At 36.7% G+C, this 72,089-nt stretch overlaps 2 protein-coding genes and 1 long non-coding RNA gene across 3 annotated transcripts; 1 reads left to right on the plus strand and 2 right to left on the minus strand.

Moving 5' to 3' along the window:
* The first annotated feature begins 12,422 nt into the window (after window positions 1-12,422).
* FLP (Duplicated homeodomain-like superfamily protein) lies at window positions 12,423-16,539 on the plus strand. Its single transcript, XM_079013595.1, has 12 exons — window positions 12,423-13,476; window positions 13,573-13,619; window positions 13,727-13,783; window positions 13,881-13,953; window positions 14,183-14,238; window positions 14,343-14,510; window positions 14,594-14,766; window positions 14,900-15,048; window positions 15,162-15,307; window positions 15,402-15,511; window positions 15,600-15,733; window positions 15,960-16,539. Exons 1-12 carry the CDS (start codon window positions 13,360-13,362, stop codon window positions 16,068-16,070), a joined length of 1,341 nt encoding a protein of 446 aa, XP_078869721.1. The 5' UTR covers window positions 12,423-13,359; the 3' UTR covers window positions 16,071-16,539.
* On the minus strand, window positions 15,559-17,471 carry LOC145066365 (uncharacterized). Its single transcript, XR_013688740.1, has 2 exons — window positions 17,268-17,471; window positions 15,559-15,799 (listed from the first exon to the last, which is right to left on the minus strand). It is a non-coding gene; the product is annotated as an uncharacterized LOC145066365 (long non-coding RNA).
* A 10,894-nt stretch (window positions 17,472-28,365) lies between these two features.
* On the minus strand, window positions 28,366-31,497 carry UTR3 (UDP-galactose transporter 3). The gene is made up of 7 exons (XM_079015760.1): window positions 31,300-31,497; window positions 30,620-30,717; window positions 30,386-30,516; window positions 30,220-30,250; window positions 30,022-30,125; window positions 29,798-29,919; window positions 28,366-29,025 (listed from the first exon to the last, which is right to left on the minus strand). Exons 1-7 carry the CDS (start codon window positions 31,401-31,403, stop codon window positions 28,617-28,619), a joined length of 999 nt encoding a protein of 332 aa, XP_078871886.1. The 5' UTR covers window positions 31,404-31,497; the 3' UTR covers window positions 28,366-28,616.
* Between the last annotated feature and the right edge of the window lie 40,592 nt (window positions 31,498-72,089).

Genomic DNA, 72,089 nt, shown 5'->3' on the forward strand with positions numbered 1-72,089 from the left:
GAGGTCAAGATCCAAGTTCCTTATTCAAAGAAGAGGTCCATATTCAAGATGCACACTTCATCCACACGATTAGAGTTTGATTTTGCCACTTCTATCCCAGGGGAGTCTGTTCATTTTTCTCCCTTTTATTGCTTTTTAATTTATGCCATGCATACAATTAGGGCATTGTATGTAATAAGTGTGGGGTAGGGGTAGAAAAAGTAAATTGCTAGAAAATTTAGATAATTTAAAAAATTAGAAATTAAATTTTAATAGGTTTGAAATAATAATCTAATAATTTAATCTAGTGATGATAATTTGAACTTAAATTTCTGCTATTATATGGGGTGATCCGATGAGAGCTCAAATGTTTAGTTGAGCCAATATACGTTATAGTGCCTTTGTGGCCCCATTTATTCTAGTGAAATCATGGGACAAAAACACAACCTCGCTTAGTTTGAGGATCGCAATATGTTTAGCGGCCTGTACCAGAAATGTATCCAGGAAGACTAATACTTTAACCAATAAAGGTTGAAGTTAAGCGCCTCTACTTAAGCATGTAGGTTTTTGAGTGAAAAAAGTGAGATACATGTAAAAAAAGAGAGAAATTACTGAAAAAGTTGAAGAATATTGGAGCTATTAAGTAAAAATAAAAAAAAATCAAAGTTCTGAAGAAATTCAGAAGTTAAAGATACCAAAAATCACACAAAAAGGTAGTGAATTCAAAGAAATTGAAGATCAAATATCAAAGTAGAAAAGAATTCAAGAGCTCCATTATGATATCTAAAAATTATAATTTCTAGATTATGTACGCTTGGGTAGCTTTACAAAAATTACCTTGAGGTTAGAAAGTTTTTTTGTTGATGGATTCGGAGGGATGCATAAAATGAGCGTTCTTGACGAGTGTTTATGAGGGTTGTGAGTATTTAGAATTAGCGGGGGTCCAATCAATCTTACATAGCTCATATTATGACCATAAGTGTGTTTGTCAAATCAATCTTACATAGCTCCAATTCTATTTAATAATTCATTATATGTTATCTATTGTATCACCATACATAGATTTACATGAATTGATTAATGTTAGTAGATTTAGAACTAAATTGCTAATACTATCTTAATTGGTAACCAACAGTAATTGTCATAGCTAATTTATAAACCTTGAGGGAAGGTGGATTCGAACTAATAGAAGTATTTGTTAATTGATTGAATTTCGTGTTAAGAGTTAAGTTCATCTAAACTTTCAAAATTAGATAAAACCCCCACCTTGCTAGAAAATTAGGTTAATTTAGTAGTAGATAGATTAATTAGTTAAAACCGTTCCCTGTGATCGACACCCGACTTACCCAAACTATTCTATAATTTGGCTAGGCACACTTCCTAGGTTCATTTGAGTTAGTTAAGTAGTTAGGTTATAAATACAAAACTAGGTGTAGCTATTTGCACGCATCAGCAATCCAAGGCCCAAATCAAAAACAACAAAAAGCCCAATATGGCCCAATTTCCAAATTGGGCCTAAAGCCTATCATGGGCCTAGTCCAAGAAAGCCCAATATCCTAAAAGGACCAAAATATAAATTGGTCAACCATGATAAAACTTATTGTCAAAGATCAACAAATCAAGAAGGCCCAAATAGATTAAGTACACCTCGCGTACTAAGTTGGTATGCCCAGCGTAGTCCGGGTTGACTAAGTACGCGTAGACCTGGCAATGGGGCGGGTTTGGAGCGAATCGACCTTAATCCAAACTCTTTTAACAAATTCCAAAACCCGATGCAAACCCGCTTTGTAACCCGCAGGGTTTTGAATAATCAAACCCATACCCTTTTCCACCGAAACAGCAGATATCCAAACCCACCCTGTAACCCGTAGGTTTTTTGAATAATCAAACTGATTTTACTTAAATCATAAAATCACATTTGTTAAATAGAACAAATTTTGATTAGAAAACACATTATGTACTCGAAGAGTTTCGATTGGAATTAAAATCATTATTGTAGTTACTTCCGATTGGTTTTTGACCCTCGATTGCATTGATAGAGAATACAATTACAAACTTTCTTCCGATTGATAAATGAATTTATTGTTTTATAAATGAAATTGGTGATTACATGATGAAATATAAATGAAATTACATCATGATTCTTGGGAGAAGACTGGAAGTCTAGAAGTTGAGTCCTCAAGTCCTATGTAAAAACAGTTTAGTCTTTGGACTTTCGTTTGAAATTTAAAGTAAACTTAGGCAGTATAAAATATAAATGTCTAATTCTAAAATTTATATGGGGCAAGTTATAAATGGAGTGGATCGCCATACCCGACCCTTTTAATAAAAGGGTTAGCGGGTACGGGTCGTTAATGGGTAAATAGATCAAAAACTATGCTCCAAACCTGTATAATTGTTAAGGGTTTGGATCGGATCAGGGTCAAAACCCGCTCCATTTCCAGGCCTAAGTAAGCGTTGTGTACCAAGAGGTATGCCCAACATAAACACCTTGCTTATAGTCCACTTAGAAAAGGTCTTAATCCCTTAAGCCAAAGCGTCCAATACTCAGAACTTGCTCCAAATCATGCCTTAATCCATAAAGTCATTAACTTTGAGCTTTTTCATTGCTCAAAGGGCCCCAAATCCAAGTTCTAACTTTAAAACTTCAACAAAGGAGCTAATACATATGCATTGGTTGCTATCATCCATCAAGATTGCATTTTTATGCATTTGGGACACCTAAAACGTCCAAAATAGATCTACCCAAAAGAGATGTCAAGATTAAAGCTTTTTACCTTCAATAGGTTCCAAAAGATGAGTAACTTCTGGATCTCCAAGCTCCACTCCAAGTGATGATTCTTCAACAAGCTCCAAACTCTTCAAAATGCACAAAAACACTCAAAAATTCCTCACAATGGCTTAAGAACTCCAAGATTGTGACATCCCCAAATTCAGGGTCATTTTAAAAATTTTATTTATGCTTATTTGAAAATCAGAGTATTCATTTTTAAAGAATAATATTGTGGAATTTTTTCCCACAAAACATGATAAATATATTATTAAATCATTTCCGAAGAAATGTAATTTGTTTATATTAAAACTTTGGGATGTCATTGTCAATACAAAAACATAAGCATCAACAGACCTTACATTCATTTACACTAGTGATCTACATCTCCTTTAATATCTCAGTGTAATGTAGCTTCGTATCGACACTTGTGATACAAATAAACTGAGTGGGTCAAGTTGGGAAACCTGGTGAGTACATAAGGTTTTCAACCCACAATAATTTAATTATTATGTTTAATCATCAAACAATTAACCCAATTACCCATCCCCATTATCTTCTTTATTTTTAAGTATCTTCCCTAAGAACCATCTATTCCTCAATATTTATTCCTAAGGATTGTCCTAAGGAGTAGGCACGAAGTCCATCACTGCTAGGGTTTATCTAACAGCACTAAGTCCATAGTTGCCAATGTTATCTATTTAGCACTAAGTCCATAGTTACCAATATCCATCTATAGAGCACTAAATCCATAACTGCCAACGTTCATTTGTAAGGCACTAAGTCCATAGCTGCCAATGTTTATTTGTAAGGCACTAAGTCCATAGCTGCCAGCGTTTGTCTATTTGGCACTAAGTCTATAGCTGCCATGGTTTATCTATGAGGCACTAAGTCCATAGCTGCCAATGTTTATCTATATCATCTTTTATCTCTCATCATTCATCTACCCATCTTTACCCAATATTTGTATATGTATAAAATACATATACATTATAAATCAAATAAAACATGTATATTTTGTTCATCCAACATTGATATCAAGAACACAGATAATATGCACACACATAGCATGTAATTTATATTAAATACTTCATATCTATGTGTAAGATGAAAGTAATTATGCACTCACTTGTTAAAGTGATGATTCTAAACTCGGGCAACGCTTCGCTTCTAACGATTCTAATTTCCTTCGATGAAACATAGTATTATTACCACTAGATTTTAGTCTAATATTTATTGCGACTATTTATGAGAGATTTTGTTTTATAAGTGTTGAACAATACTTTTCAACCACTATGTACACACAGAGGGTAGACATGAAGCACCAGAGGGCAGGACCATTTTGGCATTATAGCACTTCTGAAATCCAACAACCCTATGTGGACCTTCAAATCAGATAGTTAAAAGATATTATAATAACACTTTTTATATTATATTTATAATATATTTATTGTTTATAAGTTCATAATAACGATATTGAACTTAAACATAAGTTATACTTAAAGTAGGGTAAGTATAACTCACTTACCGGGAGGTTTGGATAGGAACCAGGCTTAGCGGGGGCAGAACTTCCGAGCCAAAAATCTCTTCTTCTTAGAGACTTCTGGCGCTCTGGGACTCGCCTCTATCACTCGGGAAGTGCTAAAGGTTGGGAGGGGTTTAGAGAGATGTTTGAGAGAGAAAGAATGGAAAAAGTGTGAGTTTTTGGGGTGATTTGTGCCTCTATTTATAGGTTGAGTTCGGTTTGAATCCGGGATATTCCCTTGTTGAATGTAGGGTGTTCGTGGCCAGGTGTCACCATCTGGTGCCAAGCCGTGGTGAGGAAGCAGTGGCTTAGATCGCGCCACATGTCACCTCCTAGTTATTCCAAAAACTAATTATCTTCTAAAATCCGTAAATTTAGCATACGAGCTCTGTTTTTGACGTTCTTTATATCCACGTGTAGGTATTGACAAGATCTACAACTCTCCTTTTGACTCCGTTGGCTAATTCTTGACCGATTTTAAATTTCACAGTACGATAAGAGTATACTGTTAACGACCGTGTAAAATTTATAGCTTCTACATACAGACTTCGTTTTCGACTGTCTTTTTATCGTTGAACTCCTAATAATGAGATATTCAATTCTCATTTAGGTCGTGTTGCCTAAAACTGATCAATCTAAAATTAGATTTTCAGGTTGTGTACTGCTATGCTAAATTTTTAAAAAATCATAACTTCCTCATACGAAATCAGTTTTTGACGTTGTTTTTATGCACGCTCTCGGTTTAACGTATACTACAACTTTTGTTGAGATTTCTAAGGCTAAAAAGTAATTTATCAAAAATTCACTTTTTACGTTACGCGGTACCGTGACGGTTTAGCCGTAAAACTTCGATGGGTCATAACTTCTTCGTTATAACTTGGATTTCAACATTCTTTATATGTACGAAACCCTTGTGACATATACTATAACTTATTTAAGATTATTTATTCTAAATAATATTCAATAAAAAATCATTTTTACCGCTCATTGTCTCTAAATTGACTAGCCGGAATATGCGGGCGTTACAAGGATGGTGGCTAAAGGTCGAAATTAGGGTTTAAGAGGCATGTTGGCTGATAAGAAGCAAGGTTCAATGAATAAAGGAAGCTTAAATAGGGCCAGGACCCTAAAATTTAGGGTTTCTAACTAAAGGGAGTACGTCCTGTGTACCCCTGAGTACGCCCATTGTACTCAAATGCCACCCGCGATCAATACACCCACTACGCCCCACGTATACAATGACTATGCCCCGTGTACTAGACCAAGCTTCAAATTACTTCAACTGCAATCGTCTATAACTCCTTCGTTCTAAGCCCGGTTCCAATGATCCTTATATCCACGATGTAACAGCTCGGAATCTCAGGTATTGTTAAAATTATGTTTTTGTGGTGATTTAAGAGGGGACTCGGCGAGTTGGAGCCTAGACTCGCCGAGTAGGATCGCAGACTTGGTCGCGGGTTCGCGACTGGACTCGACGAGTCCAGATATGGACTCGGCGAGTCTACGCTGTTTAGCGAAAACCCTAACCGTTCAGGTTTGGGACGTATAAAAGGGACTTATTGGCCATCATTGTTCATTTTAGCCTTCTGAGAAGAACCCTAGATCGATTGTGTGCATCTGGAGCAAGGATTATAGGCCATTGTTGATTATAGAAGAATTGTTGTGCAAGGAAGAGAAGGGATTGGCTAAAGGAACAGCAAGGGAGTCACATTCTGAGGATTGGGGACACAGAGAATACATCATCCAGGTAAGAATTCGAGTATACTCTGCTATTTTGATGTGATTATGGAATTAGGGTTTATGGAACCCTTTTTGTGAATAGATTGAATGTTACCCTAGTCCCCTAAACGATTGTAACCCTGTATTTGGACCTTTGGAGGTCCAGAATGTCCCATGTCTGTGCATTTCGGGAATTGATGAAGGTTTTGGATTGGAATCCTTATGCCTTAGGTCAAAATGTAAATTATGAATCATAAGGTGTATCATGAGCACTGAAATGAGGATTTTACGTGATGGATCAGCCTAGGAAGGCCAGACCTAGGAATGGTCGGAGCAGTTCTGACCTTAGGATGCAGTTTGAGCGGTTGCATGGCATGGACTCGCCGAGTCCGATGAACAGACTCGGCGAGTAGCTTGAAGAATAACTGGGACTCGTCGAGTTGTTCTTCAGACTCGGCGAGTTGAGTCGGGGTGGCCCCGCGATTCTTCCAGGAGTAACTCGTCGGGTCAAGGAGGATACTCGACGAGTAGAAGGGGAATCTCAGAGAATTGGAGGACGTCTAGACTCGCCGAGTCGCCATGGCACTCGCCGAGTCCGGTCGAGTTGACCGTTGACCGTTGACCGTTGACCAGAGTTGACCTAAGTCTGACTTCTTAGGGATAGTCACACTTAGAAGATATAAGTGTTAATGAGAGATATGTGATGTTATAGGGAGGTTGTAGCTCGACGGATTGTGCACGAGTGATTTCAGGATTTGCTAGCTTTCAGCATTCACGAGGTGAGTCTTCTCACTATACTGTACCCGGAAGGGTTTGATTGTGTGACCGGATGGTCAGATATGATATGTGATATGTATGCCATTTGTGGTAAGTTATTTGTTATATGTGCTATGTATGTCATGGGCCGGAAGGCGAATATGTTATGGGCCGGAAGGCGATATGTTATGGGTCGGAAGGCAATATGTTGTGTGATGGACCGGAAGGTCGGCGTGGGTAGGACCGGAAGGTTTACCCAGCAGGGACGGAAGTCCCCTGAGACACATGGACCGGAAGGTCAAGGCCTGGAAAGGCGTATGTGCGTAGGTAGTATATTGGGGAACTCACTAAGCATTTATGCTTACAGTTGTTATGTATGTGTTTCAGGTACTAGCGAGGACCGTGGGAAGGCGCCGGCGTGATCGGTACACACTGAAGGATGTTTTTATGATCTTGGGATTTAGATAATTTGTATTTGACATAACACTTGAATTATTTATGCCTTGTTTTGTATGAAAATACTTTATTTTTAAAATGAAAATTTGTTTGAAAAATTGCGTTGTAACACACGAAAAGGTAATTAGAAGTTGCATGCTTCTATCAACTCCTACTTGCCTTAACACTTCCTGAACTAAAATTCAATTTCCATAAAAGCTCGAACTGACACTTTACCGATATACCCTTTGGCTCCAAAACACAAACCGAACTCCCGGATCATCTAATTTACATTACCCACACACAAATGGGTCTAAATCTCTTTTCCTCAAAGCCCTAAGCCTGTTGATACCCGATCTTCGGTCACCACCCCGCATTAGGAAACAATTTGGAATAGGGCGTTATAGTAGAATGGGAAAAGTCATAGGTCGAGTTCTTACAAGAAATATGGATTTTTATTCAAGAAGTTTTTAGTCCAAGATATTTAGACATAATTTTAGAGATCTTCAATACCTTTCCTTGGATATAAAGAACGTCGAAAACGGAGTTGGCATGAAGAAGTTACGACCGTTTGAAGTAAGCAAGATTTTTGGGTTAACTACGTAAGTTGGGCTTATGGGGAGTATGTTGGGTGTACTAGGGCATACCTAGTACGATCGATGTAATTAAGTATGTTGGGCGTACGCAATCAATGCCCAAACCCTATTTTCATGGTTGAGCCCTATTTAAGCTTCTTAACTTCCGCAAACCCACTTCATTCTCATCCTCCACCTCTCCAACACCCTCTCTTGAAACGCTAACCCTAGTTTGAGCCTTGTGAGAAAAAATAAGGTGTCTTTAAGTGATTTGGAGTGTTCTTGGTGCACCTTGGAGAAACAGGAACTCATTGAAGAAGCATTGGTTGTATTGGGCTTGTAGATCCAGACCTTATTCACCTTGATCTTTCTTCTAGAGGTATAAAGTTTGAATCTTGATGATGAAATTCTTAAATCTAGCTAGTTTTGGGTGTTATGAGCTTTTGGTCACTTTAAGTGCATAAAGTTTAGATCTTGGAAGTTTGTGACCTTGTTATGGATAACATTGGAAACTTTATCCATCTAAACATCATTTTGATTCAGATCTGAAGGTTGGAGACTTGGACTTAATGGATTTACTTGGAAAAGATGCACTTTTGGTCCCTTTCATGACATAAAGACTAGATCTTGTTTGGTAAGTCCATTCTAATGGATAAAGTTGGAAAATTTATCCATTATAGAGTTATTAGGAATCATAAAAATGTGATCTTGGTCCGTCTATCCCTTCCATGCAAGAGTTATGATGTCTTAATGGATTAATAAGTTAGGGTTTTAGCTTTTGGACCTTCCCTAGCCTTGGAAAGTCATAAAGTTGGAAACTTTATGACTTAAGACAATGTTTTGAGGATAGATCTAAGTTGGCTGAAAAGTCCTTAAGGGATTAAGTGCTTAATGGAATGGATGGAACCAACTCGAGTATGCAGGGTGTAATTTTTGTATGTTGGGCATACTAAGCCATCCCATGTAAGCAGGGCGTAAGTTGAGTACGTACGACGTACTCAACCAACCTTGGACTTTGACTTTTGTTGACTCCATTAACCGTTGACTTTTTACCAAGTTTGACTTTAGGTCAAACTTGAGGTTTTGATTGTGATTAAGATTTTATTTGGTTATGATGTTAGTGGATCCGCAGAAGCAAGTAGTGTACTAGGGAGCGTATCATGGTGTCTTAGGGACTGTATATAGTCATGGTGTCTTAGGGACTGTATATAGTCATGTTGGATGTCGAAGGCACCAATTCTAGTTTTGGTTATTTGTTAGTATATGGATGTCTTAGGGACTGTATATAGTCATGTTGGATAGAATGAGGACTCTTGATCTAGGTTCTTTTACCTGTTCCTTGTTTGGTTGTGGTTCTAGAGTAAGATCACCTGTCCAGGTGCCTATCTCACCTCTGAGTATATACTATCATGCATTCCCTGGATTATTGATATTTAGTATGTTGTTATGTTTTAGTGACATGTTAGATCTATATCCTGGTATATAGGGTGTTGTTATGTTGTAGTGACCTGTTAGATCAGTATCCTGGTATATGGGATGTTTTTATGTTGTATTGATATGTTAGATCTGTATCCTGGTATATAGGATGTTTCTATGTTGTAGTGATCTGTTAGATCGGTATCTTGGTATATAGGATGTTGCTATGCGGTAGTGATCGAAAGAACTATATGTTTATCTGTACTTGCTAGTTATCATCTAATGGAGTGCCCTATGGATTGTATGTAGTCGTGTAGGATAGCCTGAGAACTTTTGATCTAGGCTTTCTTGCATGTTCATCGTTTGGTTGTAGCTCTAGAGTAGGATCATTTGTTCGAGTGGATATCTCACCTTTTGGTATTTATGGTTATGCATTTCATGGGAGTTAGCTGGTAGTGTGATTGTATGCTGTGAGAGGACTAGTAGGTGGTCATGAGCTGTATGATTGCCTATATTATGTGCATACTTGATCCTGATTGTTTATATGTCGAAATATGGTAGTAGTGCATTGAGGCGGTCCTACTTTGTGTTGTAGGCCAAGATATTCGGTGCGAGTTGACTGTAACTCGATGGCATGGAGACTCGGGAGGAGTGGTTGGGTTGAGGTGGTAGGCCAACAAACCCTAGGTATTCCAGCCCGATGGCTGAGTGAAGTGGACCCGATGTATGCTTGTATGTTTATTGTGTGGGGTATTTTGGGGGAAAATCACTAAGCTTTGTGTTTACCCAGTTGTTTATTGTTTTAGGTATCATCGGTCGTCATGGGAAGGTGAAGGTGTGACTCTACGCATTCATAAACAACAATGAAGATTTTGCGCTTTAATATTTCTCTGATTTTGAATAAACGTATTTGAAATAAACGGTTTTCTCCATAATTGATTTATAATTGGGAAGCTTTACTTAAATAAAATGAAAAAATTTTACTGTGAAAATTGGACGTTATAGTGAGCTTCCCCAAAAATACCACATATAATATAAACATGAACAAATATAACAACATGAGGTTGTGTCAGGTCCGTATCAAGCCCGAGTCCATAATGACTCCATGTAACAACACATAGTTGTGTCGGGTCTGTATCAACCCCCGGGTCCGTATCAACCCTAAGTCCAATACGTCTCTGAGCTCGGATTGGCTCCATGCATATAACATTCAATCATAACCCAAAATGTCACATAAACACATACATCCTGCATATACAGATCAATTGGCCGACATTGGTGCCTTCGACCCATCAGTGTGGTGATAAGACTCACCTCAATCGGTAATCAGATAAAACTCACACTCAGGCTGCTACTACAAAGCTCCTCTCACTAATATATCCAAAAATAACCTTAATTAGCAACTAAGGTGAACTTTCATCATTAAGGGTCCTTACTCTCATTAGGGTAAATGACCATTTTACACCTTCATGGCTAGGACCCAGCCCAATGTCAAAGTAGGTGATAGAGTCAGCCTATAAAGTCAAATCCATCAAACAAATATATATCCTAACATCGAGCCTCACGTCGTGACCAACCCTTGGTCATGTCGTGAGAGCCGACCAAGTCCGATTCCAGCAAATCGATCTCGAATCAGTCAACTCAATCACAGATTTCCTACTAGACTAACCTCATGACATGAGAATCACTAAGTCACGTTGTGCGTTCCATAAACTCAACAACTTACGGGCTTAGTCGTTGTCACGTCGTGAGACCTTATGTGTCATGTCGTGACTACAGTCTGAAGCCAGAAAAATAAGGTTTTAAGTCCTTAATCCATTAAGCCATCAAACCCAAATCTTACAAAAGCTTAAGGGGACCCCAAAGGTCCATAAAAATGTTTGCTTTATGGACATGCATGCACCATTCATGTCCCGATCTATTTTAGGTCAAAGTTGAAAAATATGCACCAAACTCTCATGCATGGCTCTTATACTTCACTAACATCCAGATCTTGACTATATGATGATCAAGGAACCCTTAGAATCCATAGAATTGCTAACTTTATAGATTTACTTCACTCAAGCATGCTTAAACATGAAGAATAATAGATAAAGCCCTAGATCTATCCAAAATATACAATAAAGTTTCAACCTTAGGTACTTACAAAGGTCCAACAACAAGAAGAGATGATGATGATGATGATGATGATGCTATTTTTCCCACTCCACCACTAGAACACTTTTTTTCCTCTTATTCACTCATTCTTTAAGCTAGAAAATGCACCAACAAATGGCTAAGGACTTCAAGGAGGGTTGTGATTAGGGTTTCTGGAGGCTTGAAGAGTGAGGGATGATGAGGGTGGACAACCCTAGCCCTATTATTCCATTAAATACTAAGAAATTAGGTCATCAGACCGCTCTCATGTCGTGATCAACAATGACTCATGTCGTGAGACTCAAGGAATACGGGTCAACTAGTCAAGTCTGGCTCACGACGTGAGAGGCATTGCTCACGTCGTGACTTCTTCCAAAGGCTAGAAAAGGATTCTTGAAATTATGTACCTCAAAAATTTGAATGTTACAATAAAATCATGTGTATATTGAATAAATATGGATGTTTTAAGACATTGCACTTTTCCTTGCGGTGTTAGGTACTTGTTTGTATCTAGATAATTATGTATTAGGTATTGTCTCTAGAAGACTTTGCGATTATTGTTTTGTGAAATTTGAAGTGTTGTCTTACTTCAAACAACAAAACACAACTCAAAGATAGTTCTTTGACATCAAGAACTCTCTTGGAACAAAAGTCGTGTATGAAAGCATCTATAATAGTCCAATTTTCATCGGTGTTCTTTTTTTTTCGGTCCACTTTGTATACGAGTTCTTTTGCTCTTGCTTTCCTACACTTTATGTCATCCATGCTATTATTTTAAAACGAAAGCAATTAGAAAGATATCATTTTAAGACGAAGACAATTATAAAGAAAACAATGAAAGACAAAATATATGTCAAATCTAAGCTTTAAGCTCATGAACAATTTAGTTGATAAAACTTGATAGAAGCGAGTACAACTAAAAACCATTGTTCGTTTGATGTCAAAGCTTTATCCTACCTAAAGATGAACAATATCAATTAAGAATTTAAGAGTAGTTTTTTTTAATCAAATCCCTCCTTTTGAAAATTTAAAAAGTGAGAGGGTTAAAATGTAAAATGAACAAAATTTGAAAAATCCACATTTACACAATATCACACACACCCACATGATTGATCACACTCACACCACCACCTCAAGAGCGTAACCAATTGAAATGGAGCTACTGTATTCATCTTGGTGATGTAGTTGAGTCACGAATGTCATCATGTTTGGTTTAAAAATCACACACACTAGTGTGTGTATGGCGGGCGTGGAGCTATCAAGTCGTGTACTCCATCATCATCCCAATTAATTATAACTTCTCTCTCGTGGATTTCAGTGTTGTATTGTTTTTTTCAAACTACTCTTTGTACCCGCCCTCCCAAAACGCCACCCCCACAACCACAACGTTCCGTTCTTGCAATTGGATCAATTATTATCAATTCACTAAATTCTTTCGTCACTATCTACTGTTCCTCGATCGTATAAACTGTAGGCTCAAACTCTCAGATCTACGGGCAATCATAGTTCGCGATTATCGAGATATACCTTACGAAAAGGTAGTGAATAGTTAGTTTCGTGGGTTTTAATTCTTTTGTTGCGCTATTGATTTTCTTTTCTTTTTTCTGTTTGTGATCGTGATTCCCAATGGCAGAGATTGTTCCCCTTTGCATTATTTTAATCAGTTAGCTTAATCAAGTGTTTTCAGCTTTCGAGTTGTTCTAATTCTGGATTCTGTTTGCGTCAAAGGTGTTTGATTTTTTGATTCATTCAAAAAGTTTCGAATCCAAGGCAAATTCGACGCATGGCGTTGGCGTTTAGTTCTATGCGTTCCGTTTGAAGTAAGAAGTAACTCGTAAAGTTGTTTTTCCATTGAAAAGAGGGGAATTCGGAGTTCCTTTTGCCTCTCTTTATTACCCTTTTTTCAATTTTAAAATTTATATAACAACACAACACAACCCAGTTGACAGACAATCCACCATACATAAACGCCAAAAGAGTCTCTCTCACTTTAGCATGCGAGAACTTAATTTTCTAGATAAAGAGAGAGGTCGTGTTGTCATTAATCGATGCTGAATATGAAGACGAAAGTTTGCGATTCTGATCATAACACCAACAGCAACAACAATGGTGGTGGTGAAGCTCTGAAGCAGAAAGAGAGGCATATAGTTTCTTGGTCACAAGAGGTTCACTTTCATCTTTCCTGATTCATCTTCTGATCTTCATTCTTTTTTCGTGATCTGTTGTGGACTTAACTTAACGATTGATTACTTCGTATTCAGGAGGATGAAATATTAAGAGAGCAAATCAGTATCCATGGAACCGACAAGTATGATTCCGAGATTCTCCTTCCTTTATCCTCTCATCTCAAGTTGTTTGATTATATAAGTATAAGAATCAATCAGATTAATGAAACTGTTATCATGTCATGTGTAGTTGGACAATTATTGCATCAAAGTTCAAGGATAAAACAACCAGACAATGCAGAAGAAGGTAAATCTCAAAAGTATTTGAAAAATGAAAAGGAAAACTCTAATTTTTATATCATTTTTTGCTAAAACTGAATTTGGATACAACTTTATGAATGCAGATGGTTCACTTATCTGAATTCTGATTTCAAGAAAGGAGGATGGTCACCAGAGGAAGACATGCTCTTATGCGAGGTAAAATAAAATTTACAAAAATACCCTTGGTTGGTTTCTTCAACTATAAAATCATCTTTGTTCCCATTTATCATAAGGCAAAACAACATACATACAATAATAAGTTAATAACACTAAAGAAAAAGATCCATGATAATTTCTATGATGGAATTTCAAGAATCAAGATCACTTTTTTTGAGGTGCTAAATTACTTAGTTTTTCCATTACAGTAATGAGCTAATCTATGCAGGCTCAGAGGATATTTGGCAACAGATGGACTGAAATAGCAAAAGTGGTTTCAGGAAGGTAAAGATTTAATTTATATATATATTTTTTAATTTTGTATTGAAGAACTTAAAAAAACAATTAAAAAAAGTAACTTTCTTTGTTTTTTCATACATGAAAAACAGGACTGATAATGCTGTGAAGAATCGGTTTTCCACTTTGTGTAAGAAGAGAGCAAAACATGAAGCATTAGCAAAAGAAAACAATGTTTCTTACATCAATGCAAACAATAAAAGAATCATGTTTCATGATGTACAAAAGTTTGAAACTTCAATGCCTCCATTGAAGATTCGGTATGTTCCTTTCACATACCTATACCTGCTAGTTGAATTTTTAACTTTTAAGATTAAAAGTTAAAACCGTTGTTGTGGTTTAGGAGGAAAGAAGTTGGAGGTATGATGGAAGATTGTAATATTGAAGAAGGGTATAATGGTAATTGTACAACTACGGGTCATCATCAACTAAGACCTCCATTTGCAGTTCTTGCTCACAACATTGATCTCTCAACAACTCAACTTCATGGCATCAATAAGGAGGTCTCAAAAGATGGTAATTTTACAAACACACACACATACATACACAAATCAAAATGTAATAAAAGATAAAGTGAGTTGTATAACTTAAGAATCTTTTACTTGTTAAAAAAGCTAAAAAAAAAAAAGTTGGATATTCTTGATAAAAGCAGGTAGTTGTAACATGGGTGAAGGAACATTTCTCAAGAAAGATGATCCAAAGATTATTGCTTTAATGCAACAAGCAGAGCTTCTTAGCTCTCTTGCACTTAAAGTTCATACAGAGAAAACAGATCAGAGTTTTGAAAATGCTTGGAAGGTGAAAACTGTTTTTTTTTTCTTAACAACAATTTGTTTATTGGTTAAATGCAAGAAATATAAATCTTGTGTTTGTATTATGATTGGTAACATTAAATGATATACAACAATCAGGTTGTTCAGAATTTTCTTAAGAACAGTAAAGAAAGTGAGAATCTTGGATTCAACATTGCTGACATGGATTTTCGACTTGAGAATTTTAAAGATTTGGTTGATGACATGAGAAGTTGTAACAATGGGAGTAGTCATGATTACTGGAGGTAATATAATTAATAAATATAAACTAAAGTTCATTTTTTTATTTCTTAAAAATAAAATCTCTAAATTTTTTTAAAAAAATTTGAATTTCTGTAGGCAGCCTGATTTATATCAGGCATCACCAGACAGCTCTGAGTATAGCACAGGGTCAAGTAATATTGTTGGTGATGTAAATATGATAACATCTGATGAGGGAATCAATCAAGGTAAATTATGTCCTTTTTTGTAATTTTACCTATAATTAAACATCATATTGATAATAATAACAAATATATATATTTGCTTGAATTACAGATATTTTACAATCTTGTGATGAATTCAACAATGATGTTGCATTGCCAAATTCAGAATTCAATTCTCCACTTCAAGTAACTCCATTGTTTAGATCAATGGCTGCAGGGATTCCAAGCCCACAATTTTCAGAAAGTGTAAGTACATTAACCATTTTACGTTTTTGCCCTTCTCATACCTTAATCTTCCACTTAAATCACATCCTGTGACATCAATCAAAGGGTAAGCTATATTGAAAAAAACATTATACTTTTAACCAACTAATACCTTATTTCATCAAATCAAACAATAAAACTTGAAGACATTTTGATTTATTATATAGGGTCAAAATGGTAAATTTATTTATTTATTTGGGTTTTTCAGGAAAGACATTTTCTACTAAAAACACTTGGAATGGAAATGACACCTCCTAATTCAAGCACAAGAACTTCACAACATCCACCCTGCAAAAGGGCCCTTCTTCATTGTCTTTAAAAAAAAATTAAAAAAAAAAAAAAAAGAAAGAAAAGAAAAAGATTTGATCAAGATTTGCTTTATGCCTTGAAAGCAAGAATGTTGAGGTACATTCTTGAGTTGAGGGGTAAAAATGTCTCAATTTTGTGTGTGTGATTTTGGAGGGTATCGAGTTTTAGGTGTTCGATATTGACCTCATAACTATTTGGCCTCAAAACATGCCAAATTCTGTACAGAAGATAATTTTACTTAGTCTTTGGAGAGTGTAATTACAAATATACCCCCCATTTATACGGTTAAAAGAGGGGGGAAGGTAGTAAAAGTATAAAAGAGAGTGAAGGAGGATCAACCACCCAATTGGACTCCTGTTCTTTGTTTCTTTTTTTCTTTTTTTTTATTCTTAAAATTTTTATTGTAATGTATAACTTACAATGATTGGTTTTAGAGAATGTAATCTATAATATATATTATATGGTTCTTGTGTGCAGAATCTTTGTGTTTTCTATGTTTTCTTTTATTCTGATTCAACTAATTATTTATAGGCAAATGCTAGAAAACCCCTTAAGTTTTAGATGTTTTATAGTAAAGCCCTTATGAAAAAAAAGTCACTAAAGCCGTTTTTAAGATTTGTAAATCTTTCATAAAAACCATTTCTAATTTGTAACTTTTTTATTTGGACCTTACACAAAGCATGTAAAAAGGTATAAAATATAAGGGTTTTTCCGTCATTTTTTCTATATTAAATTGTTGGATAATGATAACAAAGTTATGAATCTTTCATGAAAATTTCAAAATGGCTTTAGTGATTTTTTTCATAATGACTTATTTGTAAAAAATGATCAAAATGTAAGGGCTTTTCTAGCATTTCCCATTATTTATACATGTAATTACAAAAAATGGGCCCTTTACTTTCTGTTTGTTACCATGGTTAGTCCAACATTGAAACCTTTTTTCAGTTATAGTCCTTATTTCTAGGTTTCCTATCGATTTTGGTCCCTGAAACCTTGAAATGATGATCAAAATCTGAAAATCGGTGGGCAAAAATTGATATGAAACCATTAGATGAGAATCAAAATTGAAAAATATTCCAATTTTAGACTAAATACAGTAAAAATAGAAAAAGCATAGGGAACATTTTTGGATTTTACTCTTAGTTATAAAAAGAGTAGTGAATTCAAGGAAATGATAAACGAAAAGAGTGGGATAGAAAAGTCTTACTTGGTGAAGATGAAAGATTGACTTTGTTTTTTGTGTTGTTGAGACATGGGATTCTTCTGCATTAGTGTGTGTGTGTGTGTGTGTGTGTGAAGTATGGGTTGTGTTGTGGGGAAGAAGGTGGGGAGTGAGGGATCCTGTAGGAGTATTTAAGTTGGTCAGCTTGATGATGATGATGGTGGTGGTGGTGGTGGTGGAAGACAAAAGATGATCATCTTTAAAAAGTAAAAGTATGTTAAGAGAGGGGAGGAGGGAACCATGTACAAATTTTATAGTATTTGTTTTGACTTTCTCTGTTGACTTATTTTTAGTGCTACAACTTGTTTCTAACGTGATAATGATTAAATTTTGTGAGTACACGAGTTTATATAATATAAAACAGTTAGATAAACATTTGATAATTTGATATGTACATTTTGAAATACAAATAGTTAAATAATGATGTGCACAGACACTCAGCCACACCAGTCCCCATGAGTGTAAAGCATCCAAATATCTACAAGAAGATCTATAAAACTTTTAACACCATCTACACTAATTAATGTCATTATGCTTTTACTTGTGTTATATCTGTTTTTAGTAGAATACCGTTTTAAAAAATGGAATTCACTAACATATGAATAACTACTTGATATGTTAAATATTTTTCTTTTTGAAACAGCTTGAAACAGTCAGTCATTAATAAAATTAACAACGGGCAAAGAGCTAGAAAACAATTACAAAAAGTTCATGGGATTTTGAAGCCAATTCACCCATCCTATTTAACATTTATTATTTCTATTATAATACTACAATAAAAAGAATTCTTTTATCGGATCAACAATCTCATTTTTTTTAATCTTTCCTGTTCCAAACACCACATCATTTAGAAATCTCTAAATATACCATACAGTGGTACCTGATATCGCATGATCAACCACCCTTCTTTCTTCACGTTCATGACGTCATTTTCAATGAAAGTGAATAACTCCAAAAATCGTATCGAAATTAGAAGGAACAACATTGATCCAAAAGAAAATAGAGTTTCAAGTTCTAGTTGGCACTTCACACCAAAAGAAAGATGTTCAAGTTGTTCCACTTCAAGTTAACATCCGTGGCGCCATTTTCAAACAAAGTAAATAACACAAAACTGATTTAAAAATATATTAATTATCTATAATTAATAAATAATAAGACATTAACCTGATTTAGTTATTTACAATTTAACTTTTTTTTCCAGAAGAACATCTGACACATGCTCTAATCTATTATTAAATTTTACATGTCTTATATAAAACTTGAACCCTTAACCTTAGGCATCTCATCAAGATATAATTTTATTTTAGGTCAAAGTATGCCATGTTTACATAATTATCTTTCTATTAATTTACATGTCTACAATTTAAAGTAGAGTAAATTACATGAATGGTCCTTACGGTTTGGATAATTTGCGTGTTTGGTCCCTAACTTATTTTTTTAATTCGGAAAGTCCCTATTGTTTGTTTTTGTTACGCGTTTGGTCTCTAATGTTTGTCTTTACTACGTGTTTGATCCATGTCTTACCTAGAAAGACTATTATTTAAATATAAAAAAATGGTAGGGTAGGTACGGTAATGTGAGGGGTGTGGTTGGGGTGTGTTTATTTAAATAAATTAAACAATCAAGAACAAAATAATTTTTTTAAGTATGACAGGGACCAAGCGCGTAACAAAAACAAACAGTATGGACTTTCTGAGTTAAAAAAATAAGTTAGGGACCAAACGTTCAAATTACCCTAAACCATAGGAACCATTCATGTAATTTACTCTTTAAAGTATGTTAGAAGTTATATCAATGTATTTTTATTAATATGTTCATAATATAAAAATAATGCAACCAAGTCCCGAAGGGATGATTTTGAGATATGATGGATTGAGAGTTGGGGGTCTCCTCATTTGAGATGGATGCTCCATTTGATCATAAGAGAAATACTAGGTTAGGTGTAATATGTGGGTTGCCCATATTACACTTTAGTTAGTTAGTTAGTTAGTTAGTTAGTTAGAGAGAGAGAGAGAGAGAGAGAAAGAGTGTGTGTCTATGTGTGTGTGTGTGTGTGTGGGAGCTTTAGAAGAGAATGTGATCGTCATTTGTGCTTTTTGCAGGATATCGTGGATAGCTCATGACACATGTTGGAATTAGGCATGATGCTTTTGGTGCTCCGGCCTTGACTTGGGTTCGACTTTATCAAGGCTAGGATCTGACTTTGTTTCTTCTCTTAGAGTGCCTATTAATTGGTGTAGTTTTTGGCATATCTTGGTTGGATTGTTGCTCAGCTCTTAATATGTTTACGGTGGTACACTATGGACCACTGTTTTGTGGCATACTATTCCGGATTTCGAGAGAGTGTGTTGGGAACTTGTTTTTTTTTTTTTTTTGCTTTGCCAACTATCTCGATGTGAGATGTGTGGGGTTCCCTAAGCTTTATAAAAGAGGGTAACTTTTCTCATAAATGATATCAGTTTTCTATTTGTTACTTCTTCCCATTGCGTTTCCTATTTTCACACTTTTCGATAAAGGCTAGTCAATTGATGTTATTTCTTTAGTAATTAACTTGGGAAGATCAAGACAACAACGCTTGATTTCAATTTTAGGGAGAATTACAGCATTGTGTTGCCTAATCCTGATTATTTGATTACTCAGGTGTCGTTTGGAAGGCGAGTCTTTATTTCAAATCCCAAAAATTATCACTTCACCTTCCTCTAAGTTTATTTCTTGATAGAAGTTTTACATTTTTTTATAATATACACATTGCTTGCCAGAAACTCAACGTGATAGGGAAATTAGTTGCTTTGAGATGTGGTGTGTGTGTGTATATATATATATATATATATATATATATATATATATATATATATATATATATATATATATATATATTCCTGACATGTTGGGGTTAAGATTGATAAGGTTTTTCGTAATTCCATCAAGAAGTGGAAAGAGAACTTATTTTAGGTTGATGAGTTTTTATTTCCGGCAATGATTGATGTTTTGGAGACTTCGGGAAGGATTAAGGATAAATAAAATTGGATCCTTGATGAGTGTTGAACTCATGAATAAAAAAATGAGTGTTAAACTCGTGGGTCAAAACAAAACAAAGTAATAAACAAATCAAGACACAATGTAAATAATTCTCATAAACTCAATTGATCAGTGGTGTGTAGGATTATAGATGAATAGCTCTAATAACGAAGTTGTTATGAGCGTGTGAAAAGCGTTACAATAATCCTAACACAGTGCACTATTTATAGACTTCTAAGTACAACACAAAATCACAAAAATTATATGAACTAAACGCCAACATGTACAAAATATGCCATGTAAAATAAAAAGATATACCAAAGGATCTTAATAAGATCTACCAACTACTTCGAGATAGAGCGTACTTCGATAACCCTTTAAACTTCTCATCTTCGGATAGACATCAAGGACTTCGACATTTTTCGCAACATTTTCAACTTCTATAGTCTCCCCCTTTGTGAAGAATCAAAACCATCTGAAGCTAATTCAAAATATGCATAACATTGAGAAGGGCCTTTTTCACTTCCAAATACCAAGTTAGCAAATCATGCATGTCCTTCGTATCACTATCTGAACTGTGTTTGCATGTACAGATTCAAATAAGCATATTTAAATGTGAAGTGTATGAAACATCTCCATGTAATCAATGTCTAAGAAATTTCTTTATTGATTTCCCTTGGTCTTTTTCCTAAAACAAACGATCCCTTTTGGCTTTTGAAAATTTGCCATGCTGAAATCTCTTTGTAAAGCATTTAGAGGCCAAAAGCATATTGAAGGTCTAATGTTCATCCGAAGCATTCAGATTTGCTAAATAGTTTTGATTATCCAAATTTGACATGTTACTGTTCATCATAATCTTTTCATATTCTTTTTGATCTGATGTGTTTTGATTTCTCCGTGATTGTAACATTCGAATCTTAGAGATATTTTATTTAATTAAACTTGATAATTTTGGGTTGCCACGATGTGGTGGAGGCACCACCACGACGTGGCATGGCTAGAAGGTTCACGAACTCATTTTCATCCCCACAACGTTGCAATATACTAGCCACATCGTAGTGACCACCTGATGACAAAAACCCTAATTTTCGAGTATTTAAAGGAATGAGAGGGTTAAGGTATGCGCACCCTCATCCTTCATCACTCTTAAACCTCTGAAACCCTAACCCTAATCTCTCTTGGTAATTCTTGGCTCATTTCTATGCTCTTGTTAGCTTGAAGAAGAAAAAAAGATAAAGAAGGTGTCCTGGTGTGTTGGTTAAGCAAGCAAGCATTCCCATCATCCTTTTATGCATTATCTGGACCCTTGTAAGTGTCCAAGATCCAAGCTTATTGGTTCCAAGCTGATAGATCTAGCTTTTTCCCTTTTCTTCTGTGGAATCTTGATTGAAGGGATTCCATAAAGTTGGCAAGTATTTATCGATTTGTGTTCAGTACGAAGATGGTGGGCAATCTGAGCATTTTGTTGATGAGATACCATAAGATGGTAGTGAAGATTGAAGAGGGGAATGGCGATGATCTAGAATTTGTACAAGCTGATGCGGTGGTCCATAACAATCTTGGTGGTGTTTATAGTGGCGTGGTTAATATGCCTTCATCTTCTATGAGAGCGAGCGCATTTATGACTGTTGGCTTTGTGAAGGTCGAGTTTAGTTCTATCTTATTGGTCCTAGTGGCTATACTTCAGTAGAACGCATGGTAGGGTGACTCTAAGTTGGATTGTGTTGATCTTGATTCGATTCGGACCATAGAGATTATAAGTTCTTGAAGGTCTCTAAACCTCCCTCAAGTGATTTTGTTTAGGATAGTGCATAAACATGTATATCTGGTCTTGGTCTTGGTCTTGGTCTTGGTCTTGGTGACGGATTTAAGACAACATAGTTGGTTAACTATGTAAATATTCAAAATGCATAAACATTACTTTTAAGATGCATGTAAGTTGGCTATAAGTGACTTTTTTAAAATATTGATTTTTTAAAGGTAACAACTCTATAGCTATATGTAGCCATCTTGGCCCATTTGCCCTTTTATGCCTTATATAAATAGAGGTGAGTTCATACGCCTAAAAAATGCTCGTTAATCTTATAGTGTAGATAAAATACATGTTCTCGTCTTTTCATTTTTCGTGATCTCGACTGTCATTATTTGTGTTCTCTGCTTTTGTAGTGATATTTTGTCTCAATTTGTTTGGTAAATTTAAAATTTTGTGTATTTAATTTTACTCGTAAAAAATAACATCAAATCAATATGGAATGCGAATTCTTAATTTAAACCTTTCGTCCAGGTGAGGACTTTATCAAGTGACCATGTTGTCAGAATATTACCATGCAAGTGCGTGAAATAAGTTTTGAATCGTTACGAATTAGTTAAAATGGTGGGTGGTACCACAAGAGCATGCTACAAAAATATGTGGTACGATACTTGTGGTGGTGGCAAATTTGACGTTAATATGTCTGTCATATCCTTTAAGAAAGACGTAAGGACAAAGGCATGCTCATGTTACTACGAAAGAAGCAATGGCAGACGCAAAAGGTTTGAACCATAGTTGTCAAAATCGCGATCCTGATCGTAGGATCATACGATCCTACATTCCTAGTTATGAAAAAACGATCCGGATCGTAAAAGGATCGTATTTGTGGTAGGATCGCAGGTAGGATCGTAAGATCGTAAGTAGGATCATAGGATGGAAATCCGATCCGATCCTACCATTCTTTGATTTTTTTTTTTTTTTTTTTTTTTTGCAAATGAATTTTTTTACCACTTTATGTATTTTACCCTTTACCAATTTACCATTTATCATTTTGTATTGTAGCTTATGATTAATATTTTGAAGTTTTCATAACTTTTGAACGAAAAATTAAATGTTTGAAATATTTTTCATGATTAAAAATTATAAATTAAAATTATATTTTTCTTTGTGGGATCTTAGGATCCCGATCCCGATCTTGCAAACCCAAAAATGATCCTAGATAGATTCCTGATCTTAACAACTTTGGTTAAACAGCGGTGGCGCCAAGGGCAGAGCCAACCTAGGCTCGGGCCCACCCTCAGTTTTTCATTTTTTTTTTCTTTTTTTTTGTTTTTTAAAATAAGATATCATTTGGGTGTGTGTGTATATATATATATATATATATATATATATATATATATATATATTAGTTTATAACCCGTGGGAACCACGGTTAGAAAATTAATTAAACTTTCTAAGTAAAAACTCAAAACTATTAATTAATAATTTTAAATAAATTATTAATTAAAAGATATTTTTTTAGTTATATATAAAATTATAATCGTTGATTAAAATAAATACGTAAAATATATCATCATATAATTTGTATAAATTTTATTTTATTATAATTTGTATAAATTCTATTTTATTTTTATTCTAATATTATTAATTTAATGTAATTAAAATGTAATTTAAATTTTGAAATTTGAAATGGAGAATTAATAGATTGATAAGTGTCATGATGTTAATTACAAGTGCCAATAAATTGACAAGTGTCATGATATTTATTACAATACCTAACATGGTGACACATGGCAAAAGAACTACTCTTTTATTAGTATAGGGATATATATATTCTTGTTAAATTTCTTATATTTTTCTTCATTTGGCTAGCCTTTAATTAGTTTATATATATATATATATATATATATATATATATATATATATATATATATATATATATATATATATATATATATATATATATATATATATATATGAGGAACACCCTAAAAAAAATTTAGCTTCGTCTCTGGGTGGCACTAAAAAAAATCTGACCAAATTTAACAACATAATTTTTTTTACAAAGTACTAGTACATTAAACCACTCCATTCATCTTAATATTTAAATTTGACATCTATGGGTAAATATTTTTTGAAACCGACTCATTACATCATCGATATTCACTTTCATAAGGGCTTCTTTTTCAACATAAGAAATCATATCATCATTCAAAAAATCATCACCTATTTTGTTATGTAAATCCCTCTTCAAAAACTTCATCGTAGAAAAACATTTTTCGACTGTTGCAGTTGTGAGGAGTAAAACCAAAACCAACTTCAACAACCTATATACCATAAGACCAATGTTTCCCCGTTTCCACCATCAAACGAGAAAGATCATAAATTCCTTGCAAACTAGTGAACTAGACATCTTTATGCAAAGCGTGATAATATATCTCAAGTTTACCATCAAATTGCATCATCTCTGCATCATCAAAAATCTTTTTTGTACAACTCATTCCACTTTAACAACTTTTTTTTGTCAGATTTAGCAAATGAGTCACAAGGACTCAAAGCCCCATATATTTTAGTAATTGGGTGCTAAGTTCACTATATCGATCTCCAAATTCTATAATTTTCATATACATAGTCGTGTTGAAAATTTCAACTTCAAAATATAATTGATTAGTAACTTTAGTCTTACAACCTCTTGATGTGACATAATTTTCTGTCATCTCCACAATATTTATATTATGTTTTTGACAAAAAATACTTCAATAAAAGTTTAGCAAACCCCATGACTCTTAAGGACTTTAATGCCTCCATTTTCCCTCTAACCAAAGAAGACGCTTCTAAAATATCTTGATCCTTTATTTTGAAGATGTTTTGACAATATGTTCGTGAGGTGTAAAATTTCATACATCAAATGTAAGTAAAATACGAAATTAAGTGTCTTGAAATATCTTAAGATACCAAATGCTTGATTTCGGTTACTTAAACCGGATTCTTCCTCTTCGACATAAGCAAGAGCATTAAGAACCTTCGCAAATAAGTTCATCAAACTTGTGATTATTTTGAAATGTGAACACCATCTTGTATCTCCCGCTCAAACAAGAGAGCTCTCTTGATTTAACCATCTTCTGGTTTCAAGTTCACCATTTCCAATTGACTTTTGCACACTTTCTCAAAGAAGTCGTCAACAACATCATGCTTATTTTCTACACCTACAATAACTAACTGAAGTTGGTGTGTAAAGCAATGCACATAATGCACTGAATCATTATCTTTTAAATTCAAAGCTTTTAGAGTGTTGAATGCACATAACATATTGTTTGCCTCATCGTAACCTTGTCCTCTTGCATGATAAAAAAATATTAAACATTAAAGCGAATAATATTCAATTAAAATTCATAATAAGAAAACAAAGTTTTGCTTACTAGGACATACTTAACTTGTTAAGGGTAAAAAATTCATCTATGGCCGCTTTAAGAGTCAAAGAGGATGTATCATTCACGTGCACAACTCCAATGAATATTTCCTTTACCATTCTAAAGTTGTCGACATAACTCAAAACTATGGTCGTTTGTTCTTTTTTTGATACATCACTAGATTCATCAACCAATAAAGCAAACATATCATTACCAATTTCTTTGCAAATACTTAAAGTTAACTCTGTTGAAAAGCATTCAACAATTTTCTTTTGAGTCCTTCAGCACGTCACTTGATTATTTTGAGGAGCATTTTTTAAGGTAGCATTGTGAATGACTTGATTATGATCTCTCATGAAAGATAATAACTCAAAGAAAAACCCTCTATTAAGGGAGTCACTCGACTCATCATGACCTCGAAATGGTAAATCATTTTTCAATAAAAATTTACAACACCAAATTGAAGCACCTAAACGAAGTTTACTGTTACTCTCCTCAATTTTGGTTTGTTTCTTGAAGGCTGCACTAATAGATTGTTTTTCTTTCAATAAAAATTCATAATTATCTATTGGTTTGTGATGAAAACTATCAATAACATTCATATGATCTCTCAATGAACTTTTTTTATTCCAAGTATCAAAACAGTGTGAAACAAATGCATTTATCCCTTTTTGTTGTCCCACCATGTCTCCACATACATAGCAAAATAAACAAAATGTTTTATTCTCTTTTATGTTATACTCTAACCAATCAAAGTTATCAAACCACTTAACAACAAAACTTATTTTGTTTGTTGTAATTTTTATTAAGTCGTAACCACTATACTCTTTTTTGTAAGTTGTAACCAATCAAACGTATGGCCCCTTGGTTGACAAGGTCTTTGAAGCAAATATGTCCTCTTTATTTCATCTATTTGATTTGGATTGTAAGTTGTAATCTTTGGTCTAAGACTCGGGTCTTTTGGAAGATCTTTCAATTCAACACTTGTAATTGGAGTAGTTGTAGGTTGTGGATTTACATTAGAAACCGAAGGGAATGATTGATTTTCACATGGTGTTTTAGAGGATCCTTCAGAACATAAATCATTGGAGCTGGTCTTTTGGAGGATTCTCCAACACTTGATTATTGATGCTTGTTCTACAAAAAAAAAAAAAAAAAAAAAAAAAAAAAAAAAAAAAAAAAAAAAAACTCAATTTTATCCTAACAATCTAAGTATCTAACAACAATTCGACAACTAATTTCAAGGTAAACAACAACCAATTTCACCTAAACAATAAAAAATTCAAGAAAAAAAAAAAACAACTAATTTGAATAATTTTATAAACCTAAAAATATAAATACTTGTTTCATTGTAGCTTGGAAAAGAGTCGAGCAAAATCGAAATAGCTTGGAGAGTTGGAGCAAATCATTCACTTTTAGTTCACTTGAAGAGTTTGGAGCAAAAAATGGATTTTTTTTTTCACCTTCATGTTTGCACCAAGGGTGGTTCCACTATGGTGTCCATAGTGACACCGACAATCCCTGTTTTTTTCGGACACAATGTAAAAGATTTCAAATTTTTCGTTTTTCTATTATTGTGTCACTACGTAAAAAGACAAAAAATATGCCACCGGCAAAACCTACTACGAAATATTGCGTCCAACCCTGTTGTTTTTGTCGCATCTTCACAAAGAGCAAAGGAGATTTTCTTTTTCTTTACAGCTTTGTTCTTTATCCTTGCCATATAGACTAGGCTTACACAAAAAAACCAGTTCATGATCCGAACCGGTCATTGAACCGGTAAACCGGTCCACTATGAACCGAACCGTCAGTTTGCACCCGTTCGAGATTTTAGACATTGAAATCGGTTTAATAACCGTGAACCGGTTTAGAACCGATAGTCAAACCGATCAAACCGGTTTAGAACCGATTGAACCGGTTTAGAACCGATGTAACCGGTTTAGATAGGTTCGAGTTTTTCTATGACGGAACCGGTTTAAGGTTGAACTGGTTTTACTATTCACGAATCGGAACCGGACCGGTTTTCTAAACCGATTCGGTTTGAAAAAAAAACGGTTTGCTCACCCTTAATATAGACAATGGGAATTGGGTATTGGGTTTATAGACAATAGGAATTGGGTATTGGGTTTAATGAATATAACTTGGTGGGTTGATGTTTTTTTTTTGGGCTAATTTTTTTTATTGTTTTGGGCTAGTATTAGTTATACCATGTCATATTTTTTTTGGTACTTTGACACCTATTTTATAGATGTTATAGAAAGAAAATTACACTTACAGAATAAACTGGAGCAGTGGCCCGGGACCCCCGGGTTCCACATGTGTCCGCCAATGGGAAGAAGTAACATTGGCTTTTTACAAAAAAAGAAAAAAAAAATTTACTTCAAGAAGGGTTGACATTCGATCACTTTACAACTCAAGTCTCAAAAAGTTTATCAAAGAAACATTTCAATTGAGATATTAACAAATAAGGTGTTCCAACCTTAGATCAGATGCTATAAACATTTTAATAGAGCTGATCCGTACACAACAATTTTTCTTCATACACAACAATTGGTCCTTTAAAATGTTGTATTGTATAACTATATAATGCATGAATTGTTGTGTATGGCAAAAAACTGTTGTGTACAAATCACTTCAAAGTAAAATGCCATCAAACTTGCAATGTTTGGACCATTCCACACGGTTTATCAAAATCCTACAGTTTACGTAACAGCCCGTTATATAAATCCAACCAATTGGCAAACATAAAAATGTAACATTAACTAACTTTGAACAAAGCCCATAATATAAATTATAGGGAGTCGAATAACAATAAATACTTTGAAAATGCATCCTCTTTTTGGTTGGATAAATCATAATATACTACATTACAACCTTACAACAAAAACAAATCATGTAACAAATATAAAAACAACACCAAAACAAAATATTTGATTATAAATACCTCACAAAAACACATTGTAAATTTACAATTCACAATTTAATGTTCTATATCATAAACTCCCTTACACCAAATCTCCTCCGTAACACTATATAAAACCTAATCAGTCACACTCCCCCTACCTTTAAAAACACAAAACCCCAAATAAAATTAGGGTCGAATAATATTTTGCTCTGATACCATGTTAAAAATATATTTATAAAATTTATAAAACTCTAAGTAGTTTTCCTCTTCTTTTGCATTCTTTGTATCTTTTTCCATTTAAGGTAAATTTGATAAGACAAGCCACTAAACACCATGAACACACTCCCCCATTGCTTTTGAGACAATGGATTCCCACTAAGAACCGATGACACCACAATGCTCACGAATTTTCGGGTTGTTGTGATTGTTGTGTTTGTTAAAGACCCAAATCGGCTAATTGTAAAAAATATAAAATTTTGGCCAACCGCACCACATAGACAGTAGTATAAAATGTCCCATGCCGCCTCCGGGTGGTGCTTGCAAAAATCAATGGCTTGGTAGCCACTCGCTTGGGGCCACCCAAACATGAAAACTAAGTTGTAGATTGTACCCCATAAGTTCATTCCTAACATTATGTCCCATGCACTTGTCTTTGGATACCTGACAACACAGTACAATTTAGGGTTTAGGGTTTAGGACAGTTTCAGTTTGATAACACAGTACAATTTAGGGTTTAGGATTTAGGGCTGTTTCAGTTGGGGTTTGGCTATCACATTGAGTTTTTTTCTTTTTGTTCAACAAGTTTTTGTAATTTTTAGAGTAAATGAAAAGACAATGGAGTGTATGTGTGGTTTTGATGGTGTTTAATCCAAAATTGGAATATTTTTCATTTTTGGTCCTTGTTTCAAGGTTTTATGTCGATTTTGGTTATGAAACCTTGAAAATAAGGACTAAAACTAAAAAAAAAAAAAAGATATTGGTTTTGGACTAAGCACGATAAAAATAAAAATAATGGGGGCATTTTTGTAATTTACTCATTTTTATATTATATTAAGTAATTAGTATGATGAAAATTTTTAAAAATTCTAAAAGAATATTATTTACTTTTTATATAACCTACAACCAAAAACTACATACATAACATGAAAAATGGAATAGATATTAGAGTAAATTACAAATTTGGTCCTTGTGGTATACTTGACTTGACTGGTTTAGTCCAAGTTCTCCTTTTTTATACAAATTTGTCTTTTGTTGTTTAATTTTCTTCCATTATGCCTCCATGATCGTTAAACAAGTCATTAAATCTAGCAACTCGACTGTTGGTTTTTCAAAATGACCAATTTACCCTTCGATCGTCCCGAAAAAACAATATACCACAAGGACCAAATTTGTAATTTACTCATAGTTCTATTATCAAACTTTCATAACTAACCTTGTTGAGATTGAATCTTGTGTAGCATTTGTGAAACCATCAAAAGCCAAATTTAAAAAACATAATCCGTATCCAAGTGGGGCATTAGGATGAGCCAACTTGCTTATAGTCTTTGAGCTAGTCTGAAAGAATCAAGTCACAATTAGATAAAATGGAATCAATATTAACAACTTAACAAGAAAATAAAGTTCAACATATAATTTATAAAAAGATAATATATTCACCTTTGCAAGAGCAAAAGCAGATACCCCACCAGCAACAAGAATTGTACAAAGATACTCAGGAAAACTGTATCTAATGCCATACACTAGTGTTCCCATTAGCATCACTGCATAATGATAAATTAAAAAGATAAGTATTTTGGGAACATTGTTATTAGAGTTAAATTACTAATTTAGTTTGGATTAAATGCAAGTAATCACCTGGAATCATCTTTGAGGATTTTGCAAGTACCTACAATAGACAACCAATGTAATTATTACTTTACTTGTTTGATGAAAATTTAAACATCATGTGTTGATTTGATGAAAACTTTAGAAATCTTGATTGAAAATAGAAAGATAAATGATGGATAAAGCTTCAAGATACCTGAGCAGGATAACTGATGTATTTTAGAGCTTCAATTCCCATAGCTGGGCCAATTGTATTTGTAATGCCAGCACTCCAGTAACTCCACCATGGAGCATGACCAGTGCTACCACTGGGCCACAGCTTTATCACTAATCAGTCACCACAAAATGTTAATCAATCCCTAATTCCCAATTATCATTTTACATTCTAAATGACCAAAGATAACCAGAGCTTAAAAGGTGAAATGCTTACTCATGAATGACCATATGAAACAAACAGCACTTTGTGCTAAATTCAAGAATGCTAGATGTTCGAACCTCTCATTCTCTGGTCCAAATCGCTTAGTAGACCTGAAAACCATTAACAAAGACTCATAAGTCATAACAACCTTCGTATATGTCCATTACAATGTAATCAATTGGAAATACCAAATTCCCCAAATTGGAGTTCCATGTATGCTAGTAACATTTGTTAAGGTTTAAGAAAATGCTCAATTTTAGGTTAATGAAAACTTAAGAATGATATTTAATGGTAAAGCTGTTTATTTAATTGCAGTAATCATGAATCATAGTCCTAAACTGAAATCAGAATGTGGAGTTATTGTTAGGCTCTATCAAGTTCTTAGAACGGATCACGAATCACGATTCATAATCACAACTGATGTGTGAAAACGCGACGCAATCATCAATATAAGTAATCACTTTACTTTCTCAAATGCGAACTTAAAGCAGCCAATAAATATGCAATATTTTCAAAATCCTCAATAACTAATAACGATTTAGCGTAAACCTTCACACAACTCTTTGCCATAAATCCAAAATTCGAAACTTTTATTGGACGGATACATATGAAATCAATTAAATGATCATTACAGAGTTTAAGAGATAAAATGAAAAACAGAACGGCATAATTAGTTCAGGAAAAAGCCTTACACAGTCTCTTGAAGAACGCCTTGGTATATATAAGCTGTCCAAATACCGGCCACGCAAAATGCGAGCTCCAAAACACGGCGGAGACCGACGCCGTGTGACTCCATCGGTGCCGGAATCTTGGTATCAGGCGTAAATCGTTGATTCTCCGGAATCAGAGATCGGACAAAACGCTTCCGAATGGTGCGGTTGTAGAAAGGAGTCCATGAGTAGAGTATATATATTCTAGAATCCACGTTGGTTTTTCATACGTGGAGGCTTTTGATTGGATACGTGACTAAATACTATCACCCTATTGGTTAATGGATACACGTAAGACAATATAAACTGTTCAAATAATTTGTAATAACACCCTTATGGTTTTACAGATTTCATAAATATATTCCCTAAACTTTAAATGTTTAGATTATCAGTCCGTTCTTACTTCTTATTAAGAATTTTCAATTTTGTAACTATGATTGTTCCATGTGAAATGAAATCGATAAGTTTCTCATTCTATCACTATGATTGTTTCATGTGAATTGAAACTAACACTTTAATCATAACTAAATTACGTTCATATAAAAACTAATATTAGATTAGAAAGATGAAGATACAAACCAAACTGACAATTTTGGCACTAAAATAATTACAAGGGATTTGTTACATGATTTGATTAGAAAGTATTCTTAGAATGAGTTTGTAAATAGGAATCAAAAACTAAAATTTAGTTGAGTTTCATGACTATCTATTTGTAAATGTTTATATTTTAGGCTAGTTATCTCTAGTGTTTATAACATGAAGTTTTTCAAAAAAATAAAAAGACATTGTCTTAACCCCGGTTGTGGTTGTTTTGGAATGGGTCAAAACAAACCGTGTTGCTTTTTGTTCATTTGTTATCATTTCCTTACACTTTTGATCATTAATGTAGATGATTAGAGTCGTGAGTCTAATATGCTTGTGAGTTTTTGACAATATAATTTAAGTTGTGTGGGCTTCGACTTCGTATACTTGTTTGTCTTTTTTGTTCTTAATAAATAAATATGGTGTATCTTATAAACCCTAATTATTCTAAATTTGATAGAAGCTTTTTAAAATTGTATGCACATATAGTACGATTACCCGACTCAATGAACCACGTTAATTGTTATATTCCTTAATTTTTTGTCATATCTTTACTTGTGAGTTTAGTGTTTATCATTCAAAACCTCAATAACAGTCGGTTAAATTATCATTTCTTTTATTTTTATTATTATTGTTTTTGTTGTTATTATTATTATTATATTGATAAACTTCAAAACAAAGCTATATAACAAATTTAATTTGGTTTGAAATTACGACATACATCACCGCTTCAAACCGACTCATTATCATTTTTAGGAATATAATGTTGCTAGGAATATAATGTTGCTAAAATGTGAAGTAACTCAATCATGTTATCATTAAGCATGTGATCTAATTTCGTGAACTAACAATTAGGTGTTGTTTTATTTAAGTGAAAACATATGTAGTATGCGGACCACATATGCAACATTCTACAACAAAAGAAGTGGACCAAATATTTGTAGTCTGTAATATGAAGTTTGTTTATTTTTTTAACTTATGCATGCAGAAACAATAAACTAAAATTTAAATAAACCAATTTTACAAACTTAAAATATTTTTTTAACATCGAAATTTTAATAATTCTAGTCTTACAATATTGAAATAAAATTCATACAACTAAATTAGTCTTGTAATAACAATTGTAGTCGTACAATAACAATTTCATTTAAAATAATTCATTCCATATTTTGCATCATCTACATAGTAATTTAACACCGTAACCGAGTCATATGTTCATGGTCCGTTGCAGTAGCATGTGTTGGAACCTAATCTTCATCATCATTGACCCATCAACATGCACATTGTTATTTCGAAACGAGACATTGGGTTCATCATATCGTGAAAAATACTCACCACTCAATCCCTCTTTTCTTATAAATCTATGAAACATGAAACATGCAATGACAATGTTTCTTTGTGTAACCGACGGTAATTGTGTCATCATCTTCAATATAGGGAATCATGTTGGTAATTTTAATAACCAAAACATAAAACGCAGAAGGACAAAATTTGGGATCTTAATCTCGAATCTGATTACAAGAAATCTTTAACAAGAAATAACAATTATTACATACTTGATTCCATTGAGTTTTCCAGATCTGGGGAGTATGGTTGGGTTTTCGACTTGATCTCAACAACTCTCTCTAAAATCAATGAGCAAACTCTAAACAAATTTATGTGTGTATTTTGTATATTGTAAATTTGCTTATCGTCACGTATTTATATAGATAGAGATATAACCGAATGCGAGAGATATTACGGATTTATGAGATCTTGAGTGAAATTGGGAACTCAACCCACAAGATAAACATGGTAAGTGTATATCTTCATTTATTAATAAAACCGATTCATCAACAACTTTATATAATTTCCATAATAATCTGAAATTAATGATAACATTATTTATATACATTTATCAATGGTATATTTCGTATATTGTAAATATGTTTCTTATCACGTATTTATATACATTGAGATATAACCGAATGTGAGAGATATTAGGGATTTATAACATCTTGAGTCAAATCGGGAACTCAACCCACAAGATAAAAATGGTAAGTGTATATCTTCATTTATTAATAAAATCGGTTCATCGACAATTTTATATAATTTCCATAATAATCTAAAACTAATGATAACAGTATTTATATACATTTATCAATGGTCTCATCCAACACTCTTCCACTGGACCACAAATATATAAATGTATATATAACCTTATAAGTGCTTTAAAGAATGCTATCATAGTATTGATACTCTTAAACAATCTCGTTCATTAATCATAATAGTATTGGATCAAAGCGGTATTCGTTACAATTTACGTAACTAAACCCACCATGGTCACATATACATGTATAATTAAATGACATGGATTAAACATGAATGTGTGGTTTTGAAATCAAGTTGATTTCCTACGAGTTTCTATTTATCTTGAAGTGAGATCAAACTTCAAATGAGTGCAAGTGATAATGGTATAAACTGAATCCTTAGTCTGTACAGAATAACATAATTGTTCTTAAACAAAACATAAAGCACAAATAAAACTCCTGCTAAAACAAATTATCACACCAATGTGTGTAGTATGCTCATGAAAGACCTTGGGAGGAAATCCTTTCATGAGCGGATCCACTATCATGGAGTTTATCTAGATGTGCTTTATAAATGTGTGTCCATTTGCATTATTTATTTAATAGACTAAATTTTAATGTCAATATGATTTGACTTAGTATGACTTCTATTGTTGTTTGAATATAACATTGATTACTTATTGTCACAAATGTAACACTCAAGTTGGTAAGTTTCACATTTAACCCTTTCTATCTAAAAACTTTTCATTTTTTTCCTTAAGTTAGTACGCGGGGCATACTAGGTGGTATGCTTAGCGTACTAGCCTGATGTTGTGATCGCGGATCCCATCCACGTATGCTAGACGTGCGTGGAGTAAGCATGGCATACTAAGTCAAAGTGAAACCCTAAATTTTAAGGTTTGCACCTTATTTAAACCTTATTATAGCCTCATTTGGTCATGTTTAGCCAGCCTCCACCTTCCTTTGTCTTGAAATTGAAACCCTAGTGTGTTTTTGTGAGTTTTGAGCTTAAAGAGTGTTTGTGGGTGGTTTGTGAATGAGAAGAAGAAGATGACCATTTGGAGAAGTGTCTTGAGCTTGAAGATCCGGGGTTAATTCATCATTTGCAAGCTTTTGAGGTAAAAAAACTCACATTTTGATGATTTATGATGCTAGATCTAGTTATGTTGTTATTTTATGCTTTTTGAGTCCTTGGAGTGATTGATGACCTTCTTGACTCACTCCAGAAGTATTGGTGTTAGATTTAGGCTTCTTTTGGTCCCCTTATTCATAAAAATGCAAGCTTTATGGTGTATCTTGAGCCATGCATGTGTTAAGACCTTTATTAATCTCTTTTTGAGCTCTTGAGCCCCATTAAGCCATTCATGTGTGTAAAGTTGCCAACTTTACGTGATAAGTGGTCTTATAGAATCAGAACTAAGAGTTTGGCTTGAAGTCTTAATGTATTAAGTGCTTAATGGAGTGGGGTGGCCAACTGGGGAGTACGTTGGGCGTACCAAGCTGGTACACTGCACGCACTAGCCCTAGAGGGTGTACACTAAGTGTACGAGTTGAGAACGCCCCGCGTACTTAGCAGATGGGCTTCAGATTTGGGCTTCTCGGTTTTGGGCCCATGTTTGGACCTTAGGAGATTAGGGTCTTGTTAGGAAATCAGATTTCTATTTTTTGGTTAATGCTATTATATTAGGTTCTTTTTGTTGAAGGCCCACGAAGGGATTTAGGCCCAATTTGGAAGACTGGGCCATAATTGGACTTTGGGTGACCATTATGGAACTGGGCCTTTTGAGTAGTTGGGTTGGGCTTTGGACTTGGTCCAAGTTAGGTAAAGGGTAAAATGGTCTTTTACCCTGGTTTAGACTCTTAGTTATGGGTCGGAATCCAATTATTAATTGGATGTTATTTTATGATGATAACGCGGGGATTTTATCGGACCAGCAGACATAGATTTATCTGAGTGACTCAACAGCTTGACATGAGTTTCCTCACTTTGTTTAGCCGGTCGGAGGCACCAATTTCGGACCATGCTTTATTATGTTAGGATGTTATATGTCTACGTGACTCTTGCATGTGTATGCATTGGTATGTATACCGAGCGGGGCTCGATGTCCGACGAGGCCCGAATACTGTATTGTATGTTATTATCTTTGTGGTTATCGTATGTGTTAGTATAATTATATGTTTATATGTGTATCGGGTGAGGCCTGATAATTGACAGATCTGTAAACCGAGCGGGTATCGATGTCGGGCAAGGCCCGAGGAAGGGAGGGGACCCAGTATGTGTTTGTTACGTATGGTATGTGGTATTTTGGGGAACTCAATAACCTTTGTGCTTACGGTTTTCTGTTTATGTTTAAGGTACTTCTAGGTCGAAAGGGAAGAGCTCGAGATGATTATAGAGCACACATCACCTCATTCCACATTTTGTGATTTACTCTGATATTTTGTGATGTAGTGATACACTTTGATCTATCTTGGTTGTATGACAATGTTTTGGATTACCGTTTTATTAATTTTAAAAATGATATTTTTGGGACGTTCCAAGTCGTTATCAGAGTCTTAGTTTGAGAGATTCAGACATACTCTTGGGTGTGTCTGAACTCAAACTGAGGATTTGGTAAAAAAATTCAAAAAGGAAATGTTATTAAAGACAAGGGTTTTCTAATACAAGACAGGTGTGGTGCATGCAATCGAACGAGCTCAAGTAAGTTTTTCCAAAATACGCATACATGTTATTTGGTATGATTTGATTTTGTGAATCTGTGAATCACATGCTTGTTAGGGCTAAGGATCTGCTTAGTATATGCATGATAGAATGCTAGGAGAGATGCATTTGTATGCTTATTATATGAGCTTGTAGACTTGCATGCTAGTACTGATCAGCCAGTGATAGGATGGTACAATTAGGTTATGTTTGGTTTTGATTACTCAATGCTCGAATGATGCTTGTTATGTGCTATTTAGGAGTTCTCACTAACACTAGCTAACTAGTAAGCTAATATGTTAAATTACATGTTGCGGAAACTAAATAATTTTAGAAGGTTAGGTTTTAACTCTATTGCGCAAATCTTGTTTTAGTCCAACCATTGTAGTGTGAGACCTTTCATTTGAAGAATTATTTGGTATTAGTGATATGTAATTCTATTTGTGAGCTAGTTAGAGGGTGTCAGTAAGAGTTCCTTCTGCGCTGATGGTGGAGAGTGGTGTGGTGGTTGCCCTAGGAAACCTAGGAAGAGATTTAGTGTTGGGAGCCTTATCTTGTTGAGGGGTAACTGTATGCATAAAGAGTGACTTGGCGGATTCAAGGTCATCCTTGAGGAAAGTATGGATAGATGTGGAAGGTGGTATGGTCTCGTACTATTGGAAGCATAGGATCCGTACTCAAGTCAAGGAAAGTTGTGATGAAGCCAGGAAGCTTGTAGAGTATGAGATCCCTCGATATATATATATATATATATATATATATATATATATATATATATATATATATATTTATGCGTATTATAATGGTTTATATGGTCTATTTTCAGTATGGTGACTCTTCGAGGCAGATCGGTTGGTAGTTCTGGTGTTGGTGAGGACTCGGGATCAGGTTCTGGAGCTGGGTTCTGGAGTCGGGCGGTTGGATGATAAGACGCAGGAGTTCATTTCGTCTTAGTTTACATGTTGCATACTCGAGCAAACTCATATGATCTTAGGTACGATCAAGGAGGGTATTGTGGAGCTGTTGGAGGAGCGTTTGGGCTCTTTTCGTTCTGAGATGGTAGCCTTGATAGGGGTGTATTCATTGACCTTTAGGGAGTTCTGATAACGAGGAGGGAGATACTTTTCACGAAGTTCTCCAAGTGTGAGTTCTGGTTACGCAAGGTTCAGTTTTTGGGGCACTTTGTGAACCAAAATGGTATTCTGGTCGATCCAGACAAGGTCGAAGCCATGATGCGGTGGGAGGTTCCGAGGTCTCCATCTGAGACTTGGAGTTTCCTTGGTTTAGTAGGTTACTATCAGAGATTCATCCAATATTTCTCCAATATAGTTGTTCCTTTGACTCGGTTAACAAAGAATACGATTACATTTCATTGGGGGCCTGAGCAGTAGGCAACTTTTGAGACCCAGAGGCAGAGATTATACGAGGCGCTGATTTTGACCCTGCCAGAGGGTGTTGAGGATTTTTTGGTTTATTGTGATGTGTTGATCATGGGTTTGAGGACAGTTTGATGCAGATGGGTCGTGTGATCGCTTACGCTTCGAGGCAGCTGAAGCCTCATGAGGCGAACTATCCGACACATGATTTGGAGCTGGGGGCTGTGGTTTTTGCCCTCAAGATTTAGCGACATTACCTCTATGGGATCCACTATACTATTTACACGGATCACAAGAGTCTGAGGTATCTGATGAATCAGCCAAATTTGAATATGAGGCAGCGCTAGTGGTTGGTGTTGGATAAGGTGTCTAAGTCCATAACTATTTCTGGTAAATACTTGACCCGACCCGGAATGGTCCATTTGGGTTGCATGGCACCATGCAATTGGATAAACTAAATGAGAGAAATAACACATATGGTTTATTAATATATTATAAGTTCTAATATATTAATAATATTATTTAATTAGTTTTGATCAAGAATTAATTTAGAATTAATTAAGTGATCAAAAGAATAACTAATTAAATATATGGGTAGATTATGTAAATCTTCCATATCTTATATAGTGGGCTAAAAGGCTCCATGGATTATCAAGTTGGGTTCCACCCATAGGATGTTCCATGGATGCTCCATGGAGTTAACCCATGGATTGAGAAATGAAGAGTCATGTTACATTAGGGTTTTACCTAATGCAACACACTATATAAGGACCATGTCTCTCCCCAAAACCGGTTACACTAGTGATACACAAGAGAAACAAGAGGGATTGGACGATTTTGAGTGTGTTAAAGTATTCTCTCAAGTTTATACTTTGCATTTGGTGTTGTGTGAAGCATTTGAGGCATCACACTTGAGGTGCTAGGCTCACAAGATTTCAAGGAACACTTACAACAACAAGGTATGTAGTTCTATCTTTTATACAAAGAAAATTGTACCGTATGTATGTTAGATAGGTTCATAACCTCGGAAAACAACTTTGCATGATTATTAGACAAACATAGATCCAAGGTTATTAGGGTTACATGTACACTTAGGAAGTGTTAGAATGCTCAAAACCCATCAGTTGGATGTAGTGAAGGATTATGATTGTGAGATCCTTTACCATATGGGGAAGGCCAATGTGGTGGCCGATGCTCTCATCCTCAAGGTGGTCGTGGCTCCGATAAGGGATATATGTTTGAGGATGACACTTATACTCAGATGGCCCATTAAGAACTCAAACACCCAAGCCCAAAAAGGAAGCCCAATACAAAGCCCAAAATGAATCTAATGGCCCAACAAGGCCCAAACTATAAAAACCCAACAATGGGCCAAACCTCAAAAGCACAAAACTCCCTTTAGGGGAGTACGCCCAACTTACTAAAGACGTACGCCTCGCGTACTCGACCTCAAAGCGCAACGTACAACAAACTGATGCATAAACCTCGCATTACGCTGAGCGTACTTCCTTGTACGCCCAACGTACTAGTCAGGAGTCCAAAAACCCATACTTTGCTCTTAATGGGTTAAGTCAAGATGTCCAACACATAGATCTGGTCCCTAACCAAGATCTTAACCAGTAAAGTTTCCAACTTTACTCATAAACATGACTTAATGTGTAACATCCCGAGATTTTGCAGGTATTTCTGAATCCTCTCTTCTATTATTATTTTGTCATTTGTAGTCCCTGTGGTTAAAGGAGTCGACCCATGAGAAGCCTAATGGCTAAAGTTGCGACTTTGGGATCAAGAGAGTACGCTAAGCGTACATAAGGTATGCTGAGTGTACTAGGCACACCCTAGTACGCTGGACGTAAACTTGTGAACATTGGGCGTATTCACGTCAGGTGGAAACCCTAATATTTAGGGTTTGAGTGTTATATAAACAACCTTATGAGCTCATAACCCTCTCTTACCTCAGCCTCCACTGTTTAGAGTCGTTTTCCCCAAACCATAATCATTTCCTTAAGTGTGTGAGCTTATAGAGTGTATTTTGAGTAGTTGGAGAAGAAGGTGTTACATCAAGGAGTTGGAGAAGAAGAACAAGCTAGTAGATCTGAAGTTGTTTGGTGCCCTATAAGCTTTAAAAGGTAAAAAAAAACTTCAAACTTTATACATGTATGTTATAGATCTTGCCATTTTAGCTTTAAGGAACCAGTTCTTGTCCCAAAAGTCCCAAGTTGGTTCATGATATGACTTGGACGAAATAAACTGTCCTTCTAGACTCTTGAAGAGGTCCTATATGAGAAAAATGAGGTCCCAATGGCTTAAGATGTCCCATGCATGTAGTAGAAAGGTCTTAATGGATTAAGATCATGGATTAAGAGCTTTTTGGACGTCCAAAGTGATAAAGTTTGAGACTTTATGATTCTAAGACACTTTTGGTCAATGGATCTGAAATATGGGCTTAAGTGCTTAAGCCATTAAGCACTTAAGAGAGTTTTGGTACAGACTCACATACGCCCCACGTACCGAGTCAATGGCCCTGTTTTTCAGTCAACGTGAGATGGAGTATACCCCGCGTACCAGAGGGGTACACCCAGCGTACGACCCCATGTTGGGCTTTTGCGAGTGTGGCTTTGGGATTGGGCCACCTTTTAGACTAATTGGACTTGGGCCTTATTGGGCTTTTTGAATAACGGTGTTTTGGGCCAGTTTTGAATATAGATATTGGAATAAGGCCCAAATAGGGAGTTGGGCCCAATTTGGAAAATTGGGCCAATAATGGGCCTTGCATATGTAGACTTGTGGATCATGGTTTGGCATTGGGCCTTGGCCCAAATTTAGGAAAGAGGCAAAATGGACTATGAATAGTTGTAGGACTCTTGGTCAATAGTTATATTCCCATTTGTTGACTTAATATTCATTATTGGATAGTTTAGGATTTTTAGGGAGTCAACGATTCGGGAGTTCGGTTCATCAGTTGAGATCGACATTTGCGAGGTGAGTTTCCTCACTATACTCAAGGGTCTAAGGCACCAAGGTCAGCCCTTTTGGATTGTTATCCGGATATGTTATATGCTTGAGTATTGTATTATCTGTTAGATCAGTATCCTGGTATATAGGACGATATATGTTGTTATGATCCGTTAGATCAGTATCCTGATAGATAGGATGTTATATGCGGTTATGATTGGTTTGTCTGTCTATAGACTGTTATGTGGTTATCTGTTATATATGCACATGTTTGATTGATGGTTGAGGCTTATCTACATAGTGCGAAAGCCAATAGACCTGAGCATTCCAACCCGATGGTTGTGGGTCGTGAGTATTCCATCCCAAGGATGATTGGACTCATAGTATGTGGGCATTCCAACATGTTGTTTGTGGTCTTGGGGTATTCCATCCCGAAGATGATTGGACCCATAGTATGTAGGCATTCCAACCGGATGGTTGAGGGCCTGGGGTATTCCAACCCGATGGTTGACTGGACCCATAGTATGTTGTCTGTGATTATATGTGTATTATTGTGTGTATAGGTATTTTGGGGGAACTCACTAAGCATTGGGCTTACATTTTCAGTTTATGACTTTGTTTCTAGGATACTCTGATATTATACTATTTTCAAAACAAGTTTTGTAATGATTAATAGTTTTGTAATGTGATATGATAGAACAACATGCTAGTACTAAGCTAAGGATCCTCATGAATTGTATGATATAATTGCCTGATTGAATGATGCATGATAGCCTAGGGTTTTCCTTATATGAGATTGACATCATTATTGTAGTTGCTTAGTGTATGCATCGCGGTTGTACATAATTAAGATCTTATAGCCTGATAATCTTTGGTTCAACTTTATTTCTTGTTCCTTGTTTGGTTGTGGGCTTAGAGTAGGACCGAGTATTCGGATGTCTATGGGGTCCAGCGTTATGTATAACTAGCATACACTAGTGCTGCAGGGTTGGTGGAAGTTTCATGGGTGGGTTGTGTGAGGCCGATAGGTCAGTTATGAGATAGTTATCCATCCTCTAGGAGTGAGGATTGAGCGAACACCATGTATATGTATGTTGTTAGGGTGTTGTCGTGATACTTGAGACAAATATGGGTACGTGTGGAAGGTAGTATGGGTCCGTACTACTGAAAGCAATGGACCCATACGCGTAGCAAGGAAGTCACAACCCCTAGGGTTTGAGTTGGGAGTTACTTCCCAATTATTTATGCAGATTATCTGATATATTCCTGGTGTATTTTCAAAATGGTGGTTACGAGGCATTTTGTGTCACACCCCAAACCAAGGATGGTGAGAACGTCCGGGGGTGGCGGACTTCATGTATAGTATCACAACAACGAGTATAATAGTGCTCAAAGTAAAATACAACCATCATAAATATAATTGAAAACTTACACCATAGTATGAGTTTACATGTTTCAAAATCAATTACACTATGATGACAAAATGAAATGTTTGACGATTTAACGTCCCATCCTCAAAAGTTGTTGATTTCCTGTTTCACTTATTTCCTGAGAATACAAGTAATTTCGAAAAATGTGTCAACAATTAAGTTGGTGAGTTCATAAACTTTTGGATGTAGAATTTGAAAACCCTAGTTACTACCAGTTGGATAGTAGTTTCTGTTTGAAAACCCTGGTTACCACCAGCATCTCTAGTAGTTTTATTATTTGAAATAAAACCGAGTTTTGTATCTCGAGTTTGGAAACCTTTGTTTGTAAATGAAATGTACACTTAATAAAAATCCAATATTCTCCTTATAAAATGTTATGTAGTCTTAAATCCCAAGAATGAGTGTATGTGTGTTTTTCGTACTTGTAATGTGTAAGCAGTTTTAAATAGATAAAACCCTTTTTAAAGTAGAAATTCCCATAAACTACAATTGTCGTTATCTCCCTATGTGAGTCGCTATAACCATACTATAACAGAGATGCATGTTGCGACGTTCTTCAGGCGTCGGAATTGAAATGACATTTGTCACCCCCGATCGGCCGATCGGGCTGTCGTAAGCAGCAAGGGTGTAGGTTGTCAATCCCAATATAGATCTATACACAATTATCATGCTCTCCCTACAAGAGACTCTAGTTATAACTATTCATGAATTTTAACCCGTACTCTAAGAGTACAATGAAGACAAGTCTCACAATTTACGATAACTAGTTTACGTGTAGTATGCGTGTAAAACCTTTTCTGTGGTGGAATTGAATCCCCTTTTTCATGTATTATGCTTCTATTGTAAAATCTATAAACTATACTTATTATAATTTATCATGTGGTAAATGAAAACCCATTTGTATTGAGAGTAAAACCTTTTTCTGTGTAAGTAGTATGTTTAGCAAAGCATAACTATATTTCTTATGTTTCATCTTGTATGTTTGTAATGATAAAGGACTCTTACAATTCAGTGAGTAATTTTTGTTATTTAAATGTAACTTAACAGAAAACACATGTAAAATATGAAGTCATCAAAGATAAACACTTTGCTCAACATGTGACAAAGTGTTACGAAAGTTGTAAGCTGTTAACTAGTTTTTAACCTTTCTGCACTGTTTTAGAAAAATCACAGAAAAATCATACGAAGTCAAAAACTGAATCCGTAAACCCTGCAAGTTTATAAAATGGGTCTATTTTGTTCATAATTTTTACTATGATTTTTAGTGAACTCTAAATTGTGTGAAAATGTTCATATTCACAGACTGGTCCGAATTCGTTATGAAATGATAGGCAGTTTTGTAAAAATCACCATAAATTGTAGAAAAATCGTATGGAGATGTGAAAGTAGTCACTAGAAAGGTACAAACCTGAATTACTTGAATATTAAACAGTTTTGAAAGATATTAAGTTTAATATGGTCAAAATAGTCCGTGAATAGGACTCAACTTTTCTATGAAAAGATGAAGTATGAGTTTGAGTTGTGTTAAGGTGATTTAACTTGTATCCCCCCCCCCCCCCCCGATAAAACTTGAAGAAAACATGAAAATTTAGTGGTATGAACTCACCTTGAGTGATTCTCTTAGATGAATGTGGAAGAAAAGAGGTTTCCAAGTCAAGAACACTTGGGAGGTGCTTGAAGATTTGAAGATCCTAGGCACAAAAATGACAATATTTGTGTAAGAGATTCATGATTAGAGTGAAGGATTGTAGAGTATTTAAGTGTAGGATGAAGATACTTACAAAAAATAGTGGAGAATGCTCAAGAACAGCCTTGAAATCTCGAGTTTAGAGAGAGAAAGTGAGAGAGAGAGAGAAATGGGTTTGTTTTTTATGAGAGGAAAAATATCTTGGAGGAGAGATAAAGGTTTTTCCCCAGCCTTTGATTAATGTATCTTTTTGGATTTGGGTGGTGAAAGTACAAATGGTTGAATAGATATAGGTGAATAGTGACAAGAAGATGTCATGGAGTGGGTATGGGAGATAACTTGTGTCATTACTTTTTGGGAAAGTCAACACTCAAAGCCAATATCTTGCACAAAAGATATTATTCTTAGATAAAGGTTTACCTCAAAATGTGAATAAGATATGAATATTTAGGGTCTTATATGTCAAAATATAAGTTTGGGTGAAAATCTCACGCGAAAATCATGAAAAACAAGCTTAAAACGCGAAAGTGGTCGAAAATCGGAACCAAGAAGCGAAGCTGTGAGGTTCGGTCCTTAAGAACCGAGAGGGAGGGCTCGGTCCGAAGGTTATCGTAGGCAAAACTCATCCGAAGGGAACCGAAGCGAAGTCAGGCGAGTGGGTAAGAGGAGCGAAGACGAAGCATGTGGAGCTTCGATCCAAGAGGCCTGATCCGAACCGAAGGGTGAGTTCGGTCCTTAAGGGTTGTTTCGGTTCTTGGCAGGTTCGGTTCCTAAGAGGTTTCGGTCCTAATTAGATGTTTTTCACATAAACTTCTCGTTTTGAGCGGTTTTTGACTAAGTTAAGGGTCTGGATGCCCTGAGAGTTCATGAAAAGTTGAAAGAGGGTTTTGAGAGAGATTTGGGAGAGATTTGAGAGAGATTTGGGAGATATATATATATATATATATATATATATATATATATAGCGAGAGAGATTGAGAAAGACTTTGTTTGTGACCTTTGCGAGTGTTTAACTTCAAAATTCAAGGTTTGTAAACCCCGTTTTGCCTTGTTATGAGCGTTATACGCCCCCGAAGGGTATGTATTAATGTTTTATCGAGTAGTTCCATCACTTACCCTGATTAGGGTTTAGATTTTCTAAACACGTGAAGACTCTAAGTGATACTTTGCATTAGAATGGTGTGTTGTACAATAGTAACATAATGTAAACCCTAATATACAAGGGTTAATTGAGTTGGCCGGTTTGACTTGTTTTGACTTTGACTTGACCAAAAAGTGACGGTTGTCACATCATCCCCCCCCCCCCCCCCCGTTAGAAGGAATTTCGTCCCAAAATTAGCACTTTAACTGAGACTTCAAGAGTTGGGGAAGAGATGTGGGTATTTTTGTTTCATTTGGTTTTCGCGTTTCCGGGCGAACTTGGGTCCTTTTTTAACGTTCCAACGGACCTTCACAATAAGGATGCGACTTTGATTCGTTATTTTGATTTCTCAATCCATGATTTCTATCGGTTCTTGCACGAAGTGGAGACTCTCGCTATTTCAATCTCATCAAGAGGAATTACAAGAGTCTCATCGGACAAGCATTTCTTTATGTAAAACAAGCGGGAGGGTCGGATGTATATTATTAGGTTCTTGTGGTAGTCGAAGTTTGTATGTCACTGGGCCAATCCTGGAAAGGATTTCGAATGGTCCGTTGTATCTTTGATTTAGTTTCCCACGTTTACCAAAACGTATCATTCTTCTCAATGGTGATACCTTTAGTAGAACTCGGTCACCAACCCGTAATTCCGAGGGTTTGCATCGCTTATCTGTGAAGCTCTTTTGTCTCTCTCGAGATGATTTCATCCTTTCTCGAATTTGTATGATCTTTTATGTAGTCTTTCTTATGATTTCAGGGCCAATGAGGGTGTTGTTAGGGACTTGTCCCTTTGCTAGTTGTGCATCTCCCTTTTCAGCCCACTGCAACGGTGATCTGCACTTGCGGCTATAGAGAGCTTCAGATGGTACAACCTTGATGCTAGTGTGATAACTATTATTGTACGAGAATCGACAAGTGGTAAATGGGTATCCCAAACTTTACCAAGGTTTGAACAGTTCCTTTTGCTCTGCCCATCGGTTTGTAGGTGGTAGGCCGTACTCATATCCGGCCTAGTTCCTATATGGACTGCCAGAATCACGAAATGAATCTAATATCTCTTTCATAGATAATGAGTATTGACGCACCATGCCTTCGTACAACCTCTTTAATGTACGTTCTATTCAATTACCCCACCTTGACGGTTTCTTTGATCTGGTAGGAAGTGTGCGGATTTGGTCAACCTATCAATGATTACCCAAATGATATCGAGACCACCCATTGACTTGGGTAATTTGGTTATGAAATCCATGGTTATCCGCTCCCACCTCCTTTAGGGTATCACTGGTTGTTATAGGAACTCGAAGGCTTCCGTTATTCTACCTTGACCTTGGCACACATCAGATACTTGCCCACATATGTAGCAATGTCTGCTTTCCTATTCGGCCAACGATGTTTCTTTTGTGGTCCAGATACATCTTGTCTGAGCCTATATGAATGGAGTAACGAGTTTTTGTGTGCTTCATTTGTGATGACGTCTCTGAATCCACCAACTTCGTTGTCCATATCCGGCTCATCGGATAGCGTGTCCCGCCGCTCTTGCCTTCTAGGTTCTTATGATTGGTGAAGATTGTACGTTTCGTGTCGTAGAGATACCGCCTCCAGATCTCTAGGCCGAATACTATTGCCCCTATTTCGAGGTCATGTGTGGCCTAGCCGACCCCGTACGCCTTTAGCCGTCTTGAGGCATAAGTAATAACTTCTCCTCGGAGCATTGCATAGGGCCTGCTTTAGTGTTTCGAGGGTGGTTTCTTGCTTCTCTCTCTAAGTGATTTCTGATTCTCGTTTATTGCTCCAGAAGATCTTCACCACTTTGTTTTCTGATTAGATCGGCAGGGAGCATATGGGTTCGGTTTACGCGACTAGAATCATTCGAATGGTAGAACGTCCACTCGCACTTCTGGGTAGCCTTGTCTCGAAGTTCATGGTAGGACTCGTACCTGGTCCATCTATCATAACTCGTGCATATAGGACGTATATAATTAAGAATTATATACAATTCTCGCGTATACACATAGTAGTGATAGGGTAACCGCATTCGTCCCAAGCCTCTGTGCTTGAACTTTATCTGCTGCATGCATGATATTTCCGAAGGGTCTTCTGGGAATACTTTGGAAAGGTTTTGGATGGTATAATGTTCCTCTAGTGAGTGTTTCGGGGTTTTGCAACGAGAGATGACCCGGAGGTCCGTGTCGGATTTATTGTTTATGAGAGACGAGGGTTTCAATATTCAGTGGGTTAGGTGAAGGGTATTTTCGTAGCACATGCAATTGATAAGGTGATGACCCAAACCAATCCATATCGAATGACGACATTAGATTTTCTCAATGACACAGGTGTTAAGTTGTATTCGTAAGAGATATTCGTTAGAGTGATAGTGCATCCTGTGTTTCTTGTCAGTGTGTTCCGTTTTGATCGATGTTATTGTTACTGCAAATGATTCATATCACAGCAGCTAGTACTGGTAGTAAGTGTGTTCTGATAGCTAGTAATGATACTTTATATTATGATCCCCAACAAATCTCTCTAAGATCGTTCGGTGTAGGCAAGTAGTATGTAATTGGTATTGATGAAACTGTCGAGTGAGTGGCTCTACCCTAACCCCACTACTAGAAATGGAACAGGAATTAGGACAAAATTATTCGCTTTAAGTTTGTAGTATTTTAATTAAAATAACCCTGATGTATACACCAAGTCATCATAGCTCACCTGTAATGATCCTAAGTTCATATATAAGTTTTTTGATTTGATTGAACGAGAGAGTATTTTAACTACTTTTTGAAAGACCGTAATCTTAGCAAACATACCACATATCATACAAACGTACGGTACATAACTATTCTTGTTTTTTTTTGAAACGTTCCTAAAAGTCCTAATATGGTTCCTTGTTGTTTCTGCTTGTAACGACATAAATTTTCAAACAATTTTTCTCATTTTAAAAACATAATATAACTCATTTCATAATTCTCAAAATCACATAAGTCTCAAATGTTAACAAATATAAACACAAATCCCAGAATCATAAAAACAATCTCTCGTCAGTGTGTACAATCATGTCGGTGCCTTGTCGTGATCCTCAGAACTACCTAAAACACATAACACATAACACGGTAAGCATAAAGCTTAGTGAGTCCCCCAAAATACCACATAAAACACATTTGCCACTCGAGGCTATAACTTTGTAGGACCCTCCGGTCAATGTGTGTTAGTGGGACCCTCCGGTCCTACAACTCAACAACTCAATATAATACCCAGTAAGCATATCACAGAACAAATAACATGATATCTCAATACACAACACATACACATAAGACCCTCTGGTCACACATAAATTACCACTCAAGGTAAGTATAGTAAGAAGACTCACCTTGTAAGCTAGCAAGTGAAAACCTCGTACTCGGAAATCTTGAACTCTACCCATCGGTCTAGCCTCCGCCTAACACATAATAATTATCCCAAATTAATATTGGTCCTCAAGAAGCTAGACTCACCCTTCTACACTCACAGAAGTGTAAAAGGCCATTTTACCCCTCCATAGGCTCAATAGTTCACAACTTGACCAAACCCTAAAAGTCAACAAAAGTCAAAGGCAGGGAGTACGCTGCGCGTACTCGATCCCTACACTACGCGTACTCGACTGCCATGCAGGCATTGGGGATGTGCAACCCCTACGCCGTGCATACTGGATTTACGCCCAACGTACTCTCCAGCTTCCTCATTCTCAATCATTTGGTCTTAAACAGTTAAGACCTTGGCTCATCTCATTGATCCAGACTCTCTAATAGCTCTTAACCCATAAAGTCAGTGACTTTAAGCCTTTGCATGGCTAAAAAGGTCACCAACCTCAAAATATACATTCTTTTGCCTCAAGGGTGCTCATAACTCATGCATTGAGTGATTTCAACATCCAAGATTAGATTTTTATGACAATACACTACTCATATGTTCAAAAGGGGTTGGTCCTATTCTATGGAGTACAAGATCTCATCAAGTCTCCACCTTTTTGGGACAAAACCCTAAAATACTCAAATAAGATGCTCATAACAAAAGAGAGGAAAAGTCTGAAGCTTTATACCTCAACAAGAAGCTCCCTACTCATATTTGCTCGGATCTAGAAGCTTGGACTCCAACTCCTTCTTCTTCAAGACCTCCTCTTCTCTTCAAAACCACACAAAAACTCTCAAGGCTCAAACACACACACAGACAAGCTCAAGACCAAGGTTTAGGGAACTCTTAGGGTTTTCTCTCTGGGGATGGTGGCCAGGAATAAGGCCATCATATCCCTTATATAGGGGACTCACCCTAAATTAGTTTTTGCACTCTGGGCCTAGTACGCCCAGCGTACTAGGTGGTCTCCGCATCACATGCACGCTGACAAGTACGCTAAGCGTTCACCTCAGGTACGCCCCGCGTACTCGTTTTTCACTCTTGATATAATAAGGACCAAAATAGACAACAACTCAAAAGATCAGGGTTCACAAGGTATACCTGGACTCAGGATGTTACATTGTTGGTTTGGTTGTCACACTCCTCCTGCTCCTCCACCATTCCTCTCGGTTGGGCAGTCCCTATTGAAGTGTCCTGTTTCACCGCATAGGTAGGATGCTGAGCTTACACTGGTATTGGTGATTGATGCGACGTGCTAGGTCTGGGTCCTGCTGGAGCGGGTAGTATGTTTGTTCATGTTGCAGTTTTTATAGTGCAACACCCGACAAACCCCATTGTGACGGTAGCTACACTTGTTACACTTTGGAAATGTTCCCATATATCGTCTGACCGGTGCTTGAGTGACAGACGTTGTGGCTAATGTCGAGTCAAGTGTCATGGATGTAGTTGTAATTGCAGGGGCAGCCACGGATTGTTGTCTTTTAGCGAGTTTTTGAGATAGATTGCGCTTCTTTTTGTCCCAAAACTTTCGTTTCTTGCTCTTGGGTTTGTGTTCTGAGGCGTTTACGTTGGTAGACACCCAATGGTGTTCTTTATTGTTACTATGGTAAGTATTGCCAACACCGCCTTCGCCTCCGCTGGCGTTGTTAGCATTGATTTGCACCATGACGGCTGCCATGACTATCGTGACCGCAGCTTGAAAAGTAGCAGAATCTATCTACATGATTGGTGCTTTGCTTGTTGGCTGGTTACCTCCTTGTGAAGACATAACTATGTTGCATGGGGAGAAATGATTTCGTGAGAGGGGATGATTATCTCTAGTTATATCCTTACAATTTATATACACATATATAAATTCCACACTTTACTGAACTCTTCTCTATGTTTTTGCTAACATTCCTGAGATGGAGTTATGGTAGTGGGTAGAAGTAGGTTCTGTACGACTGTTAAGTTTTACCCATCCTAGAATTATCTTTGCCCAAACACACCTAACTGAGGAGTTCTGATGTAGTCCAGTGCAATAGTGTTTGTATGATCGCACCCTATAGGTCCACGGAAAAAGGCACCTTTCAGCCATGATGATTAAAAAGGAGAGATGATAATGAGTCTTGAATAAGGATTTATATGTTGTGAGTTATCTAACTAAGTTTATCTTAGTTATGAGTGTATCGTGTTCCGATTTTTATGGTGTTCTGAAAACAATTCATAATGAGAGTCTATATATAATAAACTTATGAATTCTTAGTAGCACTGTTCCCAATGAAATAATATACATGCCCATTTTATTAGTATGATTCTAGTATATATAGTTTTTAGAGAAAAATTTTGAGCCTGATGCAGGTCTACACCACATCATTGCAAGGAAAAGTTCTGACAGCAAATAAATTCCTCGACTAGCATAATCACTAAATCGCAGGGTTGAGCCTACGCATGGAGGAGAGTACCATCAACACATACCCATAACCCAATCTACAAGGTCTTGTAAGTAGCATGAACTCTACTAATGACTATCCATCCCTTGTGGTGCTTGAAACAAAATCGATGCGTCCTGTAGTTCTGCCAACCTACGCTCGGCTGCGACCAGTCTCTCTTCGAGTGTCGAGTGTCTATCCTGATACTCCTTTTCCTTCACCCGAGCGGTGATAAGGTCTTTAATGAGTTAGTCTCTAAAATAGCAATCTCTTTCTAAGTCTCGATTTTGTGAGATGGTAGCGTCTGTAGCAGCGTGCAGCTCCCTAACTCGATGTTCGTGATCTGCTGGGTCCTCATCGGGAGGGCTTTGTTAGCCGGTCCCCAATGGTTGAGGTCATTGCAACCTTGTTGGTCTCCAAATGGCGATTGTTTCCGTTGATGGCGACTCCACCCCTCGATTAATGTTGCCCAATAGGGTACAATTCTGATGTAATTGAAACAGTTTGTGAGAACCCTAGCTATGTACAGAGAGTTGATGACCTCTGGCTCTACTTTCGACTCTTTTCCTAATCATCCACTATTTCCCCGGGTTCGGAAAGTAGGGGTCTCCTGGTAAGTAGAATCTTGCGAAGATGTCCGTGCGAGAATAGGGGTGGGGTAAGAGGGATATAATAATCATATTCCTAGAAACACTTATAGGGGTTTGATCCTCCTTAGTTACTTCTATAATGACATGGTGCATACCAGTTACATATAACAAGAGATATGATAGACCTTCGAATAAGTGATCATACTCTAAAATCACAACCAAAAAAGGAACAGGAAGTAAAGCAATGATCACAGATTCTAAGTCTATGATATCTAAGTTATATATAACCTTAGCGTATCCACTTAGTGATTGTAGACCTACTAGCAAGGATATGTTTAGTTTTCGCATAAGTTATTGTACCACAAAATACTCCTATAGTATTTTAAATGTTATGTTTGGTTCTTAGCAATTTTCTTGTATGGGAAGTTTTTAGGCTTGTTGCTCATTGTGACCATTCCCCGACATACTTAGTCATACCTCGGATAAATATAGTTGATCAGGCTATATTCATTCTAAGTCTGATTACATATCCCAGGGTCTACTCGTAGTGTCCAACTCCTCAGTTTACTTTTGTATCGTCCTAGATATGTTACTATACTAGTATGTGCGCATGTATTCATACTTTTTTTTAACTAGAAACTATTTCATTTCTAAAAGTATAATTATTTGAAAATGTTTAATCAGAGACTTTTAGTCCCAATGCATTTATAGTTTGTATATCTTATGTGGTTCGATATACTTAGTTCACTATAAACAATGCCCTGATACCAATCTGTTACACCCCCAAACCAAGGATGGCAGAAACGTCCGGGGGTGGCGGACTTCATGTATAGTATCACAACAACGAGTATAATAGTAAAATACAACCATCATAAATATAATTGAAAAGTTACACCATAGTATGATTTTACATGTTTCAAAATCAATTACACTATTATGACAAAATAAAATGTTTGACGATTTAACGTCCTATCCTCAAAAGCTGTTGATTTCCTGTTTCACTTATTTCCTGAGAATACAAGTAATTTCGAAAAATATGTCAACAATTAAGTTGGTGAGTTCATAAGCTTTTAGATGTAGAATTTGAAAACCCTCGTTACTACAAGTATGTATAGTAGTTTCTGTTTGAAAACCCTAGTTACCACCAGCATGTATAGTAGTTTTATTATTTGAAATAAAACCGAGTTTTGTATCCCGATTTTGGAAACCTTTGTTTGTAAATGTAATGTACACTTAAGAAAAATCCAATATTCTCCTTATAAAATGTTATGTAGTCTTAAATCCCAAGACCGAGTGTATGTGTGTGTTTCATACTTGTAACGTGTAAGAAGTTTTAAATAGATAAAACCTTTTTTTAAAGTAGAAATTCCCATAAACTATAAGTGTCGTTATCACCCTGTGTGAGTTATCACCCTATGTGAGTTGCTATAACCATACTATAACAGAGATGCATGTTGCGACGTTCTTCATTCGTCTGAATTGAAATGACATTTGTCACCCCCGATCGGCCGATCGGGCTGTCGTAAGCAGCATGGGTGTGGGTTGTCAATCCCAATATATAAGTTGTTAACTGGTTTTTAACCTTTCTGCACTGTTTTAGAAGAATCACAGAAAAATCATACGAAGTCAAAAACTGAATCCGTAATCTCTGAGAGTTTATAAAATGGGTATATTTTGTTCATAATTTTTACTATGATTTTTAGTGAACTCTAAATTGTGTGAAAATGTTCATATTCACAGACTGGTCCGAATTCGTTTATGAAATGATAGGCAGTTTTGTAAAAATCACCATAAATTGTAGACAAATCGTATGGAGATGTGAAAGTTGTCACTAGAAAGATACAAACCTAAATTACTTGAATATTAAACAGTTTTGAAAGATATTAAGTTTAATATGGTCAAAACAGTCCGTGAATAGAACTCAACTTTTCTATGAAAAGCTGAAGTATGAGTTTGAGTTGTGTTAAGGTGATTTAACTTGTATTCCCCCCCCCCCCCCAATAAAACTTGAAGAAAACATGAAAATTTAGTGGTATGAACTCACCTTGAGTGATTCTCTTAGATGAATGTGGAAGAAAAGAGGTTTCCAAGTCAAGAACACTTGGGAGGTGCTTGAAGATTTGAAGATCCTAGGCACAAAAACGACGATATTTGTGTAAGAGATTCATGATTAGAGTGAAGGATTGTAGAGTATTCAAGTTTAGGATGAAGATACTTACAAAAACTAGTGGAGAATGCTCAAGAACAGCCTTGAAATCTCGAGTTTAGAGAGAGAAACTGAGACAGAGAAATGGGTTTGTTTTTTATGAGAGGGTGAATATCTTGGAGGAGAGATAAAGGTTTTTCCCCAGCCTTTGATTAATGTATCATTTTGGATATGGGTGGTGAAAGTACAAATGGTTGAATAGTTATAGGTGAATAGTGACAAGAAGATTTCATGGAGTAGGTATGGGAGATAACTTGTGTCATTACTTTTTGGGAAAGTCAACACTCAAAGCCAATATCTTGCACAAAAGATATTATTATTAGATAAAGGTTTACCTCAAAATGTGAATAAGATATGAATATTTAGGATCTTATATGTCAAAATATAAGTTTGGGTGAAAATCTCACGCGAAAATCATGAAAAACAAGCTTAAAACGCGAAAGTGGTCGAAAATCGGAACCAAGAAGCGAAGCTGTGAGGTTCGGTCCTTAAGAACCGAGTGGGAGGGCTCGGTCCGAAGGTTATCATAGGCAAAACTCATTAGAAGGGAACCTAAGCGAAGTCAGGAGAGTGGGTAAGAGGAGTGAAGGCGAAGCATGCAGAGCTTCGGTCCGAGAGGCCTGATCCGAACCGAAGGGTGAGTTCGGTCCTTAAGGGTTGTTTCGGTTCTTGGCAGGTTCGGTTCCTAAGAGGGGTTCGGTTCCTAATAGGTTTCGGTCCTAATTATCTGTTTTTCACATAAACTTCTCGTTTTGAGCGATTTTTGACTAAGTTAAGGGTCTGGATGCCCCGAGTGTTCATGAAAAGTTGAAAGAGGGTTTTGAGAGAGATTTGGGAGAGATTTGAGAGAGATTTGGGACTGAGAGAGATATAGTGAGAGAGACTTTGTTTGTAATCTTTGCGAGTGTTTAACTTCGAAATTCAAGGTTTGTAAACCCCGTTTTGCCTTGTTATGAGCGTTATACGCCCCCGAAGGGTATGTATTAATGTTTTATCGAATAGTTCCATCACTTACCCCGATTAGGGTTTAGATTTTCTAAACACGTGAAGACTCTAAGTGATACTTTGCATTAGAATGGTGTGTTGTACAATAGTAACATAATGTAAACCCTAATATACAAGGGTGAATTGAGTTGGCCGGTTTGACTTGTTGACTTTCTTTGACGTTGACTTGACCAGAAAGTGACGGTTGTCACATTTTGTGACTGGATCCAGATCAGGATCAGGGCAGGGCAATCAGGAGGCCCCGACAGCGCCCAAGATTATCAGCCAGGGTAGGTTAATGTTGACAGAGGATCGTGTCAGGGAGATCATCCACGAGGAGGTGGTCGAGATTGTCCGGGGTCAGATTCTAGACATGTTTGGGTCTATTCAGACCGCTATGATGGAGTACTTTGATGACAAGTATGCATCCCTTGCTGAGACGGCTGCCACATCAGCTACAACGGCTGTATCAGTGGTAGGGGAGGAGCTAGTCGAGATTTCTAGTACTGGGACTTCGATAACATGAAGCCCGTGACTTTCGATGGGACTCAGGATCCGATCATAGCCATGAGGTGGCTGTCTGACATGGAGGGATGTTTCTTCACGTGCTCATGTCCAACTGACCAAAAGGTCAGATGTGCCCTGAACTTGCTGAGGTGTGGGGAAAAGGACTGGTGGAGATTGATGACTACGTCATATACGGATGACCAGAGAGCTATTATTACTTGGGAGCAGTTCAGAGATATGTTCCGCACTCACTATAGCCCGTGGGTCGAGCACGAGCAGTTGTCACAGGAGTGCTTAGATCTGAGACAGGGTACGGAGTCAGTGACGGAGATCACCTGCATGTTTACAAAGAGGGCGATGTTTTGCCCGGAGTTTGCTTCGGAGCAGGCTCGGATGACACGTTATCTGAGCATGCTCAAGACGGACATCCGTCAATTTGTTGTCACGCAACGATGTGATACACTGTTGGATTTATAGGAGGCCGCTAGGCGGCGTGAGTTGGAGATCGAGCTACAGTTGAGGGAGCAACGAAAGGCCCCAACACAGTCACAGCTGGCGCCAAAGCGGTCTAAGACCACTGATACCAGATTTGGGGGACAGCCAGGCCGCACTTGTAGAAGTGTGGAAAGGCTCATTCGGGGACTTGCCGATCAGGAAGTGGTTGCCACAAATATGGCAAGCAGGTCATCTGTCCAGGGGTTGCAGGCAGCAGACTCCAGCTCCCAGAGTCATACTTTGTTACCATTATGAGCAGGTAGGCCATATAAAGGCCCAGTGTCCTCTACTAGCCGCCAAGTCGGTGCAGGCTCCCGCGTCGACTACACTGAGGATTACTGACGGGAGGCAGGGTAGGGCGGAGCCCCCGAGGGCTCAGGGACATGCCTTCCAGCTCACAACGGAGAAGGCCAGAGCAGCACCGGATGTGGTTGCTGGTATGTTTCTATCCTTTATCTTATTGATTATATCTGTTTTATGCTTATATGTTGTACCTGTGATTAGGTACGTTTTTAGTGAACTCCTTACATGCATTGGTTTATTTGACTCGGGGGCGAGTCAGTCATTTGTATCTTAAATGTTTAGTAGGGAGTTCAGTGTGCCAGTAGGAGAGCTAAAGTGTCCATTGCGAGTCTCTCTCGCCAAAGAACATGGGGTTTCTGCTTCTTCAGTTCATTGGGGATGTAAGTTAGAGATATTCGGGGTGTCTTTCCTGATCGACTTGATTCCAATCCCCAAGGGGGATGTGTGTGTGATTGTGGGTATGGACTGGCTTAGTCATTTCAGTGCCATGATCGACTGCGAGGATCAATGAGTGGTGGTTCGAACCCCAAGTGGGGGGGGGGGAGAACTGATTGTCTATCGTGAGGGTACCAGACTGAGATCAGGGTTTTGTTCGGCTGCCAAGACTCGACATTACATTCAGCATGGGTGTGCGGGTTATCTACCATATGTGGTGGATATGTAGGTCAGAGACCAGATTTCAATATCAGAGGTTCTAATGGTCAGAGTGTTTGCTGATGTATTCCCGTAGGAGTTACCCGGAGTGCCTCCGGAGAAGCAGGTCAACTTTAGGATCGACCTAGTGCCAGGTGCGGCTCCCATCGCCATGGCGTCGTACTGTTTGGCACCAACAGAGATGCAGGAGCTGTCATCACAGCTGCAGGAACTGCTGGGCAAACAATTCATCCGTCCGAGCAGTTCTCCGTGGGGAGCGCCGATACTCTTCGTCAGGAAGAAGGATGGTTCACACCATATGTGCATCGACTACCGGGAGTTGAACAAGTTGACGGTGAAGAATCGTTATCCACTCCCGAGGATAGACGATTTATTTGATCAGTTGCAGGGTGTGTCTTGGTTTTCCAAGATAGACTTTAATGGGTTTTGGTCATAAGAACATCCTATGTGCTCATACAAACCCTAATGCTTGGATCTAGGTTTCTCTATTGTACATGCAAGTTATCGAAGACTATAAACCCTAATTCTAGCATACAAGTAATCATATTAACATAAGAATGGGTTTAGATCATACCTTGATTGTTATGTAGCAATAACAATCTCAAATCCTCCTTGTATTGACTTTAGAAAGCTTAGAGTCACAAATGTCACTCCTCTAATGGTTCACAAACACCAAGAGAAAGAGGATGAAGAGGAGAGAGGAAAGAGGCTGCCCTAAAATGTGTGAAACCCTAGAAGGATGAATAGCCACGTTTTTGGATCATAAGGGATCTATATATATATAGGAGGCTATTAGGGTTATCTAACAAGGAAACCCTAATTCGGATGCTTAAGCCCTAAACAACCCATGGATTCCTTTCCTTAAGGCCTTGGACGATTTCCCCATGGGTTTCCCATAGAATTCGTCCACTCCTTAATATAAGGCAATCCATGGCCCAAATTGCAATTATCTTATAATTACAATTCCAGTCCCTTAAGTTTAATTAATCTCTTTTAGTCACAAAACTAATTAATAATTAATTCTTGACTAATATTAATTAAACAATATGATTTCTCCTTTACTATATTATTCTCATAATATATTAATAAATCATATTTAATCCTTTCTCTCCATAATTCATCCTATCAAGTTGCTTTGGTGAAGGCAACCCAAAAGGACCATGCACCATCGGGTCAAGTATATACCATAATAGTTATGGACTTAGACACTATTCCAACATTCTCCCACTTGGATAAGTCTAATAACTATTATGCGTATGACTTCAGATCCTGATCTGCAATCGTAGTTTTCCAAAGCCGCTGTCAACTCTGATCCTGTCAGATACGCGTGTCCTTTAGATAAGGGATCATATATTCCTCCATTCTAGATATCGTATAAGACATGATTTCAAATCATTCTCTTTGTACTTTTTCTCGACTTCTGATTTATGACAATTGACTAATTGAACAAATCAAATTAGCCCTAGCCCGGCCGAGCATTTACGTTTGTCATCACTAAATCATCGAGGGGCCCAAAGATATCGCTTTTATCCTACTTTGGATAAAAGGAACGGATAAACTTTGATACAATGCTTGCTTGCACTCACTCACCGAATTACACACAACAATATGTTTTATGACACCAAGTTACTGGTGTGTTTACATATTATCAATGTGCAACCGATTTGCAAGATACAACTCACACATCTTGGTTTCAAGAATATAAGATGTTATCGTCTTACCAATCACTCGTGATAACAATCCATGAAGTGATCCAAGTGAGCGTGGGTTTAATCCAATGCTCAAATCATATTCATAAGCACTCATGAACATTGCAGCAAACATTTGCTCATGTCTAATGCTCTTTAGACAATCCACACACCAATTCACGACAGTCTTCATTCATACCTACTTCCAACATATGAACGACTGTGGCCCGTTCGAATAATTCGACTGTTCTAAACCAATTCAATTATTCAGGAAGTCAAAACATGCAAAGTGAAACACAAGAATAATACTAATCCCATATGGTCTCAAACCTTTGAGCATAAATAAAACACCTTTTATTTATCACCATATCGATTACTCATTATTTGTTGTTTCGGGTAATCAACTTTTTACTAGAATTATTACAACACTTGTCCCATGCTCTTAGCATGCACACAATGTTTACCTATGGTTCCTACTTTGTGAAATAGATCAAATGAACACATTTCCAATCATACTCATTTCATAATTCCCAATCCTTTTCACAAGTGAAAGAATATCAAATTCTTGCCACTTATGGAATATGCTAGATTCTAACATTTTATGCAATGATCCTTTCGTAATGTCACTGCACCAAGGTCACAAAGACTATTGCCAATGAAATTACAAAGTCCTCTATCGGAAATTGTTACAATACAATTCCTTAGATATGATGTCTCTCACTCAAAGTACATTCCTTTGAACATCCTTTTGCATAAAAGTTTCTAATCTAGTCACAGATTTTCAATATTCAATTCCCAATATGGAAACGTTTCCATATTTTCCATATGACAACTCATTCTTAATAGAATCTTATTTATTCATAATAATGTCGATATGGTCCATCCAATATGGAAACATTTCCATATTTTCCAATACTATACTTCCAACTACTCACAAGCGACCAATCCTCGACGAACTTTGGATTGTCCTTTGATAGTTGTTTAATTATCTTAGTCAAAACCGATTCTTGTCCTTTTTCCCTCTAAATGCGCTAGACATTTAGAAAATTTTAGAATGGTCAAATATTATAGCATTTGCAATCGATCCTATACCCGAAGCGTATAGGACACAATGCATAATGTCTTACATAAAGATTTGATACTTTATCAATCTTCCGTCATAATATTTCATTTGATATGTTCTCAAAATTCGAATTGTGAAGAGGAATGTCGTAATCATAATTGAAATTTTAAGAACACACTATATACCTTTGACTAAGCCTTTAGATTTGAAATGAAGCATAATATTCTCTCCCTTAATTATAGCAAAACAACTATTCCATCCTTACAACTTTGCAAAAAATGACTCTTGTTTTCTATAATTAATATTGCCAACTTGCAATACTTTCCTTAATAATCATACAATCATAACATTTATGCTCCCACTTTCATGATGATTATTATAAACATAACACTTATGTTCCCACAAGCTTTGACATGTATTCAGAAACAGCTTAACTTTCAGAAAAACAACACCAATTGAATTTCTTAAGTTCATGTTTCTAATACTTAATGCTTTTAATAATCGTTTATTAAGGCTTATACACCTTTCCCTTAGATAGCTCATATGTGTGTCTAAACAATTCAGACTAATTGCCAAATCTCACAATTCGAATCATGGAAAGGGATACCGTAACCATAATCGAATTCGAGAATTCAATTTCCACAATCACTATCCTTTTAAAATCTCTCTTAGTGAAAGTATTTCCTCACAGTCATTTTCATGAAGGAGCAAATCTTCTGACACTTAGATTTTAATGGTGTATGTGTTCCTATCCATGTGAATTTGTGAAAACCAAAGTTTACGACAAATTCAAACTCATATGGACCGAACTTTCTTAATCTTGATTTCTTGCCTTATGGTAACACAGCTGCCCACCATGTCTTCCAAGTAGTTAAGCAACTCACCTTTTCCTATCAATGTACTTTTCATTGATCAAGGTCCTTGCCTTTTATGCATTCAAATGAGAACTCATAGAACTCACATGCATAATTAACTTAATTGGAACGTCACAGAAACAAAATAATGTCAACACGATAGGTTGTAAACCTCAACTCGTGTGCTAGTGATGATCGATAAGGTATATTTTGATTTGTTCTCGAAACCTTTCAAGATCATTAAGACTCCCACTGACTCCTTGACATATAAGATTCTCTTGTCAATAACCATTTCTTGACAAACAAATATTCAAGAGTTAGTGTAGCTCTTATCAAAACACTTCATAAATTGGTTCGAGTTGGTCTTTGTCTTATCCAAGACATCACAACTTTTCACATTTGATGAATGTTATAAACCTTTTAATACTTGTCACTTATTGTCACAATGTTAACTCTAAGACTTGTTTTGGAACGAAGTATGATTAATTTCTTGATTTAACCATTTCTTTAATTCTTGATTCCTCTTCTTAGACATACAATTGTACTAAAACTCTCTTAGAGGATCAATTGAGATATGGTTCTTAATCATCAAGACCCATCATAAAGCATAAAAGGTACTCTCTTAGAATAGAGAAACTTTTATCTTTCTGCCTACTTGATTCTTCTTATTCTTTTTGCTATTGATTTAAACTTTTTCAATCAATTCAGAATTACACTTAATCTTTTAAGTATAATCATATTTACTAAACCTTTAGTAAATCATGACGAATATCTGGTTACTCTCATGGTGGACTTGATCAACACGCAACTTTGTGTACTCGATCTCCTAGTCCTTCACTTGACACATTGTCAATGAATTAGTCTAATTTCCAAATATGGAATTTCTCATTCATCGTGCAACCAAGTTGCATGATTCCAAGTTTCTGTCCAATTAAAACTTGGGCGATGAGAAACTCTCCCTATTTGGTAAATTCTCGACATTTCCACAAACAACATAATTAAGGATCAAATCCATTATTGCTAATATTAGAAACATTCAAACATCAATTTTTCATATACGCCATTGCAAGGATAAATAAATAATATAAAATCAAAATTTATTTTATTGGGGAAAAAAATTTGTCCTTACAATGCAATTCATTGAAAAACTATGCTAATACATCTTTCTTAGCAATCTAATTCTAACTCTAAGTAGTAGCTCAAGAATCTAATCTTCGAGAAATGCGATCGAAATCCATTCCTTCACGGTTAGATTCTGCTCACTTCTTCCCTTAAGCTTCCTTTCTTTTCTTCGATCCTACAAAACATCAATTGTAATCTTATCACATTATGTATTAAGAATCTAGAATAAAAGATTAAAAGAGTTAGTTAATGGATTTTACCTATATTAGAGCCATACATTTTGACTCTCCCATCTCTTAGATCTCTTAGGTAAATGGGGCAGCTTCGTCTCCAATGCCCTTTCTCTTGGCAATAAAAGCAAATTGACTCTTTTGGAACATGGCATGGAACTACTTCAGACATTGCCTTTCTCTTATGATCAAACTTTTCGATCATAGCATGTCTTTCGTTGCCATTGTCTATATCCATAGAGGTCTTGAAGGCAGATTCACCAATCAACTTAACTTTTCTATTGCGCCAAACCATTGTTGATTCAGTAGCAATAAGCATATAGGTGAGATCTATAAGGGTCACGTCGCGGTTCATCATATAGTATTCTCTTACAAACTCACTATATGAGTTAGGAAGTGACTGAAGAACCCAATCAACAACCATATCCTCACAGACAACGGATCCCAACATTCTTAGCCTATCAATGTGTGACTTCATCCCTAGGACGTGTGCACACACCGACTTTCCTTCTTTATGTTTACTTGCCAAAAGGGCTTGAGTGAGCTTGAACTTTTCAAGCCTTCGAACTTGTGGGTTAGGGAGAATAATTGGAGGAGGTGGAGGAAGAGAAGCATGATTTCTTGTTCCTCGATCGAATCATGGAATATCATCTTCATGCGGAATGCTTGTTCCACGGGATTTGGGAAGACCATAGTTGTCGTACTTTGACATATACAAAATGGGAGAAAACAAATTCAAGTTAGTTGATTGATAGAGTCCTTAATAAATCACCCAAATGAGATATTAAGGCTAGGACCCAACACAATACGCTACAACCTAGAAAAGGGATGCCGTAATCTAGTTGCAGAATATTTGAAGGTAAGTGAATGACGATTCACTAATTTCCACCACGAAAAACGAAAAGAAATTTAAGTTTTAAATCTATGAAAACTCCTAGATCCTTTGAGATTCATTGAACTTTCAATGGCATGTTTAAATCTCGATATGCCCCTCTTGTTTGTGACTGGGATGCCGAGGATCACAAAGCGGGTGTGAATAACCATGCAAACTTACATGGTGCCCTCACATGTTACAGTCACCTATTCATTGTGCCGATAAACCACACACGCTCCACCGAAATATGACAAACATTGAGTCACCCCTTGCTACCTTTGCTTAGAACCATTTAGTGTGCCGGTAAACCACACACGCTCCACTAACGTCTTCACAAGGGCATAAAGTGTAATTTCATGGAATTGCATCAATTCACTTTTGCCTAAAATAACTAAGATTGAGAATTTTATAAAAGCATTTAGTTACTTTTGTACTTCATTATATTTATAATGTAAGGTCTTTGTCCTATCCTACCCGTTCGGCTAACGACCCTCCACTAGTCAAGAGTGCGGTGGGTAAGAGTGGATACCCATTCAATCGCCATTTTATAGGCAATTTCCTTAAACACCCCTTATAGACCAGCTTTGTGAATGAGGCCTACTAACGGTAAGACTAACTTTTCCTCATACATATATATAATGTTAGACTTTTAATGTTATATATAGTATAGGGTATATTTTACATTTTTAAAATACTAGGTGGTCAAATTTAATAATTATACCTTTAATTCAATTAAATTGTAAACCAAAACTTTATGGATTTATTAAACCTCTTTTAATTATATACCTTAATTAATTAATAAAACCATAAGGGTGTGATTTGAATTTTTTTCAAAACAATACTAGTGTTTTAGAATTTTAAATTCCTAATTAAACCTTTAATCAACTTTTAAATTCCAAAACTTGATGGCAAGTTTTGAAACATTTCAAAACATTAGGGTTAGAATTTAAATATACATCAAAATTAAACTATTAATCAAAATTTAAATTCCAAAACTTGAGGGCAAGTTTTGAAACCTTTCAAAACATTAGGGTTTCAACTATTTAAATTTCAAAAACTAAACTTTTGAGTTCAAATTTAAACTATAAAACCTAAAGGGGAAAATACGAAACATTTCATAACACAAGGATCAAATAGCAAATAATCTTAATTAACAATTAATCACATAATTATCCATATTTGATTTATTTAATGGTTTCTTGCAACACAATTTACCAATTTAATCAAAATAATTAATCAATTATCACATAAGGAAACAAATATTTTATTAATTGATAAATATCTTCAATTAGATCAAGAATATAGTCATATATATCAAAAAATCGGATTTATATTGATCTAATATGATAAGGCAAGTATCGTCAAGCAAAAACAGCAAGAAATCCCGGTTTTCCCTCATTTTGACCAGCCGACTTGTTGAGTTAGGCATGGACTCGTCGAGTCAGCATGGACTCGGCGAGTTCAGCAAGCAGAAGCACAAAAAACGAATTTTTTCAACATACAAGGCATCAATACAATAGAAACCAATCTAGGCTCTGATACCACTAATGGGTTTTGGTCATAAGAACATCCTATGTGCTCATACAAACCCTAATGCTTGGATCTAGGTTTCTCTATTGTACATGCAAGTTATCCAAGACTATAAACCCTAATTCTAGCATACAAGTAATCATATTAACATAAGAATGCGTTTAGATCATACCTTGATTGTTATGTAGCAATAACAATCTCAAATCCTCCTTGTATTGACTTTAGAAAGCTTAGAGTCACAAATGTCACTCCTCTAATGGTTCACAAACACCAAGAGCAAGAGGATGAAGAGGAGAGAGGAAGGAGGCTGCCCTAAAACGTGTGAAACCCTAGAAGGATGAATAGCCACGTTTTTGGGTCATAAGGGGTCTATATATATAGGAGGCTACTAGGGTTATCTAATAAGGAAACCTTAATTTGGATGCTTAAGCCCTAAGCAACCCATGGATTCCTTTCCTTAAGGCCTTGGACGATTTCCCCATGGGTTTCCCATAGAATTCGTCCACTCCTTAATATAAGGCAATCCATGGCCCAAATTGAAATTATCTTATAATTACAATTCCAGTCCCTTAAGTTTAATTAATCTCTTTTAGTCACAAAACTAATTACTAATTAATTCTTGACTAATATTAATTAAACAATATGATTTCTCCTTTAATATATTATTCTCATAATATATTAATAAATCATATTTAATCCTTTCTCTCCATAATTCATCCTATCAAGTTGCTTTGGTGAAGGCAACCCAAAAGGACCATGCACAATCGGGTCAAGTACATACCAAAATAGTTATGGACTTAGACACTATTCCAATAGACTTGAGGTCTGGGTATCATCAAGTCAGCGTCAGATAGGAGGAAGTGGAGAAGACCGCCTTCCAAACTCGTTATGGACATTATGAGTTTGTGGTGATGCCGTTTCGGCTCACCAACTCGCCATCAGTGTTTATGGACCTGATGAATCGAGTTTGCAGACCGATGCTCGATCACTCGGTCATAGTATTTATTGACGATATCTTGGTGTATTCCAAGACTCGAGAACACTATGGGGAACATCTGCGGGAGTTATTAGGAGTTCTAAGGAAAGAACAGTTGTATGCCAAGTTCTCGAAGTGTGAGTTTTAGTTACGAGAGGTCCAGTTCCTAGGACACCTCGTTAACCAAGAAGGGATTTTGATCAATCCGGCCAAAATCGAGGCGGTCATGCAGTAGGAGGTTCTGAAATCTCCCTCAGACATTAGGAGCTTTTTGGGATCGGCAGGGTACTACCAGAGATTCATACATGATTTCTCCAAGATTGCAGTACCCCTCACTCGTTTGACGAGGAAGGGGTGGATTTCCGGTGGGGCCCTGAGCAGCAAAGGGTGGTTGAGACCCTCCGACAACGTTTGTGCGAGGCTCCAATATTGACTCTTCCGGAGGGAGTCGAGGATTTTGTAGTGTTCTGTGATGCATCCATCACAGGACTGGGGGCAGTCCTCATGAAGAGAGGACGGGTGATAGCCTATGCATCGCGACAGTTGAAGCCGCATGAGACGAGATAATCTACTTATGATTTGGAGTTGGGAGGGGTGGTATTCGCTCTCAATATTTGGAGGAGTTATCTTTATGGAGTCTGTTGTACCATCTACATGGACCAAAAGAGCCTGAGACACATCATGGATCAGCCGAACCTGAACATGAGGCAGCGCAGGTGGCTAGATGTAGTCAAGGACTACGACAATGAGATCCTTTACCATCCAAGTAAAGCGAACGTAGTGGCGGACGCCCCAAGCCGCAAGTCAGGTGGATCTTCCACACAAGCGATGTGTATGCGGATATCGATGGATTCACCACTCGTGAGTTTAATTAGAGAGGCTCACGCTGAGGGTATGCGGCCAGAGAACTGGAAGCTAGAGAGGATCAGGGGCGAGAATGTCTGATTTGTGTAGGATAGTCGGGGGTTGTTGAGCCGATGCGGTCGGGTATGGGTCCCGATGTCTGGAGGGGTCAGACAGACAGTTATGGAGGAGGCTCATAAGTCTCACTTCTCTATCCACTTGGGAGCCACTAAGATGTACCCGAATTTGAGTTTGAGCTATTGGTGGTCGTGCATGAACGGAGAAATCGCTTGGTATGTCGAGAGATGTTTAACATGCAGGATGGTCAAGGCCGAGTATTAGAGGCCGCATGGCAAGCTGCAGCCTCTAGAGATTCCCATATGGAAATGGGAACAGATCACGATGGACTTCATTACCAAGTTTCCGAGGACGACGAAGGGATTTGATGCTATATGGGTCATCGTGGATCGATTGAACAAGAGTGCCCATTTCCTGGCCATACAAGAGAGCTCGTCGGCCAAGAAGCTAGCCGACATGTATGCTCGCGAGATCGTTGCTCGCCACAGAGTTCCGGCCTTTATTGTTTCTGACCGTGATGTTAGGTTCACCTCCCGTTTCTGGTAGAAGTTCCACGAGGAACTGGGCACGCGGTTGCACTTTAGTACAACATATCATCTGCAGACCGATGGCGAGAGTGAGCGGACTATACAGACCCTCGAGGACATTTTGAGGGCTTGTGTCATCAATTTCGGTAGGAGCTGGGATTCCCACCTACCCCTTGCAGAGTTCGCCTACAACAACAACTATCATTCCAGTATTGGTGCCCCACCTTTTGAGTTGTTGTATGAACAGAGATTTCGCACCCCGGTCTATTGGGGTGAGGTTGGTCACAAAGTGATGGGACGGACGTAGGTAGTCTTGCAAACTACTGAGAAGATTCATCATATTAGACAGCGACTACAGACCGCTTAGAGTCGGCAGAAGAGTTACGCCGATAGACACCGATCTGAGTTGGAGTTCCAGGTGGGTGACATGGTATTACTAAAGGTTTCACCCTGGAAGGGTGTGATTTGCTTCAGAAAGAGGGGGAATTTAGGTCACCGATACATTGGACCATTTCAGGTTATTGCTAGGGTTGGCAAGGTTGCATACAGACTGGATCTTCCAGAGGAGCTCCGTCAGATACACAACACTTTCCACGTTTCCCAGTTGCGGAAGTGGATATTGGACGAGGACATGGTAGTGTCGTTGGATGATATTCAGGTTGATGAGCTCCTGAACTATGTGGAGTAGCCGGTGGCTATTTTGGAAAGGAAGGTAAAGGTTCTGTGCAATAAGGAGATACCTCTGGTAAATGTGTAGTGGTGACATCGGAAGGGATCTGAGTGGAAATGGGAGTTAGAGTCTGAGATGCGGGAGCATTACTCGGATCTGTTTACTGCTGTAGACTTTGAGGACGAAGTCTAGGTCAAGTGGGGGAGAATTATAACATCCTGAGATTTTGTAGGTATTTCCGAATACTCTCTTCTATTATTATTTTGTCATTTGTAGTCACTGGGGTTAAAGGAGTCGACCCATGAGAAGCCTCAGGGCTGAAGTTGCAACTTTGGGATCAAGAGAGTACGCAAAGCGTACATAAGGTACACTGAGCGTACTAGGCGCACCCTAGTATGCTGGGCGTAAACTTGTGAACGCTAGGCGTACTCACGTCAGGTGGACACCCTATTATTTAGGGTTTGAGTGCTATATAAACAACTTGAGGGTCTGGGGTATTCCAACCCGATGGTTGACTGGACCCATAGTATATTGTTTATGATTATATGTGTATTATTGTGTGTATGAGTATTTTGGGGGAACTCACTAAGCTTTGGGCTCACAGTTTCAATTTTTGTTTCAGGTACATCAAGTGATCGCGGGAAGGCAAAGGCATGATCGTACAACTCCTCATGTTTATGACTTTGTTTGTGGGATACTCTGATATTATACTATTTTGAAAACAATTTTTGTAATGATTAATGGTTTTCAAACATTTTTAAAAGTTTAAATTTCACATGATTTTTATGGGTGTTATATAATGGGACTTAACACTTGAAGAAAGAACTAAATAAGGGCTTAATAGATGAATGAGCGAAAACCTTTCATAAATTTTCCATTTTTATGAACAAGGGACCTTGGTAGAGCTTAGATCTAACCTCCACTACTTCTGGAGTAGATCTAAAGCTCACCTTTTCATCAAAGGACTTAACAATGTCAAAGAATACCATAAAATAGATCCAAACACAAAGATCATCAAGGTCAAAGCTTTTTAACTTTGGAAGCTTGCAAATGGAAGGATACTCCTGGATCTAGAAGCTCACGTCACAACTCCAAATGATTCTCTTCTTCTTCTCCTTCTCAAGACATCCATCAAGCACATACCAAGCTCAAAATCACCAAATTGCACTTAGGGTTCGATTCTAGGTTTAGCAATGGGTGGAGGCTGAAGGCATTAACGTTTGGTGAAGATAAAATGAGCTTAAATAGGGTCCAAAGCCCCAAAACAGGGTTTTCATGAATCTAGAGTACGCCCCACGTACTCCTAGTACGCTTAGCATACTCCTCTTGAGATCCCAATACTTCGCCTTCGTACACCTAACGTACACCGAGGTACGCCCAACGTATATGCCTTCGCACCAGTACGACCCGCATACTCCCTACATATGCCCCGCAGAAATCTTCCGAAGGCCATAACTCCTTTGTTATAAGCCCGATTCCGACGATCCTTATATCCCCGAAGAGGTTACAAGATGCTCTACACTTTTATCAACTCATACTAGCTTTTAGATTCCCCGAACAAAAATCCAATTTCCATAAAGGCCCGAGCTGACACTTTACCAATATGCCCCTAGGCTCCAAAACACAAACCGAATACCTGGATCATCTAAATTACGAATATACCCTTGGGCTCTATAACACCATCGAACTCTTAGATCACCTAATCTATAATACACACATCCAAAAAGGGCCAAATCCTTTCTTCCCCAAGACCCTAAGCCTTATGATAACTGATGATCGGCCACAACCCTGAATAATGAAGTGATTCAAAATCGGGTGTTACAATGGGGGAACTGCATATCTTTGGAAATTCTGTTAGGAGTACTATAAGTTCCATATTACTTGTTTCATAGGATTATGTCCAAAATTTGCATTATTCGGCCATGAACATTGCAACTCAGAATATTATAACATTTCAAGTGTTTAACCAACAATTTTCAAACGACCATATCTCATTCATTACACACCCATTTTTTATGATTCTTTTTCTTGTGTACTCTTTGTATTATGAACTACATATTTTCATAATAATGTTCTTCCTAATTAGCTATAGATAACGAATTATTAAGATTCAAAGTTGGCACTTTGTAGTTGTCAAATTTCCAAATCAACATTTATTAACTTTTTATGCAACTTTCCAACCTTGTATATTCTTCGTATGAAATCCTTTTAAACTGATTGATTTTTATATTGCTTCATTTTCAAATCCACTACAAGTTACCTTTGTACCCTTTTCCCTTACCTTTCCTCTAAGTCTAGTTTTTATGGTCTCAAAGTTGGCATTTTATCACTTTTATATGGAATTACAATTGCATATTTGCTTCCATTTTTGCCTTGAACTTAATCCATTTACACTATAAGCATATAAAACTCATATAACTTGTAAAATGGTGACATATTTTCTGTTATATCCCTTTTTGGTTATGTAAAACAGCCATTTTACCCTCTTTGACCATTTTGCCCTTTATTACCATTATTGTCATTTTCTAAATTATTTCCATTTCTTTCTCACTTTCTAAACATCCAGATTTCGGATGCTACACTAGCTCTTTCTTGAAACTAGTATAGTAGTAAGTCTGATAGCTTTTCTGTTTTTCACTCATGCGATATTACTCGATCGGCCTTTCTCACATTGTCCAAGTTTCCCTATAGTTGTCCCCTACGAGAGCCTTGTCAGCGTCTCAGTCATAGTGTGGCTTATCATTCTAAAATAACAACTAAGCATCGTTGGATTGGTCATACTTTACTCGACCAATTACCCATTTCTATGTAGGCTCATCAAAACAATGTTTTTTAGCTTTCTCTAAGATTTGCCCAAACTGTGACAAATTCCCATGCTAAGGTCTAGTACTTGAGATTCAAACAATAAAAAAAATAAAATATTACACTATTGGTCCTTGTAGTTTGCTACAACATGATGATTCAATGCAACTATCAATTACGTTATGTGTCGGGTCCCTATGGTTTCATCTCTTGCATGGTTGGTCCCTGTTGTTTCCAAAAATTGCCTAAATGGTCCTTTTTCTATGTAAAAAGATTTTTTTCCATTTTTTATTTTGTTTTATAATTTTTATATTGTGTTTAATTTTATGTTGATTTAAAAGTAAAATAAAAGAACACTTCTCTCTCTCTCTCTCTCTCTCTCTCTCTTTCGCTCTCTTTCTCTCTCTCTCTCCCTAAAAAAAGGTGTGCATGTGCTTTTCTTCCATTATGTACTGTCTTCATCCTCTAGTGAAAACCCTCATCATCTCCATCATCCGATATCATCATCATCTAGTCTGTTTCAGCACCAGATCGGAATCTCCCAAAAACCATTATGCTCAATACCATTTAAACCCCAAAGTTGCCATCTCCGACAATGTGTTGCTATAGTTTTGGTTAGATTCTGACGACTATGAGCGAACGTGTACTAAATTTTTTTTGTTTGAGGACCCATAAATCCAATGTTGTGTGTGTATGTGTTTGAGTTTCAAATTGATTATAGAACCCCTAAATCAAAAGTACAAGGTGTGTGTTCCAGAAGGGTTTTGAATTTGAAGAGTTTGAAAGGTTTTCTTGAAAAACCATAGCACATATATGGACACACATTTAAAATCGTTTTGAATGGTTTTTATAGATCTAAAATTTGAAGTCGTTCTGGAAAAATTATTTTTAGTGGGAACTAAAGGTGGTGGTTGACGACGGTGTTCGAATCTAAAATTGTTTCTGAAACTAAATTTGATTTCTAAGTGTGTGTTTGTGTGTGTGGATTACCGAAGTAGTGGTGGTAGCAGTGGCAGATGGTGGTGGTGGTGACCGACGATGGTGATAGAGAGTGGTAAATGTTCTTGAGTGTGTACATTCATAAAGATGTTCACTAGTATGTGTGCATGGATGAAGATGTTCTTGAATGTGTGTGCTTTCATAAAGTACAAAACCAGACATGTTGTGACATCGATTCATGTAATTTATAATTTTGACCCTTAATATGGAATTGTTTGCAAAGTTGGTCCTAAGGAGCCTTAAGTGAAAACACACGTTTGATACGTACGTTGGGCGTACGTTTGGTATGTTTGGGCGTACATGGTCAGTGGTCAAACCCTAATTTTTAGGGTTTGAGCCATATTTAAGCATCATTAACTCACCAATACTCCTTCATTCATCAGTCTCCAGCCCCATTTCGTATCTTGCAAACCCTAATCCATCCTTATGAGCATTTTGAGCCTTAGAGTATGTCGTTGGTGTTCTTGAAGGAGGAAGAAGGAAGTTGATTCACCTTAGAAGCTCAAGTGATCTTTGGATCCAGAAGCATCTTGCTCTCAAGCTTCATTTAGAGGTGACCTGTAGAGTCAACAATCGGAGTTGTGATCAGTTCAACTATCTTTTCGGATTGTGAGTTGAGTTTTCCTCATTATACTTATGAGTTAAAGGCACCAATGCCATCCCACTGAATTATGTATCAATGTATATTGGATTAATGTTATGCTGATTATATGATAGACTGGTAGATCTGTATGATTACCTGTGTTCACTGGGTATGTATTAGATTGTTATATCTGTATGATTACATGTACTTGTTGGTTATTGATTGTTATTGTATATGTCGACATGTTATGGTTTGTTGGGTTGAGGCGGTACTTCTTTATGTTGAAGGCCAAGATACCCGGGGCGGTCCGGATAGGCAGTAGGCCTGCGAGGCGGTCCAATCATGTCAAAGACCCAGAGAGCGGTCCAGATAGACTGCAGGTCCTACGCGACGGTCCAGTCAAGCTGAAGGACCATTTATGCATGTTGATATTTGTTCTGTTTGTGTGTGGTACTTTAG

The sequence above is a fragment of the Lactuca serriola genome, chromosome 8 (assembly GCF_051521515.1).
Source record: "Lactuca serriola cultivar US96UC23 chromosome 8, Lser_US96UC23_V15, whole genome shotgun sequence".
NCBI lineage: Eukaryota > Viridiplantae > Streptophyta > Magnoliopsida > Asterales > Asteraceae > Lactuca > Lactuca serriola.

What these genes read in the sequence shown, in the direction of transcription:
- FLP (XM_079013595.1), top strand. Translation starts at nt 13,360, where the DNA reads ATGCTGAATATGAAGACGAAAGTTTGCGATTCTGATCATAACACCAAC. An exon ending in TAAGGAGGTCTCAAAAGATG is followed by an intron (nt 14,767 to 14,899) that starts GTAATTTTACAA and finishes TCTTGATAAAAG; the next exon opens with CAGGTAGTTGTAACATGGGT. An exon ending in GCCCACAATTTTCAGAAAGT is followed by an intron (nt 15,734 to 15,959) that starts GTAAGTACATTA and finishes TGGGTTTTTCAG; the next exon opens with GAAAGACATTTTCTACTAAA.
- UTR3 (XM_079015760.1), bottom strand. Translation starts at nt 31,403, where the DNA reads ATGGAGTCACACGGCGTCGGTCTCCGCCGTGTTTTGGAGCTCGCATTT. An exon ending in GGCGTTCTTCAAGAGACTGT is followed by an intron (nt 30,718 to 31,299) that starts GTAAGGCTTTTT and finishes AATGGTTTTCAG; the next exon opens with GTCTACTAAGCGATTTGGAC. An exon ending in CAAGATTCAATCTCAACAAG is followed by an intron (nt 29,026 to 29,797) that starts GTTAGTTATGAA and finishes CTGTGTTGTCAG; the next exon opens with GTATCCAAAGACAAGTGCAT.